The sequence below is a fragment of the Pagrus major genome, chromosome 18 (assembly GCF_040436345.1).
Source record: "Pagrus major chromosome 18, Pma_NU_1.0".
Taxonomy (NCBI): domain Eukaryota; kingdom Metazoa; phylum Chordata; class Actinopteri; order Spariformes; family Sparidae; genus Pagrus; species Pagrus major.
The window spans coordinates 23064451-23136539 of NC_133232.1; the positions used below are offsets into that span (position 1 = coordinate 23064451).

General features: G+C 41.1%; 3 protein-coding genes across 3 annotated transcripts; 1 reads left to right on the forward strand and 2 right to left on the reverse strand.

Annotated features, from left to right (window-relative positions):
- Positions 1-5110: 5110 nt before the first annotated feature.
- On the reverse strand, positions 5111-30378 carry abcb7 (ATP-binding cassette, sub-family B (MDR/TAP), member 7). The gene is made up of 16 exons (XM_073486354.1): positions 30202-30378; positions 27486-27569; positions 27327-27404; positions 24881-25000; positions 20380-20512; positions 18299-18567; positions 17099-17187; positions 16811-16898; positions 14216-14390; positions 13540-13697; positions 11566-11729; positions 11274-11403; positions 10659-10830; positions 8815-8918; positions 7992-8099; positions 5111-6606 (listed from the first exon to the last, which is right to left on the reverse strand). The coding sequence occupies exons 1-16, from the start codon at positions 30349-30351 to the stop codon at positions 6388-6390; spliced, it is 2241 nt and encodes a 746-aa protein (XP_073342455.1). The 5' UTR covers positions 30352-30378; the 3' UTR covers positions 5111-6387.
- A 30-nt stretch (positions 30379-30408) lies between these two features.
- On the forward strand, positions 30409-36159 carry uprt (uracil phosphoribosyltransferase (FUR1) homolog (S. cerevisiae)). The gene is made up of 7 exons (XM_073486364.1): positions 30409-30983; positions 32609-32651; positions 32730-32799; positions 33032-33094; positions 33719-33880; positions 34519-34617; positions 35749-36159. The coding sequence occupies exons 1-7, from the start codon at positions 30742-30744 to the stop codon at positions 35853-35855; spliced, it is 786 nt and encodes a 261-aa protein (XP_073342465.1). The 5' UTR covers positions 30409-30741; the 3' UTR covers positions 35856-36159.
- Positions 36076-44864, reverse strand: zdhhc15b (zDHHC palmitoyltransferase 15b). The gene is made up of 11 exons (XM_073486366.1): positions 44747-44864; positions 44307-44333; positions 44098-44192; positions 43878-43998; positions 43196-43265; positions 42864-42896; positions 42655-42775; positions 42327-42459; positions 42024-42150; positions 41534-41652; positions 36076-39670 (listed from the first exon to the last, which is right to left on the reverse strand). The coding sequence occupies exons 1-11, from the start codon at positions 44862-44864 to the stop codon at positions 39627-39629; spliced, it is 1008 nt and encodes a 335-aa protein (XP_073342467.1). The 3' UTR covers positions 36076-39626.
- Positions 44865-72089: the final 27225 nt, after the last annotated feature.

Sequence of the window (72089 nt, forward strand, 5' to 3'; positions counted from 1 at the left end):
TGTCGCTCTAAAGCAAATACTGTATTTAAAATTAAACTAAAATAAAAATAATTGAATGCAAGTAACTGTGAAAATGAAGTACTTAAGGATAATTTACTACATTTAACTACACTGCTGTACACAAAAGAGTTTTAATTCAGCACTTTTCATTTGCAAAATGATCATTTTCATCTGATCGGTGCAAAACAATTCCAACACATTTGTTAAGTAAAATCAACAAACCTTGTACAAGCTTCCAGGAACACAACATACAAACTCACAGTTGCAGCAGTTTATTTCGAAATTAGAAAAAGTAGAAATAAAGAGTGACAAACTGTTTGCGTCTGTGGATTTCAGAGAAACAGCATCACTAACAAGCCCAAACATCTGTCCATGACAGCTGAGAGCTTTCCAAATGATCTTTACACAGATGTGAATTCACCGTACTGTCCGTGTTTCTGTGTTTTTCGTTTTGAAGGATTTCTGTTGTGTATGACTCATATACACATTGTTCTTCCTCTATTGTTGCACAGTCAAACAAGTTACAATGATATACAGCTGAAGAAGGAAATAAACACATTGCCTGTACTTGTTTTACAGTGTTGATAATATATGTATTAAAGGGGCTCTGTGTATTAATTTACATGTATAAATGACTTTTTTATTTATGTGAGCGGATTGTAGCGTGATGTGAAAAATAAAACCTTCCTCGTCTCTCTCGGTTGTCTATACAAGCCTGTTTAAGTGGTTTAATGCTGCTGGACTGACTAGACAGAAGAGCCCCTTTAACTTTTGTATAATATTTCATGATTTTAGGTCCGGTTGACTCATTGCAGTACAGATAACTGGGTCAGTGTGTTTACAACTTAACCAAATACATTTGATTACGTTAAATGATAAAATGCATTTTACATCATTTAACATAAAAGCTTGTTCCGGCCACTTGAGTGTAAAGAAGAAAAACAGCTTTCCAGAATTATGAACATTGCAGAGAGGGTGATTGGCAAGTCACAAGAACAACTTTGCATTGACGGTGCTGTCCACAGGAAGGCTAAACATATAACTGCAGATGCCTCACACTACTACACCACTACATTCAGAGTCTGAGGTGCTCCCGTCTGGTCATCAATCAGCGTCCCGAGGGCCGGCCCAAACCATAAACATGAAGACTTTTATCCCCTCTGTCATACAGGCATTGAACACAGAATGACTGCATTAGGAACACTTGTTATTTTAAATTTGCTCTCTGGTAATATGTTACAACCTTCTGTATATGCTGCTCCGCTGTATGTTGTATGTTTTGTATGTTTTTAATAGTTTGTCTGTGGTATGTGTCATGTATGTAATTTTCACTTAAGTGGACAATAAAGTCACTTAATCAATCAAATCTCTACATTAATTAGTTTGTTAATCTGATTTGTTACTTTGATAACAATCAGTTTTATCATATTGTGACAAAAGTGAGTCGAAGCTGAACTTGAAATTCACAAAAATAGTGAATACAGTTAATGTCAGGGTAAGGATATGCACTGAAAACCATTACAAGCCTGCACAGAGTGGCAGGAGCGTATACTGACAGACTTTACATGGCGATAAAATGTTTTACATTATAATAATGAAGTGAGGTGTCCCAGGCTGAGCAGCTGAAACGTTAATCTGAATTAAATGGGCAGATTCTCTGTATAACACCATTTAAAGTTTAAATAAATCGACAGGGGGTGGACTCAGGCATTCAGGCCCATCTAAAATTAAAGGCTGAGCTGAGAGCAGAATGTAAATGCTGAAATTTTCAGGCTTTGATGCTCACCAGGTCCGACAGTCGGTGTGAAATCCCCAATAAGATTATGACAGTTGTAGCCTGCGTGCATCCATCTTTGTATTAGCCTGACCAAACAGTCTGAGAGAAGGGGTCATTCAATTCAAAAAGCAGTCCTGAAATGTACACACAGGTTCAAACTGATTCATGAGGATCCATCTTAAAGTCTTAAAGATGACTGAATGACAGGGCACGACCAGAACAAACAGATATCCTTGTCCTCTGGGCTTTTGATCCAGTTTTATAGTTTGCTTCTCACCAAATCCAGACGTAGAGTTATGGGACTTTCAGGCACATCTGACACACCGAGCTTTTAGGTTTATAATTGGATTTTAAAAGTGTTTAATAGATGTATGACTTATCATGTCATGGCTTTTATTTTGGAGATTTTAAAGGGGCACTATGTAGTTTTTGGAGAAGAAATTCAAACTCAGAATTTTAATATTCACAATATTAATGAAATAATAATACAAACTCTGAAATATTTATTTTTTCCATAACTGTAAAACAAGCTGTTCTCAGAGGAAATGAAGGTCCCCAGAACACAGTTCGACATAGATCAGTTTGTTTAAGCATAAAAAAATCAGTCAGTGAAATCTGATTTCCCTCTGATTAAAACGTCTTCCCCAAAACTAATTTAAATCAAACCCTTGAATAGAAAATCTCTCCTAAACTGAAAGTGATTTCTGTAATACTTAAATCTGTGACTTTGTTTGATTCTCACAGAGACAGACAGCCGTGCTGATGATGTCATCCAGGAACAGACCCCAGAGCTGCTCCGTAGACGGTGAATAATGGAACAACTCCTGTGGGACTCCTCGACAGCAGCCACAGTCATTTTACTGGGACGTTTTCTGATTCACAGCTGGCAGAGTTACATTTAGAGATGTCCACAGATTCAGTCTCCAGTTCAGTGTCAGGTCACCTGTGATATCTGATGACATCACCAGCCCAGGTCTTAGACAAGGAGATTGTGACTTTGCTGTACAAAAAACTTTTTTTTAGCTTTTATTATCCCTAAGGTTAAGATGGTGCAGTGGTTAGCCATTCAAAAATCTTGCATCTGCAGCAAGCACGCATATTACAAATATGTGTCTGTGCTCTGAGGCTGCATCATCTGCAGCTCCCTGTATGTGCAGAGATGGTAATACCACTATTTCTGTGTTTATTGACTTTAGAAGGATGAGCTGTGTGTGTGTGCATGCATGTGTGAATATTCATTCTCATTTTGACCAGGAGCATTGATATAGTACACAGGGATTACGCACATAAATTTGCACTCCCACACAAAACAGTGGAAATAACTACCTCTTCTCTGAGGCAGGGATGCATATTTATCAAGGCGTAGACGCCCATGGCCACATACGAGTTCCATTGTAGTAGGTTGGGAGTGAGCTGACTGTCTGGTGCAGAGGGATGGCCCTGAGTCTCAGCCTGCTCTGCCTGTTATCATTATGAAAAAGAGCTTGGCGAACTTCAGCAACGGGCCATGGAAGGGTCGGCGGGGATTTGACGTGTGTGGCTGAACCCCACTCATCACCTGTGCAGCTTTCATGGGAGCAGGGATGCAGCGTGTTTAAAGCATCTACATATTAAATCCATCACAAGGCAATAATACAGTATGATACAGCCATGTGTAGGAAGAAAGAGTGGGTTCAATAAGGAGATATCATCCAATCTGCACCTCAGCAGCGAGTTCTTTGAAAATCTCTCCTTCAGCAGAAGGTTGTGGTTTGCATTAGGGGCTGATTCTCCTGCTGGGGTCCATATTAAGGACGTTATTAAAGGCCTTGTGTGTGTGCCTGCCTTCCTCGGCGCCTGCAGAATGCTGCATGGTAAACAGGGAGATGGCTTCCTCATTACCTCCTGAAGACACGCACAACACACAGCTCACAACACCACTAATCACATGCACGCCACACAGAACAATTAAGTGTCATTGAACGGTAGATTCTGTGATTTTTAAACACAAATAGCCAGAAAGCAAACGCCCTCCCTGTCTAAGTCCATCTCAGACTGCTCTGTAGCTTCAATACTTGAGAGCGATATGTCCTTGACCATATCAAACACACAAAAAGCTTCGCCTCAGCAAAAGAAGAGGAAAACAAAATATTCTGCTGTGTGTTAATATCTAAGGCTCTCACTCACAGAACTGGGCAGATCATAGTGAATTATGTTCACTGAATAATTAGCGAATAACCTGTCAGGGGCAGCAGCTGAATGTTGTTGGGAGTCACTAATGAATAGTCTCATAATCTCTTCCTAGGTTAGATTAGAAGGACGCCATTAACATCAACTCATCTGCCTGGACATCTGACGCATGAAAGGAGAGCCATCCAGCCAGTAATCATCCAGTTGCTGTCCTTTTAAGCAGGGCTCTATCAAAGTCTACTTTCATCTATAATGTGTGACCTCCTCGGGAGGTGGTGGAGGCTTCACTATGCAGCGCAGCAGGGCTCGGCCCGTCACGCTGTGTGAATGTTTTTGTTATTGTCTGTTTCTATCATAATCCAGCCAAAAGGCTTCGCAAAAAATGTCGTCTAATGTATCTGGTCCCAGAGGACGATCCAGGGAGCTGCAGGGGTTCTTGAGGAGGATCCACTGTCATTCTGTCCACTGGAATATGAACACAATGAGACAGTGTTGGGATTCAGCAGAAACAGATCAATAGCCTGATCTGGATCAGATCTAAATCAGTTTCTTTGACTGCTCTCATGGGTGAATTTATGGCCTATGTTACTTTAGATACACACTTTCCTACCAGTTTTTATGTTTTAAAATATGATGAATATTGTCTGCAGTTGATGGCAAGATCATTACTAAATGTAAAATATAATTAACATTCAGATAAACGGACATGTGATTGTCTTATGGTAAATGTAATGTTATATTGCTGTGTCATTATATATAGATAAAAGATCAAATAGCCAGAGAACATCTGTCTCTGGTTAATCAATTGAATTAAGTAAATTAAAATGGAGATATTAGTTATTATTTTTTGTAACTGTAACTGTTTAATGCTATTGTCTGTATATGTGTCCATTTTGTCTATATCTATGTTCTCTTTTTCAATTAGCTTGTTGTTTTGTTGCGTGTTTTGTTATTAAAAAAAAATCCTCAAAATTCAGTATTGCCAAATTTCTCACAATTGTGTGTCAATTTCCACTTTGTTTCAACAATTGTGTAAACTTTGACCACTTGTCTGGAAACCAGTGATCTAATACAACCACACACTTCCTTGGTATAAATCATATAATAAATATGGTATATACTGTGATATTACTCAAACCTAATCAGGACAACATAACGGCAACATTATTTAGACAAAAGCCAAAATTTATTAATCTGTCTGCAGTGTACTCACACAGTCAACATAGTCTAGAATGCAAAGAAACAGGCTTTACATTGTGTGTATAGTACAAGACACCCAACTTACCATTTCTTTTAATAATATAACACTATAACAAGGTTCCTCACAAATGTGCATATCACAGCCCAAACAGCCCTCAGAAATGAGGACATGCATGTACTGTTACTCTTTAAATATTAACATGTAACTTTTAGGAGGAAGTCTCTGTACTCCAATCATACAATCCAAAAAGCTGTCTTAGCACTGTTAAAACTTTTCATTAGAAGAGGCCTGACAACCAAGGCTAAATGATATGACAGTGAAACGTTCCCACAGGAGGCCTTTAAAGCTGTTGCCTCATGATGTGGCTCCAGTTGTGGTGAAAACCATTCATGATTTATTAGTTGCTTCTTGTCACTCTTAGAGCGCTATATTTACATGAATGTGACTGAGACATACTGCTAATTCACCGGAGAGCTGTTTTGTGCGTTCACGAGTCCAAACATCCACCATTATGTTGTGATTCGTCTAGAAGACTTGATTATCTGCCAAATTTGATATTTTTAGAACATGCATTGAATACAGTGTGTTGTGACTGAATCCCGTGTGCTTTATGAAATCATGTCCTTCAAACGATAAACTGCAAAACAATATTCTAACTGTGATCACCTAATAGAAGAATAAATTGTAACGTGTGCACATCCTTAATATAAAACAATCAAACTATAGGTTCATTTTAATCTCAAAATAATTTAAAAAATTAAATCAGTACAAATTGTTTCAACATCAAGGCATATGTAAGTCATTACGTGTACTCTCATCTGTTTCCAGTGCGATGGAAGATGTCAATAAACCTGATGTCAAAAATGAGGAGGAGAGAAGGGGGGGGGGCAACCATGTTGACTAACAGATGTCTTACACACACGTATGTGATATACAAGGTCTCTTATGCTTGGCTTCAGCTGAGGCAACTGGCATAGAAGCTCCATCTCTGGACACCAGCCAGTGCTGAACACACTTGCTCCCTGTTCTGCTCCTCCTCCTTCACTTTGGCGAGCAGTGGCCTTTATTCACATGAGTAGGAGGAGGAGATAGTCACATGGGTGGGGGGCTTGGCTGAAGTGGGCGGGGGTAATGGGTATGTACCCCTTTCCCCACTCTCTCCCCCCATACTGCAGACTCCAGCGGATTCCAGCGTAGGCCATCTGTGAGGGATGAAGAGCCGTGAAGATGGCAGCTTCCCTCAACAGGAGCAGTTCCCACAGCCCTTTACACTATTGAGGATCTCCTCCTGCAGTTTTTTCCTCTCCTCCTCCTTCTGGGACAGGCGCTCAGCTTGCGGCTTGGACGACTTCGTGCCGTTGTTGAGGATTTTGCTGTTCTGAGTGTTCCACAGGTCTGCGTAAAGGCTGCCTGGGTTGCTGAGGAGGGTGTGGTGGCTGCCTCGCTCTGCCACTTTACCCTGGCAGAGAGAAAAGAGAAAAAGAGCAGGAAAAAAGAAACATGAAATCTAAACTTGCCAAAAAAATGGCTACAGCAGTCATGAAGTTAAAATGAAGAGGCCACGAACGCAGAGTCCTATAGTTAGCATCTCCTCATGACCACACAACACTGACCACACTCTCAGCGGAGAGTCGGCTCCCCCCCTAGAATCCCTGCCGCCTCCCCAACAACTGTTGCAATTTCTCTCGCAAAAACACGGCCTCGCAGACACACGCGCGCATCGGCACGCAACAAACACACATCCCTCCCACACAGTCGAACACAAACGAAGGCCCCCTTCCCCCACCTCCCATGAGCATGCAGAGGTGTTGGCATCGTCTTTTAGTGCACCCAAGATGAGCATGTGACTGCTTCCGCTCGTTATTTTAATGAGCACCCCAGGCAGTCCTCTGCTGGTGACACCAGCAAACGCCATGGCGACATCACACGCAAACATGCCTCCTCGCCACGACCCTCTGATCCCTGCCATCTGACTCTGGGAACATGGAACGACACATGCTCTCTCTAGCCGCAGTTCAAAGAAAGCTCTTCTCATTTCATCCTATCTGACTCGAGCACCGGTGGAAAATGTCACTTCATCCGTGAGACGTTTCATATTAACCGACTTCATTCGGTGTCTTTTTGTACTTTAGTGTCTTAAGCCCAACCCATTACATACTGCAGCATTTTTCTCTGCACTTCACCACCTCCCTGATGCACAAAACAATTAAAATGCACCACAAACATTCACTGTCTGTTTAAAAATATTTTCTATGTCTACATGGCACCTTTAGCTTGACCTAAAACTGTATAGATAAACCATTTGAATGGCGATCTCCATAGAAAGACATGTCTAGTCCTGGATGAGGCCTCATCAGTGTCTGGGAAGCCGGCCCATACATTATTAGTCACCGAGACAAACAAGACACGCCATCTGACCAAAACAGCCAGTCGAGTCTGACTGCTTTAATGAGCCCTTATGGAGAAAATAATACATTCAATTCTACCAACAGTGTCCGGTTGTTGTTGAAGTTAATGAGAAAAGCTAAACAAAGCATGTTTTCATCACGTACGATGTAGAAAGGTAACTCAAAATAAATGAGTGGCAAAAGCACAGGCTACTTGCTAAATTCTCGTCGCTGGCAGACAACAGTACACCACAGGTCACGCAGAGTGCAGGTCATCATCCTTCCCTTCAATGCAAAAATCCTCTAATTGGACTGGCAATTAACACTGCGCATGTTTATACTCAGAATACTCTGAACCGTCATATTATTTGCTTTTTATGAGAGTGACATTGTAACTGCAAATGTTAATCAGGGAAGGTATGAGATCAAGTAAAAATATAAGTGGACAAGTTTTTACCTCATTGAGCACGATAATCTCATCTGCGTCTACGATTGTGGAAAGCCTGTGGGCGATGAACACTGATGTCCTGTCCTTCACCATCTCCTTCATTGAACTCAGGATGTTCTGGAAGCACACAAAGACAAATAATCTGATCACACTGTTAAGCTTTACAAGAGTATCCCCCTAATCCAAAAGAAAATAGTTCTGCAGGTTTGCAATAATGATGGTCTGCGAAAACAATAAGACCGAAAGTGCATGAATGACAGGATATATATGAAATTTACTCCCAAACTTTGATATGAAAGCGAAGCTAAATCAACAGAATGTTGCTCAGCAACATCCAACTTCATACGCTTTTCTTTCCAATGTTTACATATGATAATTTTAAAAACACAGTCGTGATGAGAAGCAACAGAGAATCTCAATTAACAGCCGCATCTAGTGCCCCACTCTTTCTCCTGAAGTTCAGAGAGGGTGTGCTGAACTTTCTCATTAAATGTAACATTTACAAAGACTGTGGGGTTTAAGCTGAGCTGGAGATTAAGTGGGAGAAAACAGTGGCAGGTGGCAAGGGAGAACATGGGGGTGGTATGGGGGTGGTGAATGTGTGTGTGTGTGTGTTGAGAGGTGGAGGGGGGGATGTCACAGCAGGTATGTTACGCAGGAGTGAGCTGAATTATTGTGTACCTCCAGCAGGTGACGGAGTGGGTGTTTGTTCTGCTAAATGTGTATGCAGGCGCAGTGAGGTGACAACCTGGACGTCGTGCATTTGTGGGTACGTTTCGTATGCATGCTTGTGTCTGTCAGTAGGTGTGTTTTCATGCACCGTCAGGCCCACCTCTTCTGTAATGGAGTCGAGAGACGATGTTGCCTCGTCATACAGCAGGATGGGTGGATTCTTTAGTATAGCGCGGGCGATGGCGACACGTTGCTTCTCCCCTCCTGAAACAAAAAAAACAAACCAGATGTCATAAATAAAAGCAAACCAGGCACACAACAAAATGTTTGAAATATGCGAGGGTGCAGCAGGTCTCTCGCTGGTCCTTCTCATCAGATAATTACCACAAACGGAGGACCAGCACTCAGACAATACCAATGCCACCGGCTTCAGACTGGTAAAACAGACTTTCATTTAATTGAGAAGAAAAAGCAGCAGGACCAAAAGATTTCTCCCACTGTGTTTGACTCGGCCTTTATTACATATGAGCTGTGTGTGGCCTCTTGAAAGCAAGCGGCGTTCTGCACATATAAATATTGCTGGCAGCGGGAACAGCAATGAAGGAAGTTAGGAGCCCAAACTATCCCTGACACCCCTCCCCAAAAAAAAAACAAAAAACAAAAAACAAAAAACTCACTGGCAGCTGTCACGTACAGCAGCAGTTAAATTAATGAGAAGTTAGTCATGTCTTTATTTTGTCCGTTCTCTCACTTACTCAGTCACTCCACATAGACAAATCTGTGCTGCCAGTAATTGCATCTTCAATGTTGAGTGAAAAGTGCTCATACACTGTGTGTTTACGTGGGCTAAATGAGTTGCAGAGTGATGCTAGGAGCCAAATACTACACAGTCGTGTGCTATCACTGCAGATCAAATAACATGGCAACATGCCATTAAACAAGTTCACACACTACAAAGAAGACGACAACAAAATAACAGCGGCGCAGCCACAGATTAAGTCTCGTAATGAATCTCATAAAATAAGGTCAAATTTATTAATTAACCCAAGTTTTATGATTACCTTCCTTAACAAGACAACAGCTCATAATCAAAGTCTTTTCAAAGTAATTCTCAACTGCGAAAGTTATGCAGACATTTTAATATAGTCTGGAGCCGTCATACTGAAATGTTCCTCACTTTGCAGTCTCACAGTCTTCTCTCAAAGCATCCAACATGGCTAACTACCATCCTAATATATATTCTTGGCAGCAGACGGGGAACAATTAAAATATTTAGGCCTTTTTACTTCATTTCCTCAAGTAACTGTATAGAAATAATCACATTGGCAAAGTGTATCAAATCTTAGGCTACCAAATGTTGGAATCTATACAAGTGACAATCAAATATCAAACCATTTCAGACTAATACTTAAGGATCACTGATGAGACAATGTTTTGGATAGGACTATTTCGGCTTTCATAAAATATGTGGCTGGTAATCACATGTGTAATGTCGTTAGAGTTCAGCTACAACAGCTATAATTCAATTGCTAAAGTTAATTATCAAACAAACTACAGAATATTCTCTGATCACAGCTTCTCTAACATGAGGATTTGTTGCTTTTCTCTTTTTAACATAATATTGCAAATGAAACATGTTTTGGTTTTGGATTATTGGCCGGATAAATTAAGCTATTTGAAGGTCACCTTGGGCGTTAGCAGTTTGTGACATAATTTTCTCTTTTGTTTTACAAAGTAAACGATTCATTTAAAAACAGAATTGACAGACGAATTGATAATTAAAATAATTGCTAGTTGCGCTTTTACTAGAACAATAAACAATATGTCTCAGCTGTGTTTGGACACATTGGGATTAAATTATTAGCAGCCAGTCACTGAAAGAGTTTCTGGGTTTTAAATCTTTAAGCTTAGTAGAACACCCAGGGAAATACACAAAACACACAGCTCCGTTGCTTGCCTCTGCAGCAGAGACCATATTTAAACAGCCGTAATAGTGCAGCAAACCTGACAGCTTGAGGCCCCGCTCCCCAACCTGGGTGTCATAGCCATGGGGCATCCTGAGGATAGCATCATGGATGCCTGCTAGACGCGCCACTTCGTGCACCTCCTCCTGTGTGGCGTTGATGTTGCCGTACTGCAGGTTGTAGAAGATGGTGTTGTGGAACAGAACGGCATCCTGACGACAACAACAACAGCACAGTTAGAGGAAAAAAAATGAGGCTTCAGAGAATATTTTTTATTGCAGCAGAGACAGAAACAGAGGACTGCAGATACAAAGACAAGGGTAGGAGGGAGAAAGAACGCAAATGACAAAAATACTGTTCATGTACCATCTGTTCAGATCAGCCTCTGAGCTCACTGCAGTGAAAACCTCACTGAATCCTGCTTATTTCTAATGCTGTTGTTAACTGCTAATGTTACATTGTTCTATGCTGCCCCCTTGTTGTATATAATTATCACAAATAACTCACAATATTTCATATTTACTACTGGAGAGTCATATCTACACCATGTGCATTTTATTTGTGGTGAGAAGGATACAAATAGTAAAAAACAATCTATGTCTAGCTTTATAAACACTTTTCTTTGTTTATTTTACTGTGTCGGTGTGCTTCAGACCTGAGGTACGACCCCCAAAGCCTTCCTCAGGCTGTCAAGGCTGACGTCTCGGATATTCTGCCCCGCTATGTAGATGTTCCCCTGCTGGGGCTCATAGAAGCGGAACAACAGCCGCACAATGGTGCTCTTCCTGCAACCAGACGTGGAACCAATCGTCAACGTCATTCTGTCTGTGAGATGTACCCCCCACAGTCTACTGATGATATCTGATAAGACTCCACTGCACATACAAATGAGATGACACACACCTGGCTAAAGCGTTGACAGTGTATTTGAATGAAAGGTGACCTACCCTGACCCGCTGCCACCAACTATAGCCACCTTCTTCCCAGCAGGCACTTCGAAGGACACACCGCTTAAGATTTTCTGGCCCTCCAGGTACTCAAAATAAACGTCCTCAAAGCGGATAGTGGCCTCCTGTGGTGCGATGGTTAATGGTGGGGCAAGATCCCTCTCCTGGAGAGAACCATCAGAGGGTTGAGAAACAGGCAGAGAGAGGAGACGGATATAGAACAGCCACTGGCAGACAAGGCCTGACATGATGCAACATTACTCCAACACCTTGTAAAGAGGGATAATGCTGGAGCACAGAGGCAACACGGCCAGCATAAAGCACAGACATTCACAGCAAATTCGAGAGGTCGTTTCAAAAGACTGTCTGAATCTTCACACGCTGCCCTTCATGGTGACTGAAGGATCAATAGGCGTGAAAACTTTCAGTACATACTGAGCCGAGCCTCAGCGTTGAGATACAGCCAAGGTTAGAAATGAATAGAGCGTTGTCCTCACTCTGAGAGTAAAAGCCTGATCTGCTCTGTTTCTATACTACCTAATAGCAACATAATCACCCTCAATCCACCTCAGCCAATTAATACAAATAACTCACAGTCCATTAGTATAAATAGATGATAATTTCACACACCCCCCAACATGGAAAAAAGCCAAAATCATTTATTTTTTATTTTGTGGAGCAGTTTCGAGTGAGGGGGAGTTTTAAATTATTTTACATCTGCATAATAGGCCAATGTGTTGCACAAAAAAAAGCATTCAGACAGTAATGGCCTGCTGGGCAGTGCCATTCCACAGGGAATCACAATGGAGAGCAGTATTACTGATGAGTGAAAAATAACTGGACAGATTCATTTCTCCTACTGTAATTACAGGCTGGAGATGGGAATGGCATTCATATTGTTAGGCAGCAGGCGCACATTTGCACTTAAATGTGCTCTTCTGACGCAAGGTGGGCTGACACGTGTAAAAAAAGAGATAAATGCAATGAAATGTCTGAATGGCTCACAAAAACAGGTGACAAAAGAAAGGACTTGAACGTGTAAAATCTGAACTATTTTGACCATTTTTAATGATCAAGTTAAAGGACAGGATTTAGTTTTGAATACAAGTTAGTATTAGTGTGCGTCTAAGGTGAATTCACAATTAGACAATATAGCATTAACATAATATCACTGAAAGTCATAAAAACTGCAGTAGCTGTTTGTTTGCCCTGGAATTTAAATAATTGATTGATCAATAAGTTCAATGACAGACAACTATTTTGATTTTGATTCATCATTTGTTGTTCATCAAGCAAAAATTCCAAACATTTTGTTGGTTTCAGTCTGTCAAATGTAAGGATATTAAGTTTTTCTTTTACCCACTTGTGCCATTACACATTATGTGCTGCTGTTGGAGGAAAACATCTTGTAAAATGTATTATCGAGTCTTACTTTTACTCAAAAACATCTTAGTTCGGATCTGATAAAACACAGAATTAAGACGAAGAACACAAAAACAAAAACTTTTTTTCCCTGGTGGATTTGAAGAGAACACAGACGGGTATATCGGCTTGAGTTTTCCGTCAGAAAGGCTAGACTGATGGCGATGTAAAGCAGTGAAAACATTCTAAATATAGCGAACACTTAAACTCATATCGATTTTTTTTAGGTGGCTTAAATGCATTTTGCTGCTGCCCCCATGTACAGCAGTTCATCACTTAGCTTCCGTGCCGCTACTCCTGTCTGCTTCTACAAACTGGGGGTGAGCCACTTGCCATCTACTGTATGGAATACATTGATGATGGAAAAATACGTCATATAATCCCTCTTCAAAAATCTAAGCTAAGATTTTATATTGAACTCTGTACTCACTTTCTATTTCTCTTTTCTCGCTTGTTGTCGGAAGAGAAAACGTAAAAAAAGAGAACACAAAACAATTTTGCAATTCACTGCTACAATGCTGAGAAGAAGTGCATGTCAGGGCGACAAGTTACCTTGATCTTGGTGTCAATGTTGAGCAGGGTGAAGAGAGTGTTCATGTCTATTAAGGCCTGCCTGGTCTCTCTGTACACTGTACCCAGGAAGTTAAGGGGGAGGGAGAGCTGGAAGAGCAGGCCATTCACCATCACCAGGTCTCCCACGGTCATCGTACCTACACGACAGCAACACAACAACTTACGGAGAAGCACGTAATCCAGCTCTATTGTATCATATGTGTATCTTTGGATACAAGATCTGTGAAAAAAAACATTTCTTCTTTCAAGTTGTGAAGGCAGACAAAGCATGTTACAGTCTGAATCCATCTCCACCCACTGTGATTTCATTTTCTGCATCAAGGCTATTTTATTTCCTATTCATGCCACTTTTTCATGCTTGCTGTGCTTTGTTCTCATTTAGTTTCTATTATCCAGTTCAGTCTGAGTTTTCTTCTCATTTTCATCTGTCCATTTGATTTTGTTTTGAGGTGTTTTTTTTAAGCTTTCTTATTTCCAAAGATTTTTTTCCATTGTGCCGTGGACAGAGATCCTGAGCATGAAGAGGTAATTTCAGGACAGGTTATAGCTATTTTACACCAATTTTCTCACGGTTTTTAGATCTTAAGAGGATGATTTTCCAAACATTGGAAAGAAACACACACCACCACCCAGAATTCTTCACTCCCTCACTCACCTGCAGTGATGCCCTTGCTTGCCAACAACATGATGCCAGTGAGGCCGGCGCTGAAGATGGCACTCTGGCCAAAGTTGAGCATAGCGAGTGTGGACGTGGTTTTTAAAGAGGCCGATTCATAGGTCTTCAGGTATCCGTCATACCTTTCAGCTTCATACTTCTCATTGTTGAAGTACTGCAGAGGAGATGAGAAACATGAAGAGAGGGAGGAGAGGAGGGAGCACAGGGCACAGAGACAGCAAAGGGATTCACAAAAGGAGAGAAAGTGTAAGAGGAGAGGAGAGAGAGAGTGAGAGAAAGGGACGGACACAAAATATGGTTAAGGTTAAAGGTTAAGGAAGCATGGAGAGCAGTATCAGGCAGAGAGACACTTTAGCGCAGCCTGCCTCAAGGCTGCATTTGTTCTCAGTGACCGCTCTGGGCATAGTCTGGGTCTCAGTTGGCCTCTAAAGCACTTTTTCATGTCTCTGTATCTTCATCTCCTCCCCACTGATCTTAAAGGGCGATGGAGGGTATAGTACAAAAAACAGAGCATTAGCAGAGGATAGTGATCAGGCAAAAGAACATTTTAAAAAAAATATTTGGCACTTATAATTGCAAGGAAAGCGGAAACATCACTGGGAAGTTAAACAAGAATTGCTGCAGAGTATTCAGTATTCATCATTGGCACTGTCGTCAGCCTTTGTATTTACATCTGCAACAGCTTACACAGACACCTACCAACAGAGCACAGATAGCTCTTAAGTGTTACACTACACAAGCAGCTCTAATTTTGATTAAGACATACAGCTATCACTTAAGAGAAAAAAAATAGCCTCATGAATCAGCCACATCTCTTAAATTCAGCAAATAAAACTATGGCACAATCACAACAACGACCCTCCTCAACTCCACTGCCAATTACCTAATATTGCTGTTTGTTTAGCTTGCACTATTGTTCCTCTGCTCTGGTTAAGTGGGCGATTTGCTTCTCTAGCTAACGGCAGTGGTGCTGTGCTGCTACCGACTTGCCACTGATTTGCATATAGGGAAATGCAGGAAATCAGTGAGAGAGAGAGAGAGAGAGAGAGAGAGAGAGAGAGAGAGAGAGAGAGAGAGAGAGAGAGAGAGAGAGAGAGAAGAAAGTAGCACATGGAGGACAAACAGAAGCAGTGCAAGGCACCATGTTCAGGTTCTCATCCAGCCCTTTGTGAAAGTGGAACGGATTTCTGAGTGGGCGGAGATCTAATTACATATGCACACTCACAGCTCAGAGTGATGCTAAATCCGGCCGCATTGGCACAGATGACACAAAATAACACAGAACAAAACATTAAGGAAAACAGGACGCAAGATAATACAGCAAAGAAAATAACATGGCTACCAAAATATATCTGGAGCAGCCAACAAAGCACCCAAAACTGGATGGTGATTGTATCTATATGTGCTCTGTTTACAAAGAGGTTACCTAGAAGGCAGCTTAAAGCAGCAAAAGATGAAGATTCAGGACAACCATGCCACTGAGAAAAATATTAAGAAATGTTTTCATCCGCACCACATCACATCAGTCAGGCGCCCGTAAGAGCAAACTCACCCATAAACCACCCTCGCCCTCAGCAGACACATCTATTCAAAATAAAGCCTCTACTAGGAGACACTTCCACCCTAAAACTATTTTGGAGGCAAACATTGTACTTTTTACTGCGTCACATTTATTTGATAACTTGGTTACACCGGTTACTTTACTTTATTATTATTATCTTTATCTGGCTAAAAATCGATTGACCCCTAACAAAAATCATATTACACCACACATCAATCACTATCTTGTTGCTACTATTTATAGTCCCCCTGATGCAAATTCCAAAAATGCACTACAGAATTATTCCTGAGTGTTTACTTGTTTATGTATATAAAATATAAACTGTATAAATGTTCTATGTCTGTGTAGCATGAAGGAACTACTTTCATTTCATGCAGCCCCGTGTTATATAATGACAAATAATTTACCTCGATACCTTTAACATTTGAAATCTAAATCACTGCAAAACAGAAAGGTTCCATTACCGCACTCCCCACCTGGATCTGTGGGCTTAGAGTATGTTTGTGTGACACTGTTTTATAATAATTAGGGGTAATATGATGACCTTCAAGTAAACCTATAGTGGAGACTGGCAGTGACTTCAATCCTTCCAGCCATACATTCTGCTCCTCTCACTCAGAAAGATAAACCTGACTTTAAAGTTTAGCTTGCACTTGTTTTGACAGGGAGGTCTGTGTGAGAGTGGTAAGAGGCAGAAAAATAGAGGCAGAGAGATGGAGAGAGAGAGAGAGAGAGAGAGAGAGAGAGAGAGAGAGAGAGAGAAAATAGCACATGAAGGGCAAACAGAAGCAGAGAGAGAGCTTTTCTTTGATAAAAAAGGCAAATTCTGACAGTGGCAATCATGCCAGTGAAACACTATCACCACAGCCGAGTAAATATTTGTTCACATCAACATGCCTGGCCTAAGTGAAGAGAAGAAAAAGACTAGAAAGGAGGCAATAAAAGGGAGGTATTGACGAAGGGGGGAGGGGTGGAGATGAGGAGTGAGGTTGTGCAGGGGGGTTGGATCTCACCTTAACAGTCTCATAGTTGAGGAGGGAGTCAATAGCTGCATTACCGGCTTCATTGTCTGCTTTGTTCATTTCTATCCGGAAGCGAGTCCTGTGCGCAGAGACACATTCACAATCACGTAAGCACTTTCTTAAGTACATACTGTATTTCCACATATGAGTGAACCAATAAATGAGACAGCCACGGCATATTTACTGAATGGTTTTGAAGTGAAAACAAGAATAAATAAATAAAACAACCATTTGAGCTACAGACAGTCACAGGACTAGCAAGAACATCCTCGTTCTTACCTCCACTGAGTGAAGAGAATAGTGTAGAGGGTGTACGCTGATAGGGTACCCACGGTCACTGCTGCAAACTCTCCACCACACTTATAATACTGCGGAAGAGAAACGCACAGTCAAAACAAAGGGTTTCACATGCTGTGACTCAACAGCTTTGTGAAGAAAAGTCAAGCGACCACATCAGACCACCAGACCCCAACGTTGGTGTCACAAGGCACTTTGAGAATGTACTGTTTTTGACCATTCCACTATGAAATTGAGTGTTACAAATGGATGGGAAACTACAAGAACTAATCGTGCTAATGCTTTAGCTATTTGTGCAATGGAGTCTGCCCTCATTACAGGCAAGCTGACATTATGGTCCAGAGTGGGATAATAGTGCGAAGCTATAGACAAGCCGTTCTTTCAGTGGTGGCCAAGGAGGGGGGCATCTGTTCAGGGCATACTCTGCAGGAGGACATTAAGCTGCTACAAAGCTTTGGGATTCATCACTGACACTAATGGGCTCTGTGTTGCCACCAAAAGTTCATGGGGATTCATATTCCATTTAGAATGTAAATGAGACAATATCCCCGAAATTAATTTCCGGACAATCTGCTGTGAAGAGTGTCAAGGTGATGGAAGGTCCTGAGCAAACATTAAGGGCTGAAACAGTAACAGCAACAAGAGATAAAAGCCAGAAAACTGAGCAGTGTTTCTGGTAATATCCAACAGTAATGTAGAGGCCTATGATTACCATCATGAGTGTCTGCGTCAATGTTTGTCAATGAGTGATGCTAAAACATTTTGATTGCCCCCTGGTTGCTGGCTGCAGTACATGTCATAAATCCCGCCCCCTCCATGTTAGCAGATGGGACATGGGCCAAAATAAACTAAACCAAAGATGCTTTCCATCATGTGAGGGAGTTAATATCAGGCTGATGTATGTTCAAGTGTTCACTTTTCTGATAAGTTTGGTTTGAAGTAGTTATTGGCTATAAAAAGGGGGTGTGAAATCGTGAGTGACAGGTGAGCCCTTCCCGCAATTGAGTGGGTGGGTGTTATGCGGGGACTACTGCGCAGACTCCAACTGATGTCACCGAAGCAATATAGCAGTGCTCGTATTTGGGATTTTGTGGATTCAATTTTGTACAAGAAATTGAGACACGTCGTCCATCTTAATATATGTCAATGGTCGGTGTGCGTGGGTTTCACCATGAGACTCACCAAAATGGCACTGACGAGGCCCATCTCAAAGACTGTAGGTCCTAGATTGAAGACGAGTGCACTGAGGACAAACGAGATGCCCCGCGTGCCACGGTCGATGGCCTTGGATAGCGCTCCTGTCTGCCGACTGAGATGAAAACCCAGATCCAGACTGTGCAAGTGCAGGAAGACGTTCTTGGCTATGCGTCGGATGGAGCTCTGGGCCACCTTGCCGAACACAGTGTTCCTCAGCTCGTTGAAGAAGGCTGCACAAGCCCGTGATGCGCCATCTGGGATAAGCGGAGGAAACAGAGAGTTAAGCACACCTGCTGTGAGAAGCAGGAAGGTTCAGGCAGTGGGGATGGGCACTACCGAGTGAGAATATATCCTCATCCTAAACGCCAAGGACTGCTATGTAGCTCTGAAGTGATATGAGGTAGCAAAACAAGAATCTGACCCCTACCTTTCCTATCTCGTAAGATGTAATACAGTGCTGAGACAGTTGAGACTAGACAGGGTGGAGGGCTTGTCACCTGCTCTAAAGTGGCGGGGCAGGTTTTTCACATCATGTCTGGTCTGCACTGCAGTGCTACAGCAGCAGCCTCCACAAGCCTCTGTAATTACAAAGCAGGATGCTGTCTGAAGCCTCACTACTATGACAGGCCAGCACACTGCAGACTGAGGGAAGGGAGGGTATCCGAGTGTACACAAGTGTGTTTGGTGTGTGTGTGTGTGGCGGGGAGGGGGCTACACGTGTGAGCAGAATACTAGAAGAGGGGGAGGTGGTTTTAATAAGTGTGCCATGGAAAGATGGGACTCGATGAACAGGCTTAAGTTCAGCACTATCTGAGTCCAAAATTCCTCTGGCTGATCTGCATGATGACTTAAGCACCATGGTGTTTCTTTAAGGTATTTTTAATGCTGTTTATTCTGGGATTTTTTGTAAGAAAGCTGCCTGATATGCTGATTTATAATAGTTTTAGTTCAACGTAATCGGCAATCTAATTTTAAGACAGTCAATGATTTGATCCCTCACACTTCTCAAAAACTGTTATCGCAGCAGATGGCTAGCATGACTGTCACAAATTAATATTAGTCTATGTTTGAATGACACATGGCCTTCCTGTGGCGATTTCACCGGGTTGTGTGAATACATGACTTGTCTGCTGAGACCAAAGTCGGGGTAATAATCGCTCTGTCTGCCGGTCTTCAGGGGGCTGTAATGTGGCGTTAAATAGGAATGCTCATCTAATGAACAATGTGTCCACATCTGACAAGGTAGGATGAGCACTGTGCAACCCTTTCAGCCAAATTACACTCATCACTGCAGGCTCCGAGGACCGGGGCCCCGTGTATCGTGGAGAGGGAACAAAAAATATGATTCCTTTCTTTAAGAGCATCCCCTTCATTCTTCCTCATCATCTTAATTCGTCCTGTCTGGAGCAGTGTTCATGTGCTCCAATTATTCAACAGGCAGTATTAGTGTGCAAGATCTAAATGGGCTCATTAAAATAAGTGGCTACAGGGCGAAGTGTACATTGCATCCAAGCAGATCTCACTCAAGGCCAGAGTGACTTGCGGTGGGTGTCAGGTTCACAATATTTATTTTTCTACTTGCTTTTCATCAGAAGCTCAGTGGAAAAAAACCTCTAATCAGGAAGGAACTTCACATTCACACTACTCGTCACCCTGACCCTCTTGTTTTCACAGGGCCCATTTGGACAAAAGGGAGAAAAAAAGGGAGACGCTCTCAAGGGATGAGGTGCAAGAAACATCCCTGGCCTTTGCATAACACAAAAAAATATCCAACTACTTTCAAAAGCACATTAGCAATTTCTTCCCTGCTGCTTTAGAAATGTATCCAGCTCTGTTTGCCTTGGGAGCGCACAGGTATCATATGAAAAGGAGTCGCGGGTTAATAGAAGTGAACTTGGGCGCAGAGCGGAGCACATAATGTAAATAATGTCAGGGAGAGGCAGAGGTTGCGGAGCGGCATTGATATGAATGTGCTGGGAAAGGTCAGCCTGTAGATAATAGGCAGTCCCACAGTCCCCTCTGATGAGCATGGGCACCTGCCAGTGCAACACAAGTCTGGGACTCACAGCCAATCAGCACGGCCGTTGCCATGGTAGCCACAGTGCTTGGCGCGTCATTCAGGTTCAGCATGTGTCCCGACATCTGGTTAAGCTCGTCCACTGCATACTTAAACATGAAGGGCACCGTCACATTGGTGAGCTGGGGAGGCAGAGAGGGAGGGAGGAAACATTCAGAGGAGAGGAGGAAAAAAAAGAGAGGAAACAGTTTCAAATAGCCTATTAGACGGGCATATGTTCAATATAGTATAGTGCCATTTTTCTAGTCCTCTGGAGTGCCTCTGCATGTTGTATGAGCACCCCACATGCTTAGAAAAATGGATTCCCATTATTGTTATGCAGTAAATCCAACGTTACCCATGCAGGTTCAAGGATACGCATGTATAAATCTATGTATGTTTGAATTCTGTACATATTGACATGCGTGTGCGTGCGTGTGTGTGTGTATTCTTTCCAACTGGCTGTGCTGATGCTGGTGAGGTGGCTGGTGCTTCCTGCTAATGGAATTGAAATGGTTATTAGGGCTAATTAAAAGCACAGGGACAGCTGTGTGAGTCAGGCTAGGCGGTCCGCTGCGCATTAGGACAGCCAGAGAACACAGCAGCGTACTGCAGAACATTTTTATTTGAAACCCATTTCATTTGAACCTCTCAACCCCTTACACACGGGAGGGTTTTTTTTTTTTTTTTAAACTTTTCTTATTGTTCCTTTACTCCTGTCAAATTCTGCATTATATAATTACGATGAAATAATGGCTACAACAATTATATAAAAGCGGAGTAAAGAAAAAAATAAACCCACAGTGACCTTGCTCATGTCAAAAGATGCCTAATAATGCACCATTTATACTGCAAAAGCTAAGTCTCCAGGGTTCTCGCTTTACACACTTGGGTATTATACTCAGATAATAGATGTCCTCTGGGTCTTTTAAGGAAAAACAATATCTTTACTACCAAGACAACAGAACATGACACAAAAGTAGCCTGAGCTATTATCACAAGGCCAAAACATGTCCTAAATTTTACCTCTAATACATGACAAGGTTGGATGTGTTCTTTCAATCTACTGACAGCCAAATAGAGATTAAATCAACACCATGTCAATCTGTACCAGGCAATATGTCATCTCATAATAGATATATTGTGTCAAGTAGTGCAGAAGAGGCTTCAGGCTATTAAGAATTAGCCTAAGCTTAGAGTATGACACACACGCATACAGACAGAGAGGGCTTCATTCAAGGGCGAAGGAAAACAAGAGCTTCTATATAATCAGTTATTTGAAATGAAAATGTCACTGATATTGCAGAGTGCAGAGGTGTGATTCGCTGTAACCACATAATTATTCAGTTGATTTAAAAATTGCCTCCACACTGCTGGTGGTTTCAGTTCAAACAGACAAACTGGAGAAATCGAGGCTAACTCCAGCCAAGCTGGAAAATAGGAGAAGATTGGATGGCGTGTGTGTGTTCCCCCCATCCTCAGTGCACACACACACACAGCCATGCTGAGCGGCAACGGTACGTGCTTATTTAGTAGCTGTGAGTTTGTGATTGTTTTCCAGGGTGTAAATTAGAGACCATCAACAAAGGAAGAGGAAATACATCATTCACTGATTGAGACTTGCAATTAATTATTTAAAAATTGGTGTCTGTTTTAGATGCAAACTGTTTTCAGAGTTACACAGGTTCTTTACACAGTGGAATAAACTACGGTGAGAGCTTTTGCGGTCATAGCAAAGAGGCCATTTGATTTAGCAAGGAGGAATTTCTGATTACAATCATTTTAACAAATTAGACCAATGGCCATTGGCCTTCAGTAAAATTCTGCTACACTGTACTGTGACAGATTCTTACACATCTTACACAACTCACACAGACAACAACATCTCTGTGAGTCATTTCCAAAATTATAAACCTTCTTGAGATCAACAAGCTGACATTAGCAGTTTGTAAAGCTATGATGAGAGGTGATGGTTGATCCTGAAAGAGTCAACAGGACAGCAATTCAGAAACCATCCATGTGCCAACAGTGACAACAAACTAATGAAATGTTCAAACCTGGCAGCTTCTCTTTTGCTAGAAACATTGGATTTTCTATTGCTTCTGAAGAAGTAGGCCTTTTATGGGCAGTGATCACTAATCCAAACCTACCTGAATAAATTGGCAGTTGACATAAGAAAATGTATTTCCTATGGTGATTTGAGAAGGTGAGTGTTTAAATGCTCTTGCTTAGAAATATGGCTGGGTAATATATTGATTTTATATATTCATTATATATTCAGTAGCATGAGACTATGTATCGTCTTATATTTTGGAGAACATTATATCATGATATAGCATCAGTGTCTTTTCCTGGTTTTAAAGGCTGCATTACAGCAAAGTCATTTTCTGAACTTACCAGACTGATCTACTACTTCTTATTCTTGTCTTTACCCACTTAGTTATTATATCCACATGACTGATGATTATTTCTAAAAAAAAATCTCATTGTGTTAATATTTTGTGATAGTACAAATACCACATTGCCGCAATATCAATATATAGGTTTTTGGTCAAAAATGTTCAAAAATGTTGTGATATTTGATTTTGTTGCCCAGTTCTAGCCCTTATGAATAACTTTTGATGAGATTTCAAACTAGAGACAAGTATTGTGTACGGTATAGCCTTCTTGCCATATCGCACAGCCCAACTTAGAAATGTGATAACGGTAAATAGAGGCAAACCTTTATGCAATTGTTGGAAGACCAGGTGCCTGATTTATGCCCTTGTGTGTCAACCTCAAAAATGCACTATCCAATTTTCTTAATGCAAATCAAAATAGCAGACAATGAAGTAGTGGGTCCTGTGGGTCATGAATGAAATGCTGTGAGAGCAGCCAACTCTCAGCTGTTGAACTTCAGAGTATTTTAATGGAGCACAAACACATCTCATGAGCAGACTTTTATATCAATCCTGTCTTCCAACAGCAGTGCCAAACAACATTGACGTGTCGCTGACAAATAATAAAACCAGACAGGATGTCCGCCCAAACTTCGGCTTCAGACTTCAGACTTCTTTTAAACAGGCTAGAATTTAAGAAACTGTCTGCCTACTTTTTGGTTTAACGGTGGTATTCATTCATTTCAGAGACAGTGTCAGATTAAAAAATCTACCTCTGTCATTTAATAATCTTTAACTGACGTCAGCAGCAGCCTTGGATTGTCACTTTTTTCTTTCACTGGATTTCATTGTGAAAAGGCAGGGCTTTTCAGAGTGAGGTCCAGCAGAAAGAGATGATCTCAGCAGCCAAATGAATGATTTGTTATTATTTTTATTGTGGGTATTGGTTATTTATCATCCTGATGTCATCCTATCATAAAACATCACTATGTCTGTTTAACCAGAGGAAAAAATAATCAGCGTTTCTCATTTTCAATTCTCTATGTCGCACTACCTTTAGAGGTGTGGAAATCTCTCGAATATGAGATGCATCACGATGCAAATGTGGAAGATTTTGCATCGATGCAGAGACAGAGCATAATCAAGAGCAGCTTATGTTGATTGTTGATTGTCCGGCCTCAGGTGGACAATAAAGTTAGGCACAATGTTGAGGGGAGGAGGGAGGCACAGATCATCTGCAAGTGATAATAAAAACTCACTGAGTAGTTTTTTAAACGGACATCTACGGGGCACTAGTCAGATTTTATGACCTTGCTGGGAAGCACAAACTGGACAAGACCCACGTTGAGCGTGACTTCTGCCTCACAACAATTACTAATCATGTTAACCATATTCACCTGAGGCTAAGGTCTGCATAAATAATATCTGTTACAAGAAGCCCAGCTAATCAGCCAAGATCTGAGGAGGCGCTTTCAACTTTACCGTCCAACTCTGAGAGAGGTGTGTGCAGCAGAGTCAAAAAAATTCTTTTCTTAAAGCTGCTATGTGAAAACAATATTATTGTAGATTACAACAAACATGTAAGGCACTGCAGATGTATAAATGTCTTGTTTTTGTAATGTTTATGTGTTGAAAAGATGCAGCTTTTATTTTGTAGACTGCAGTAGTCTGATTATTGGAAGGACTTCCTGAAAAAAAGAGGAATTTAAATGATGAAAAAGTAGCCATGTGCAGTAATACAGATCATTGAAGATGCCATACACTGAGATCCATCGAGATGCATCAAGAATCATTTTGCATTTGAATCGTTGACAGCTGAATCGTAATCGAATCGTGAGGCCAGTGAAGATTCACACCTACCTCATACACATTCTTGCAAAACAGGGGCAAATTAAAATGAGCAGCACACGAGAAGGACTGTGGGAATGGATGTTGAGTGAACACTGGAGTAGGTGCTATTTCAGTTACCACAAAGCTGCCTCCTGACTTCAAGCCTCAATTGTTGGGTATGGATAAATAATCCTGCTTAGCGCCAATTAAAAAGATCAAATTTGACTTTCATGACAAAAAAGAACATACTAGTACCCACAAAGAAACCCACTTCAAAAACCATGACATTGTCTGTAAACTTACCTTGGCTCCAGCGAGCAGGCCCAGAGAGATGGCAACACGGGCCCGCAGGTCTGGTCTATTCTTTGGCCACACGTAAGACAGCATTGCAGACAGTATTGTGGATGAATTCACTTCCTTCAGCTATGGAGAAAAAAACACAAGCAAAGCATCTTCTTAGATCAAAGTTCATTAAGCCAGTCTGTCCTGTAAGGAACAGGTCAAATGGGTAAAACTGTACTTACTATACTACTAATATTAACTTTCTAACAGGCCTTATGTTTGCCAACACTGGCAACTAACTTGCATTTGGATTTCAGTGACAATCACAATAACCTAAAGATGGCTCTCTTGGCACACACACAGGACATCAAATGTCAGCAGGAGTCCCTTGGGAGGATCTGGGAGAAGCAATGACAGCAGACTCTCCAGGTGGACCGGGGGATCCAGTCTGACACTACAAGTCCCAGGAGACACCTGGGCTGTCATCCCAGCTGAGTTTGAGAGCACATTGGTGCCAACAAGGCTGTTTACCCACGCTCCACCACACACCTGCCACAGGGACTCTCTGCAGGCCAAAGAATATGCAGTAATTCCTCTAATCCACTCAATATGGTGGCAGCGTCATACAGCAGCACTGTATGGCAGCACCTCCAAGCAAATTATAGCGAAATGGAGCCCAACACCTGCCTTTAATCAAATGCAATCAAGCAATATGTGACACTGCAAAGAGTGGATTAACATTAATAGTTGAATGGCGACTGAGTTCCCTGTAACATATGTTGAGGAAACCATTTAAAGTAGAAGTCTATTAGTCTAACATCTTTAGTTTTTTTTTTATATCTATAAATAGGACTGCTCAGTTTATATGCTCAACATATATACTGTGGAATGTTTTATTTTGTTACTGAATAGTTTTTAAAAAATCATAAGAAGGGCTGAACGATATACAAAAAGTAATTATATTGAGATATGAGTGACGATTTCAGTAGGAATGGCAACTTTTGCCTTGAATTTTCATTTCACTTCACTCGTACTTTAAGAGAATATGATTTATAGGCTGGGACATCTCTGTAGCACCACAATGCTTCATTTATATTGGTATGATCGGACACATTTTACCTTGATCAAAACATTGCTGCCCCTGCAATTTGGATATTACGGAAGCCCTAAAGGGCCATGCATTTATACATTTTATTTCCTCCGTTTTCCAGTGATAACGAGTTAATTTCATTTGTTTTCTCGAGATCTCGAGTTATTATCTCGAAATAACAACTGCCGTTTTCGAGAGAACGAAACTTTGTTTTCCCGAGATAACGATATAATTAATTCGAGATCTCGAGATAATGACTGTGATATGATAGGCCTGAGATTACGGAGATGCCCGGGACCTCGTAGCTGGTCAGCTATGTAGTTAACGACGACATCAGGCTCACTTAGATTGCGCCGCCGATATAGCTGAAGCCTTGCTAACCATCTTTTTAGATTACACACACTAATGTGTATATTATCTGTAATAGCAAGGCATAACGCTATTTCAGCCTGTTTCAGGCCTTGATTGAAAAGATATGTGACGCGGTGATCGATATGCTCCTGCTCCTCTGACATTGCTACACTGAATGATGTTTCCTGCAATGATTTAATATACTACACTGTCGTTTTGTTTTCTCAAGATCTCAAATTAATTATATCGTTATCTCTGGAAAACAAAGTTTCGTTATCTCGAGATCTCGAGAAAATTATCCCGTTATCTCGGGAAAACGGCAGTTGTTATTTCGAGATAATAACTTGAGATCTCGAGAAAACAAATGAAATTAACTCGTTATCATGGGAAAACGGAGGAAATAAAATGTATGAATGCATGGCCCTTTAGGGCTTCCGTAGGATATTGCACTTGACTTTTTGATATTATTTTGATTCATTGTTCAGCCCCAATGTGAAGACAGAGATTCAAAGTATAGTGCTTAAATGTTTCTGGCCCATTTCCCAATTTTTGGATCAGTAACAGTAATGAGACAATCATGTGGGTAAGGAATACTTTTGAACAGAATTTTAACAAGTATAAAGGGATAAATGATAAAGTGATGTGTCAAAACCTGTGTCACATATTAAAATAAGTCAATAGATATATCAATATATCAGCCTTAATATCTTATATGACTCTGCCAGCACTAAGAGCAACCCCCTGTGGACCAGGGGACACAAAGACACCATTTTTAGCTTTGGTAACTTGGGAAAGATATTTGTTAATATTTTTGTAAATCGTAGGCCAAAGGATCAGTTAATGAAAAAAGTACATGAAGCAATACAGTAGATAATCATTAGTTGCAGTCTAGCAGGAGTCCACCGGCATCCTTTCAATTTACACCCCATTTTAAGCATGTATATGGAGAATTTGTTCTTCAGAATAGCAGCACAAAGTTTCAAAGAGTTTCAGTGACCTTAAACTAAAAGAAGGTACATTACTTACCACATTTTTTGGATCTGCATTTAGCCGTCCTCCTGCATTTCCGTGCCAACATGTTCTTTTGTCTGTGATCTGTAAATGCTGTGGAAACATCATACATTGGTTTTCCATGTTTAATTCTGTTAACAGATGCTGATTCAAAAAGTTCTAAAACATACTTACTTTTGCTGCCTCCAAAATCCGTCGGCTGTTTTCGCTTCTGCTTGTACTCCATGTTGATGTTCGTAGGTGCGGAGGAGAGCTCAGCTGAAACACATGGCATGTCTTGTTTAACTGACGTTTCAAATTTCTGCTGATTCACTTTGATGGATGTGTGAATATTTAGAAACACTGACCCCAATAATGAACAATAGAACAAATGAAACACCCATAAAAAAAAAAGATGAAATAAACTGTCATCACATTTAAGTCCAACGCAAACCATCAACCAATGTTTCCCTGTGTTTTCACAAAAATGCTCAGTTTAAAGTCAAAGTTTAAAGGTTGAAGGGTTGGGGACACACTGAACAAATATATGGTTAGAACAGAGGTTTCAGGATAAGCTTGACTGGGTTGAGAAGCTTCCATAAAATGTTTGGATAGCTGTTGTTTATTTCTACAATGAATCTTTGTAACTAAAAGAATGTATTTAAACCAACATCAAATTAATGGAAATACCATGTTCATAATCTCTCTGAGCTTGTCACACAATGTTCAGAAATAGTTTAATTTACATCACTTTTTGTGAGCCTGTGAAAATGGACACAGTTTAAGCACAGTCATTGTTTATGTTGGATAAAAACTACTAATATCCTACTGAGGCTGAGTGCTTGATAATGCAAGATATACTGTGGGTGGTTTAAGATAGGCATACTGAGCTCCAAGTTGCCATGTGTTGCACCTACATTTATACTAAGACACTTATCAAAATACAACTATTTATTAGTGATATGAGTGGGACAATATTGCATTGCTTTACCTCCTTGATGACGTAGCACATTGTGTAAACAAAAACTGTATAAACACATTGGAGAAAGTGTAATTTGTTATGAGTCATTTTACATATGTACTTGTGTATTTATATCAATGTCATGCAAATTGCTTCACACATTACTTGTAAATGTGTGATTTGTTTGCAAGCTGAGCTCAGTGATGTACAAAGTACCCAAAAATCACACTTGAGTAAAAGTACAGATATCATGTCAAAATATTACTTTAGTAGAATGAAAATCAACCATATAAATAGTACTTGAGTGAAGGTCTTAAGTATTGGATATTAAATGTACAAGTATTAAAGTAGTGAAGTGAAAGTAGATTATACATATATTTTCATGCATGTATACTTTATACTAGGCCTGGCCAGTAATCTGATCCAATGTTGAGCATTTTTCTGATTATCATAATCAGTTGTTATATCAGATTGCCACTTCATAAAATAATCTAAATATTAGGGGTCGACCAATATGGATTTTTCAGGGCCAATACCGATACCGATTATTAGAAATCACGGAGATTGACAAGCAAAAATTTGGGATCAATATTCATTTGCAGTAAAAATTAAACTGTCAAAATTTCGAACAACCAATGATATTACAATACAGTACAATTTAAGTACAATTTTGAGGTACTTTACTTTAGTATTTCCATTTTCTGCTACTTTATACTTTCTCTCCGTTATGTGCATTCGATACATTTAGCTACTAGTTACTTTGCAGATTCACAATATTTTAGTGTTTATAGGCTATTAATTGTGATGTTGTACCAATCAGATATTGTTGTGGGCAGTTGTTGATTTTTCCAGCAATCTGACAGAAAAATCACCAATACAGATAATCTGAATATACAGAAAAATGCTGAATATCAGCCCGCTGATCGGCCAGGGCTGATAATCATTCAACCCTTACTAAAATGCCCATAATTTGGTTCTGATGCGGCATGTATTCTGCAAGGTAATTGGTAACTTAAGTTATCAAATGAATGTAGTGAGTAAAAAATACAATATTTGCCTCCACAATGTAGTGGAGTGGCAGTATAGAGTAGCAAAAAATGGCAATACTCAAGTAAAGTACAAGTATCTCAATTCTTTATAAGCACAGTACTTGAGTAAATATTCTTAGTTATCTTACCTCAGCCAGTGATGGAATGTATCAAAAAGTTTGGGTAACTTTATTGTCTAGATAAAATACACTCAGATAACAGTTCACTAGGTACTAAAACTAATGCAGTGACCTCATTGGTGTAAAAGGGGAGGACACCATATTAGAAAACACCTATTAAAACATTTATGACAGGGTGTTGCATGAGACTGTGTCAGTTTTATTAAGATAATAAACTGGCAGCTGAGGGGTTGTTAAAAAGTAAAGCTGTCAGATAATTAATAACAGCCTGTTAACATGTGATGACACAGTTACATCAGTAACTTTGGGTCCTCTGGGTGGGACAAACTAAGTCTTATCTAACGTGGACTGTGTCTTGCCAGTCGGCACGTGACTGAAACCACTGACATGCTAACGTAACTGCGTAAGCGTCGTAAATAGTGACTGTCGGTGTTAACAGACAGTGGAAATTGTGATATAATCTGTTCACTTGTCATTCAGTCAAGTTTAAGGGATGCTGTAGCCATTTACAATAATGTTCACTGACGCTACCGCAACTAGTTAATATTAAGTTAGCAAGCTAGCTAGCTGTTACCCAACGCTCAGTTAGACGCCTAGCTAGTTGACTAACATTATACTTACGTGACGGTGTCGACACGTGTAAACAAACGAGCGACACCGACCACTTCGTACAATAACTTCCCTGAAAGTTAGTTAAAGCACTTTCCATCTCTGTCCTTGCGCGGTGACTGTCACACCGACAACACTGTGCCCTCTCCAACCAGCCGACGACCCTCACTCACCAGATGTGTACTTTGGCGTTTAAGGTCCGTCCCATTCTCACTGTGACTTTTATTCCAAATGTGATATGAGCTCGTCTGTCGGAAGAGAAACGCCAATTTTCGTCTTTGGAAGTGAGAGACGCATTTCAGCGGCACCAACATCGGCGCCATGTTGACGAAGGAGGAAGGCGGTCAGTCAACACGCCGGGTGACGTCACTTCCGGCCTTCATCAACGCTGTCAGTGTCAAAGCTAGCAGCAAGGAGCTTTACTTCACTACGTTTCTGTGGATGTTTCAGCCGCTAGTTTGATTTCAGCACGACGGAATTGAGTGCTTAAAGGTGTGCGAATGTACTCTTAATGGGCAGCCTCTAACTTTAGCGGTAGCCGCGTGAATCGGTGCGTTTCACTTCACAACAACGGTCCAAGCTAAAGGAAGAACACGTTGTCGTCTTTGTGAGACAGCGGGCACACCGTCAGCAAGTGGGTCGCTCCGTCAGGAAACGCCATCTGGCTTTAGTATAGTAGTTTTAGGGGACGACCCTTAATCTCGTAACTCAGGATGCCATGCCACAATCAGCAACTGAACAATGTCAACAGTGGCCAGGACCACCCAATGAAGCAAGTCCGATTCGCAAACAGCAGCAGCAGCAGCAGCAGCAGCAGTGTGCCTGCAGTGCTCTCCAACTCTGAGCCAAGTGATGCCTCCATACAGCCTGTGAGCCAAGATAACCTGGGACCCCAGCTTAAACTGCTCCCTCTGAATGACCAGATCCGTGAATTACAGACTATAATCAGAGACAAGTGAGTCCCTGCTCTTCTGTCTACACATACAGACCACTACAAATCTGTGTTAACAAAGTGCTGTAATATTAATGACCCAGTTACTCTAGTTCAGTGTCAACAGGAACCATTAGGTGATCCATCTAGGCTGTGAGTGTGTGGTAGAAATACAGTTTATCATCACTAATATGAATGTGATTGCCAAGCAGAAGAAGCATAGATCATTTCACTTGACTGTAATAGTCAAGCAAGTTGAGATAATTTATTTTAATTCCAGGAAGAGGCAACAGCCTGGCTGTATCGCACCTAAAATCCCACAGTCTAGTTTCATAGAGCTTTCATATATACAATATTTTTTAATCTTCTGGCCCTAATTTTAGATTTGTCTATATGTCTGCTGGTTTGTGTAAAGTATCGATGCACCAGTCTCATATCTGGTGGATATCGGCACTGATGATGCTGACTTAATGAGACATTTGTATTGATCATACAGATTATGTAACTGATCCACTTCCTTCTTTAACCCCAATGTTTTTCCAGCTGTACAGTCAATGCAAACATCCTTCAAACCCACAGATCATTATTTCAATTTCCAGTGATATTTGATTGGGTCTGTATCAAACAAACATGTTTTCCTACAGGTGGAGAACAAGATTTTTAGGCCAGGTCGTCTCTGCAGCACTTTAGTACATTATTATAACCCTGTTCTGTCACACTTTTGTCAAAAAATTACAGCTTCCTGCGATTTGGATATTGCCCTTGGCCATATTTCCATTTCGATAATACTTTGATTAATTGTGCAGCCCTACTGATAAAGGATACACAGTATATAATGCGATACTTTCAAGACAGTGTGGAGTAAAATGATTTTCCAACCTTAAAACTACTTGGAGGGGAAATTAAAGGAAACTGGGTTAAATTATTGTGCTTAGTCACTGTCATAATAAATAATAATTTCAGCTACACAGTTATATAGCCCCTCTAGATTGATGTAAGAGACATATATTTACTAGAAAATGAAGGTAATTGTCCATGATAATGTAAGCTGTGCCTTGAAGTGTGTTTTATTGCATCATGCTTTGATTGATGATTGATCATACTTTGTTTTGCCCTATTAACACTTGTACTTCACTAGTCTGTCATGTTACCGGGTAATTTGGTTCCTTTAAGCGCAGTGGGCAAGTTAGTCTTCAACGGAGCAAGGCTATTTGTTTTTGTTGTATGAAAGTCACTTTCAGCATAAGGTCAGTTGAGGTCATCCATCATACGTACAGATACATTTTTTGGTTATTTAATTTTGGACATGTCCGTGGAATAAACAGTTTATTATTCACTGCCCCACGCTTCCTCATAGCCAATTAAGAGGAGTTATCAGCCTCCAGAAGTGCTTGCTGAAAGCGGATTTGTGGATTTGTTTCAGAATCCTTAACATCCTGCAAAAAGTGGTGAGGAAGTTTTTGTGTAGTTACAGCCAAATTATACCTAAACTTCCAAAGAGTAATAATCCCAATCAGTTCAACACAATGATTGTAATTGAAAGGGATCACTTAGTGCCCTGTGTAGGTCAATTCCTTAAATCAATGTATCATAACAGGAGAGAAAAAGTGGGTTTTGAGCTAATCAGATGTTTATATACATATTTTCAGGACAACCAGCAGAGGAGACTTTGTGTTCTGTGCTGATCGACTGGTAAGATCATGACTTAATGCTACATATTGTTGGTGTGTGTGCATGTGCGTTTATAATCTTCATCTTCTCCAACAACAGATCAGACTAGTAGTTGAAGAGGGCTTGAATCAGCTTCCCTACTCAGAGTGCACTGTGACCACGCCAACAGGTGAGGATCTCTTTTTTCATTAACAAATTTACGGTTAAAACTTTAAGCTCTAAGCGCCAACATTTAAGTCCCCCAAGACTATGTCCGACAGAGCAGACCAATTATGATAACATAAATGTAAAAATGAGTGCAGGTCTCCCATCCAGTGTTTTACCTCCAGCATGTTTGACTGAGTGGGCTTGTTCACAGCAGCTACATTTATGAATGTTCCGGCTTCATATTTTCCCCTCAGGGTACAAGTATGAAGGTGTCAAGTTTGAAAGAGGCAACTGTGGAGTCAGCATAATGAGGAGTGGTGAGTTAAACCTTTCGTGCCTCACTTACCAAATTAGAGTCTTTTCCTTTGTAAGTGCATGTATTATGTGGTCTGTGCATATGTGGTTTGTGCCGACTACACTCGTGCAGCACATTCTGTTCTGCACATATTCATCAGGTCAGGCTATTGTGTGATCTGGATTGCTTTTTATCAATAGGCATTTCCTCTCTCTCTCTGTGAAATTGATTGATCATATGAATACTAAATGATACAAAAGAATAATGTTACATGGGACCTTGAGACGGATACAATGCTGTACTTTTCAGAGCATGTTCTCTGAAGGCATTGCAGTCAGCAGCAGTTACTCTCACTTCTTTCTCCCTCAGATTTAACAAGAGTGTCATCAAAGTCAAATGTAAAACCTAATGCGGTTATTGCAAAATTATAGCTTTTTTTTTTTTTTTTTCGGTAATAGGGCATAAAATGATAAATGTTGGCCTGTTGGACACAAAGTGTACGGTCAGAACACCTGTGTTTTGTATATGGCATAGTCACAAATCACATGTAGGTGCAAGGCATTGCGAAATCACTGGCTCCAAACAACACATTTTTTCAAACGGACAACATTTTGATCCCAGGTGTGTACTGTGTCTCTCCCCACAGGTGAGGCTATGGAGCAGGGTCTCCGGGACTGCTGCCGCTCCATCCGAATTGGCAAGATCCTCATCCAGAGTGACGAGGAGACACAGAAAGCCAAAGTCTACTATGCCAAGTTCCCTCCAGATGTGTACAGAAGAAAAGTGCTGCTCATGTACCCCATCCTTAGTAAGTAACAGAGGGCTGCTGAGCACGGTTTATCTTCAGATGACTCCAGTTTACCACCCTCAGTAGCACAGAAATGTCAAGAGATGTCTATTTTTGTGTAAAAACAGTTTCATGTATTTATTCATTTTGAGAAATCTCCCTTGAGTTGACCTTCACCAACACGTCGGCATTTCCACATCATACCGGCCCATTCACACTGTTCTGATAATTATAGCTCTCATGGGGGAAATTATACACTGCCTGGGAGATAGCCACCAAGCTGCTGAATAGCATAATGAGGGCCAACAAAAATAGTATCTTAATAGCCCTGGTTTCCCAATGTCACAAAGCAGCATTTTCCTGCTTTCAGTTTTTGAAAAATATGATGGCGAGTGAGCCAGGTTGAAGGTATGTTTTATATTGTCAGAATGATGGAACAAAGTGATGCATGCTAACAGGGTCGGACATTATTGTCCGCCAAGTGCCCAGCCTCATGGGCAGATCAATCTGCACACAGCTCAGTACCTTTTTTAGATCCTAAAATACTGTAATGCATCAGTTATAAGCAAAAAATTCAATTAAAATGCTTTAATACTAAAAAGCAAGTTTTAAATAAGGCATTGTCAAACTTCAAAACCATCAATGTTCTTTGTCTGCAGGTACAGGGAACACTGTGATCGAGGCGGTGAGAGTGCTGATAGAGCACGGAGTCCAGCCCAGACATATCATCCTCCTCAGCCTCTTCTCCACGCCTCACGGTATACCATCACATCCACTTCGCTGCAACCACAGCCCGTCACTGATTTACTTTTGTTTACCCACCAGGTCACACAGTTAGACACCAATCTCCTCTCCAGTCTCGATCCTGCTGTATCATTGTCTTCATACAATATGCTGCTGGTAAACACAATGCTGATCAGTTCAGCAGTTTAAACGAGTGAGCAAAGCAGCTAATTATTTTTGAATTGGACCGGATATAAGGTTGTCCTGGACATTTTTTATTTCTTTTTTTACTTTTAACAGTAGTTTTCTACTAGTCAGATTGCCATGACCTTAAATGTGGATTCATGGTTTTCCAGAGGGTTTCTCATGTTTTTTTAACCCCTTGACTTTTCTCCTAGTGATGTTATTGAACCAAAATCTGCACTTTAACACCAGAAATATTGAAATCTGAAGGGCATGTTACCATGAAATTTTCTCAGCCCTTTAATGCTGCTAAGAGGATGAAATCTGTTCATTTTGATAACCCCACACAGACCTCTCTTTCACAACATCCCCAAGACAGGCTAAAAAGTAAAACCAAAGGAATCAGCACATCGTCCATCATGAATTCATGTTTAGTCAATTATGATAACAATCTAACTGCAAAACTGTCTTTGGAACGGTCTTGGCTTTCTGTATTTTTGCATCTGCTAAAAGGCTTATATTTGGCAAACTCTTTGGCAAAGTCGTTATTTATGCTGACATTTTAGCTTCTGGAAAGACACATTAAGTCTCTCTCTCTGTACATTATATTGCCAGCTGTGGTTTAGGATCAGCTGGTTTTCTGTAGTTGGTTTGATTCTTTGTTGCTAGCATTTTAAAAATGTATTGAACAAGTTAAATTAGGCTTAGACTCAAATGTCCTTGGTTTGTTTTACCTGCCCTTTGTCGCCCTCAGCATTAGGTAGGCTCAGCTATATGCACAGTACAGCTGTGGCTGACAGAAGTCTGGTCACTAGTTTTTGAGGTAGCCTCAAGAACTACTGATGGGCAAAGTCAACAGGCTTCATCCTCTGGGTAAAAAGTAACGTCTAGAATACATTTCATGCTGACAAATTACAGAAAATAAGCTTTATTTTTCCTTTTGGTCTTCATCCAAAGTGTAATACCTTTTACTTTTCTCATAGGAGCCAAATCTATAATCCAAGAGTTCCCAGATATCACCATCTTGACCACGGAGGTTCACCCAGTGGCTCCGACGCATTTCGGTCAGAGGTACTTTGGCACCGACTGAACTGAGGGCAACCTGAGGAACATGATCTGCGAATCGCTTCAAGTATATTTTGTCTTGTTTATTTAAATGTATCTCATGTTCTCCTCGTTGTGCCAAATACTGCTCCTTCATCTCCAAAGTTCCTAAACTGACAATAATTAATCTGATCAAATGTATTTATTATCATGTTTTTTTTGCTGTGTATACTCATGCTAAAGAAAGAAAACAACACTGAAGCATATTAAGAGTTCAACTTGGATCATTTTATTTTGCATGTTACAACAACTGATGGAAAATAAAGACTTTATATTTGTTAACAGACAAAGATGGCAGATGTAATGGTATCAGTACTTTGGTGGTTCAGAGGTGTTGAAAAAGGGGAGCGCCACAATCACATACTCCAAAGACAATTCAAAAGGGACCATACTGTATGTGCTTGAGCATTATTGAACTCCTGTCTGCAAACAAGATATAATTTGTCATCTTCTCATGTTATAAATATCCTACTATTTGATAAAAGCGCATTGCTTCAATAGTTGTAAGTGTCACTTCATGGAGCAAAATATACAGACACTGCCTGCAGCAGTTATAAATCAGTAAACTCAATACACAGGAAAATAGCTGAACATTATAACAATAAATAGACACAAGACTACATGGAAACACTCAACATCCACATCTTTCCTAATGTTTTATACATGCTTTCAAACACAGAATCATACCTCAGATAAAAACGACACAGTTTGAATCAATAAATGAGTTATGTATGTTATGTTATGTATTTCTCAGACATGAGCAGCATTTGATTTGGCTTACCCAGCATAGTAGAAAAAGAGATCATGATGAAGCGAGTTAAAGTGTCAAGATCAAACAGCATCAAGGTTTGATAAAGGCCCAGCTTTTGACTCATACTGAAGAAAAGGATGTACTCAGTCACAGAAATGGTTTTCAACTAAGTACACAGGCTAAATACACAAGTCCATAAACCAAATGGTCTCCACGAGAAGAATCCGTTTCACTGGTATTAAAAATTTCAAAATACATCAACACAGGTAGAAAAAATCTAGAACATCATATTGCAGAGGAACCGCTGACCTCTACCAACCAGTGGATGAGGATCAGTCATTATATACACGTACAGTTATCTGCATGTTTAAAAAGATCAAAAGTGAAAACAGGCATAGAAGAACTAATGTCCTCTCTCCATGTATGATTTTGTGAACGCTGATTTTACTTCATTTTCCTATCACTCTGCATCCACACAGAAGTGTAATTGTACTCAGGATGGCTGATATGGTTGAAAACAAGATTGTGATAATCATTTTTTTATAACGTCTTTCACAGTATGTCTCGTAAGCTCATCCCAGGCTGAAAAAATGTAACTGATCACTGCATTAAATTAGCAATGAAGCTAACATCACTGTCATGATATACAGTTTATTCAAGATATGAATCCACTGAAAAAATGATAAACACTATATTAAAAAGTGCAATATGTAAGAATCCTGTCAAATTCATACTCAAAACAAATTGAGGGCAGCGTGTAATCAGAATAACCACTAACTGCTGCTAACTGTAGCTACCATTAGCTGGCTAGCTCAGTTAGCTATTACTGTGGATGTGTTGGTGTTTACATTGCGAGCACAGGAGCTTTGGACCAGTATGGACCAGGGTTAGCTGGTTGGCATCCTAACTTCAGGAGACATCTCATTATGTCAAAACTGTTGTTTTCTTCACAGTCTGTTAATAATTTGTTATTTTTTTGTGATGTTTTCAACTAAAATTCTTACATATTGCACCTTTAAAACTGACAAAATACTGTGAGATTTCAACAAATTTTTAGGGATGCACCGATTGTGAGATTATGGGTTGATATTGATGTTTTAAATAGCAATTTGGTTACTAGGCAATGCAATACCAATTTGTTTTGTTGTTGTGTATTTTCTTTTTGTTGTTATTTATCCTCCCTTTTGTGCAAAGGAAACAGGAATATTCAGTCTAAAAAAATAACTGTTTTGAAGTGATTCAGTCCGTCATCACACCAGCTTTGAGTACAAATTTGAATCTGGATCTGTGGAATTTATGAAAAAACCTTTATAATAACTGTCTTTCACGTGAAAAAAGGGTTTGTTTTATATAAAATGATTGATCAAAAGCCTTTTCAGCCCACTATCCAACTACCTACTCATTGATTAAAAAAAATGTTAGTACTCAAAAAGCCTTACACATTGATGGCAGGGATGTTTTGAGCCAGGAGCTCATGAATGAGCCAGCGCAAAATTGATGTTAGAAAACAGATAAACATCAGCCACTGCCATTGGTAGATGTGAGCTTATTTGCCAATAGTCCAATAGCAATCAACAAAGCCATAATTGGCTGATATATCGGTGCATCCCTATTCATTTACAAACATATAGAGCTGTAGCTGTGAAGCAAAGCCACAAATTTAGACTGGTTTTAATTTTATTCCTGTCACCAGTCTCATCAGACATTAGTAATGGCATTTCAACTCAAAATTAATGATGAAATGCTTGACTAAAAGCCTATAAGAGGTTCTTTCATAAATAGGTGCCTAAAATGTTGGCACAGTCTATTCACAAGCAGGGTGGATACATTCTTTGGAGAAATGCTCTCCCGAAACACAAGAATAAATATATTAATAAGGCAATGGTCAAGTCAGGTACTCTAATATGTTTATATTCATTGAAAAAAGTTAAATCTTAATGGTGTTATGTTATATTACTGCTATTAGGCTGCACGACCCAAACTGTTAGAGACCAGAAAGCTAGATCTCTACAAGACACCTCTGGAGCATTATGGGGGTGAGGTCTAAGGTGCAACACTGTGAACTCACGGCCAAACACTAACACTATAAAACAGTACAGTGCCGGACAGAAGCCTCCAAAGTTACAGCAATTTATAATCCCGCAGATGCCAGTGCCTTGAGATGAACAACCAGAGGGAGATACATCACCCATGGTACAGGAAATAGCGGTTGTCTTTTTGTGTGTGAGGCAGTGGTGGAGGAAGATCTTTTTCTTAAGTATACTATCAATACTATAGTGTAAAAATATCCTTTTACAAGTCCCGCACTCAAAATGTTACTTTAGTACAAGTACAAAAGTATTAGCATCAAAATATACTTGAAGTACCAAAATTAAAAGTGCAGAACGGCCCATTTCAGAATAATAAATATATAACTGGATTACTTGTAATTATTGATGCGTTAATGTATACATCACTCCAATGTTGCAGCTGGTAAAGATGGAGCTCATTTTAATTACATCATATACTGCTGGGTAGCTTCATCTATAATAGTACAACATAATTAATCGCTTGATTTATAATTTGTCTTAATAATAAATATCTGCAAAGTAACTAAATTTATCAACTAAATGCAGTAGAGTAAAAAGTATTAAGTGGCAGAAAATGTAATTACTCAAGTATAGCAAGAGCACAGTGCTTGAGTAAATGTACTTAGTTACATTCCACCACTGGTGTGAGGTATTATTATCCGAATCAAAGTGATACTGTTTTCCATGAGAGGTGAGGAGAGGTGATGCTACTGGTTGTCCATTAAGTTCCTCTATACATCATTATGTAAAACACCCGGCTTAAAGTGGCAATGACAATCCAAATGCAGCTTCTAATCCACACGTTTGGCCCCCTTCAGATTTTTTTCAGTGTCTGAACATCCGCATGATTTGGAATGCATTTGCCTCGTGGTACACAGTGTGTGCGATATTATTATACATCCTCTGTACCAGTGTAATTCGTCCTTTGATTAAAGGACTACTCCTCCATCTCTATGGTAACAGAGGGGTCTTGGTCCTCAACTGGAATGAAAAAGGAAAAAAAAAAGATCAGTCTGTATTATTTATTCAGAGTGTTTGTTGTGACTGATTCAGCTCATACAGTAGTTAACATTGTGTTGCATGTGACCACCAGGTGGTAGCAGAATATAATGGTTCAAATCCAAACACAGCAAACTGTTGTGCAGGGGAAGATTGGTGCCTCCCGCTCACTGAACGTGAACGCAAACACGAGCAGTTGTTTGGTGCGCATTTGTTTGTCTCCGAGCTTTCTTTCTCAAAGGTAACATGAGTGGCTTATAGTGGCTGCTGGAAGGTGACTTTCAGAAGACACTTGTTACTAGTTTTTATCTGTGTGCCCAGTACTGGGACCATGGAAAACTGATTTATGAAAAAATTATGGGGTCTGAGATGGATCCAGATAAACCACATTTGTATTTTGAATTTGAAGAAATTAAGTTGACTGATTATTTCATCATCATATTTAAATGTGCAATTAAGGTTTCTAAAAAATATCTAACTAACAACTAAGGCATTAATTGTGCATTTCAGAGTGTGATGCGGTTTACAGTGTCTCTACTTGTTTTTATGTTTGAAAGAAATAGGATCTAGAAAACTTAATCTGGGAAGAAAATCCATGTCATGTTTGAGATTAAAGTAAAAGTAAGGAGGTAACCGCATTTGCCACTTTTATTTTACAGCCTCACCAAGTGCAAAGTAATCTGAGAGGTGAAAATTGTCCAAAACAAACACAGTAATTGGCTGCATGATGAGGTCATATCTGGAATACAGCTCTACACGTTCATTTTGTATATTTCTGTGAGCTGTGCCAACAATGGATCTGATGTGTGGTCGGGGTCATTAGTAGCATTTTCTAAATGTGGCAGATACATCAGTGGGTTTGCAGTGACAATAATGCTTGCCACATTTCATGTCAAGCGAAGTGTATTGAAATAATACCCATTTTGGATTTGTAATGCATTATTTGCTATAGCTTATTAACCTCATTAGCAGGACTGTGTATGCTAACAAGATTATGATGATCTTATGAGGCATGACAAGAGACTCGTTAAGATTCAAACCTTTACTTAATTGTTTGAAATTTAGTGTACTAAAATTTTGTTTTAATATCTATATTAATTTAATATTTTTAACAAAGCTTTCAAATCATGTTAACATTGTGGTACTTGGCAAAGGCTTTTGCTTGAAAATACAGCCACAATGTTGATAGAAGTGTTGAGAGGCAAGAAGCACATGTTCAAATTCCGTTTTTCTGGTTGTTGTTGTTGTTGTGCGGTGTAAAACATAAAACAAAACAGAATGCAATCATTTGCAAATTAACTGTTTTTGGCGACAATGGTTTTACAAAGTGGTTTGTGGTTTTTCTGAGCCTGTGTAGTAATATCCTGCATACATTCACGTATTTCACAACGTGGTGAACCCCACCCCATCCTTGTTTGTGAACAGCTGAGGATGTCTTTTTCATACCCAATCATGATACTATCACCTGTTTACCTGTGAAATGTTCCAAAAAGGTGTTTTTTAAACATTTCCACAACTTTCCCAGTCTTTGTTGTCCCTGTCCCAACTTGTTTCGAACATGTTGCAGGCATCAAATTCAGAATGATAATTTTTTTTTTTTTATTAATGAAGATGCGGTAAAACATACAAATTGTCTTGTGTTTTTTTGAGTTTTTGTCGTGAGTATATGCCAAAAAGGATGAGCAAATTATCACATTCTGTTTTATTTATGTTTTACACAGCATCCCAACTTTTTGGTTATTTATTGTTTGAAACACAAAATAGCACATTTACTGAGGTTATACAAACTCCTCAGTGTGGGTTATAATAATGTAATATTCATATGACAAAATTAAAGTGACTCACCCAGGCCTCCTTCGTCAGAGCCGTCATCTGACTCCTCCCACATGTCCTCATTAGCTAATAAGGGATTCCGGGATTCAGAACTCCGATTCTTCAAGGGGAAGTAGTGGCCGTTCCCCTGGCTGACACGTTCATTGCACAAAGAAGATACAAGCTTATTAAGAAACCATGACCATTACCTAATCCTATCCACTGACCCCATCCCTCATTTGACAATTTTACCAATACTTCTACATTTAAAAACAACTCAACTTTATATTGTCTATCCTATCAACTATTTACATCCCCTGTATTTTATTATATGATTGGTTATTTCTATTATTATGGGTATTATTGTTCTCTGTATCTGTATTTTAATTGTGTCTACTATAAACCACTCTGTCAACACTTATAGAGCTCATTCTAAAATGTAAGAGGTGCATTACAAATGCAGAAGAGCAGCATCACTGAAAATGAACAAGACAAGAATCAGATAATTATGCATCTTCCTCACCTTGTGAAGACAGGGATGAACCACAGTCTCCGATCCTCTCCAAATACCTGCTGCAGGTTTCTGCGTATACCGACATTGAAGCCATTTCTGTCTGGTCCAGCAACAAAAACAGGAGCTGAGAAGGCCTCTAGAAAAGGAAAACAGGTGTGCGTCATGCTTCAATTCTCCACATCTCCTTTAACAAAGGACATTCATAACACAAGAGTCCCTAAAAGCAAATAATTCATAAGTCATTTAGGTAGTGAGAGAGCAGCTTAATGAGCAGAACGAAGAGGGTTTTCTGATAAATATGTAAACCCTCACCTAGAGTTGATCTGTTTTTGGCCACCAACCAACAGTGGTAGCCAAAGAGGAACATGAGACTGACGAAGAACATGAGCGCCACAAACATGAGGAAGAGGACATGGAACTTTGCGGGCCCATTTGGCAACTCCCCCTGAGAGAAAGAAACAGGAGAAGTAGAAACTTGAGAAAAATGGTAGGCTTTAAAAAGGTATAACTCATGACAGAGGCTTGAGTTCTCTAATGTTGTAGAACTGCAACAGTGCTGACTTTGTGCAAATCAAACTGGTCATATGACTCTATTATCAGACGTTGAGCACGAGTGATAATTCAGACCGATGACACTCACCACCCAGAATTTCAGGAAATACTGACAGACTGTCGCTGCAATGAATACACAGTACAGCATGGAGTAGGAAAGGAAAAGCAGGAAAAACTTGTAGTTTGAAAAGCCCACACAGTTGTTCACCCTAAAAGACAAAGAATATTCTGGTGTCAGAACAAAATTCAGGTATAAATTGCACTTAAGAGGGAAATAGAGGGGAAATTACTACTTACCAGGGACAGTGATGGTCCATCTTCAAGACACATCTTTAAAAGAAAAATATATTTTTGTTTCTACATATCATTTTCACAGTATAAAATGCCTTAATACCATTCTCTATCATAAAACTCTTGTTTTTATTTGTCTTCCACTCCTCTGACAGTGGTCTGCTGATTCCTTCTGATGAACCTCAGCTCTGATTGATCATTAGGATATTCTTTCTGAGAGATAGTGTGCCAACAAAGCAACACCTTCTAATTATCACAACAGTCACCGGCCAACAAATATCCCCTTGCCTCGGGTAATCTCTCTAGATGAATGGATTGAGGAGGAAAGAGTGACTTACGTTTCACAAACCGAGCAGTGGTGACAGCGGTCAGGCTTCAGTACCTGGCAGCGGTCGCAGAACCTGATAGCTGGAGACAAGAGGATGGCCAGTTGAATGAGCGACATCTGAGCTGAGCTTACCCTTCCCTTACTTCCTGCAGCCTAGAACTTAGTCTGAGCAATCAGCACTAATGAAAGAGATACATTGGCTGATTACTCTGGATGGGGATGCTCAGGAGCACATGCGGAGCTAATTGCCCCAGCCTACTTGCTTTCAACGCACACAGATTATGTGTGAGATGACAGACTGTGCCTACTATATCTGGGTTTGAGGTAATCATCAGAGCTGCAATGATTAGTCAATTAATTGGTCAACTATTTTGATTACCAATTAACCGTTTTAAGTTTTCACGCAAAAAAGGCCAATATTTGTTGGTTCCAGCTTTTTAAATGTGAGGATTTACACCTTTTCTTTGTCATTTATGATACTTAATAAAGAGTCTTTAGGTTTTGGACTGTTAGTTGGACAAAATAAGTAATTTGAAGACATCACATTGAGCGCTGGGAAATTTTGATAAGCATTTTTCACATTTTATAGACTAATCGATTAGGAAACTAATCGTTAGTTGCAGTCCTAATAATCAAATATTGATGACGACCTTGCAGGAGAAAAATAACAATTACTTGACAGGACAGCTTACCTCCAGACTGAGCTCGAGTAAAGATGGGCAGTTTCCTTGCGATCTCAACCAGGACTTGTTTCTGAGCATCTGGCCTCTCCTCCATCTCGTATCTCTGCTTGTCTGAGTATGACAGCTGAAACTAGAATAACAAGCACTGTGCTCAACACCACATTTGTTTTATATTGCAGACTTAACTGTATGGTAGAATAATAAATCAGTAACATTATGTTCAGGATACCTTTTTGCATGGTGATGCAGGGGGGGTAAATATGGACTTCCAGTAGGTCCAGGAGAACATCACAAAACAAACATGAAATACCAGTAGATAGGCCACTGAAAGCACAAAACAACAGCCACAGTTATTTACAAAACAACTATAACATTTACTTAATGTGTTGTTTAGCAGCGAGCACTGCTTGTAGCACAAAAAATGAATGGGAAACTCGCCTTTTTCCAATGTGTTGGTGAGTGTAACTGTAAAAACAAGAACATGACATGATGAAACCACAAGCCGGATATCACAGCGCAGCAAATTGTTTCCACCTACATTACTTTGATTATAAAAAAAAGAGGAACGACGGCTAACACGACTAGCCAGATTGACAGGTTGTAGCTAGGAGGCACAACAATAGCCAGTACTCGTCTGAATACAGAGTTAACACTAAACCTCTTAACGTTAGTGGCGATGACAAATTGTCACTTTTTTTAAAAGCTAAATGTTACGTTAACCAAATTAAAACACACATCCCGAACCACTTCCGCCTAGTTTGCTAGCTGCTGCTCGCTCTATAACGTTATTTTTGTCAACACTGCTGTGCGGCAAACTGCGATGTCTACACTCAAACGGTCCAAATCACAACAAGCGAGCACAGTTTTCTCATACTTACAAAGACATAGCTCAAATACGTAGGCGTAATACGACCACAACACCACGGAGGTTATTATAAGCACAGGTATCCAAGAGAAAACCCTTTGACAGCACCTCAAACCTCTGGAGAGAGCCATGTTCCATCTAACCTCTGCTCTTATCTGCGCTCGACTACCAGCCCTGGGATTTATCCATCAGTGACATCGGCGAGCGATTCACCGCCCTCCAGGAGCTGGAGCCGTGTCCTGGGAGTCGATCATGTTAAATGATCGTTTTATTTGTGTTGTGCTGCAGAAAGTATAAACAATCAAAGTGATGATGGCTGGGTTACATTGAGCTGCTTCAGATTAAGGTTCTGCAGTTTTCAAATGTAGATTCAATGCACTAAAATCTGCATTAAGTTTAGGAGCTGTGTTTCACTTTTGTCTTATTCATGAAAGGAATTGACTTTAGTTAGATGTGGTAGTTTATTTTGCTCCATTTCACTGCCACATTGAAAAGAACCTTCACCCCAATCTATAAAGATTTAAGATTGCTGTGTTAACTCTCATATTACTTCCTCTAAAATAGCCATACAAGATCTTTGGGGCTGTAACTAACAATTATTTTCTTCATTGATTAGTCTGTTGAGTATATTCTCTATCAATCGATTAGTTTTTTGGTCTGTAAACTGTTAGAAAATGGCAAAACGTATCAGTGTCTCCCAAAGCCAAAGATGAGGTCCTCAGATGTCTTGTTTGTTGTTTTCTACAAGCCCAAAGACATTCAGTTTACCATCACAGAGGAGTAAATAAACCAGAAAATATTCACTGTTGAGAAGGTGGAGTCAGAGAATTTTGACTTTTTTCTTAAGAACATATTCAAACCGATTAATGGAAGATTAAATTAGTTGCCGATTAATTTAATGATCGACAACTAATTAATTGTTGCAGCTGTACAGATCTTCCATGTAAAATCCTATGAAGCATTTTTTAAATGTGTGCATAACCTTCCAACAGTCGAGTTATGAATACAGATGCACTACATGACACTTAATAACGGTGATGGAATGTAAAAAACTTTTGACTAATCACATTTAATGTATTTATTATCAGATACTTTAAGACTTTTACTCAAGTACTATGAATATACTGTAGGTGTCTTTCACTTTTAACAAAGTAAAATGTTAGCACAGTACCTTCACTTTTACTTTTAAAGTATGATTTTTGGGCACTTTTTACAACACTGCATTTGGCAGACTTTTTTTTTTTCTACTAAGCAACTAAGGCAGCTATTACGGGCTCTGTGTCATGCTGATAATGCCTTGCCATGCAGCCAGAAGGATCTGGGAAGTGAACCCCCAACCCCTCAATTCATGTGCAGCTCCACCACCACAGCTTCAGCCTGCAGCGTGCATTAATTAGATAGTGGACAGTAGAGAGCTGATGGGAGAGATATACATAGGTCCCCAGCTGAACCAGGAACTGAACTGAGTTAAACAGCACTTTTTCAATTACTTCCTTTTGTTTACTCTTGCGTGTTTCACTCGTAAGTTACACAACCAGCTGGATTTCTGTCCAAATCTCTGCAGGCCACACACACAGAAAGTAATCGTCTAATTGGATCAGCATTCTTTGTGCTGCTGCAGTTAATTTACTTTTAACATAAAGAATAATGTTCCCCTTCTCCTTTGAAATGCTCAGTGAATTACATCATCATTACAAGAGTTGTTTCTTATTTGAATTTAATGTGATAATACCGCCTGATCCCTGCCCTTACCCAATTTACACACAGCTCAACCTTTAGATATGACTGAAATAAATTAAACTTTAATGATGCTGTGAGGTAACTTGGTGCATTGTAGCAACAAACAGTAACACGATAGAGGACACAGTATTTGTGGATATATCTACATGTGTAGAACTTTCACATTAATGGGTTACGAGATATCATATACTTTACATTAACTGTGCAAGGAAGCGGTATCACTGATGGGGTGCAATATGTGTGGGTGACTGCCTCATCTCTCCATAGTGGCCTTGGTGTGTGAGCTTCTTCAGTCAGAAAGTGTTGGAAGTTGTGATTGATATTTGCACAGTGGCTTTGTGTCACACCTTCGAGGTATGAGGTGGATGCTGTAGGTGCTTAGTGCATGTCACAGAGGAGGTAAAAAGGATTGTGTGTTACTGTCTCCAGGGTGTCAGGTTCAGCCCTATGACAGCCAGCCTGTTCACTTTGTTTATCCTGTCTGCCTCCCCCTGTCGTGATGCTGCCTCCCCCAAACACCAAAGCTAATAAAGCTGAAGGAACGATTGATGAGATGCACGACGTATACTGAGCAGACTCATCAAAGAAGAACATTCTGCTGTGTTCACTTCTGCTCAGATCTTAAGACGCATACTTTTTACATTCACTTTCTCCTTGTGTTTTACGTGACGGCAGTTTTCTCTTGTCTTATCCTGCTGTCTTAGTTTAAGGTTATTTTACTCTTACTTGTCTTTATTGTTTCTTCAGAAGTGTTACCATTATTATTACCATTATCTATAGTTATAGGCAGCTGCTGACTCCTGGTTGTTCAATCAGGAGAAACAAATGAATGAAATAAAGAAAATGTTTATGACAGCAGATGAGATGTGATGAGATTGAGTCTTCCAATAAAGGCTATTTTGCTAAAACTTTACAGGGAGATGGGCTCTGACTAGCAAGATAAATCCCCCCCATGGAGTCCAGACACCATGGTGGTGGCTGATGACTCTGTTGAGACCAATAGGCTGATGAAATGATGGCGCTGGTGATGGGGAGGTGGAGGGGGCGTGCAAAACAGCAGCACGACTGAAGTAAAGGCAGAGAATCAACTTTAACAAAAAACAGCAGCAAGATGACAGGCCCTAACAATGTAGGTATGTCACTGTGCTATTGAATAGACATGATAGGCTAGATGTAAACAGCTGATATCAATGATATCAAATCTACCGTGAAATAATACATTAATTTTCAAGAAGCATATAAAGAAATACCTTACCAAATAGTAGGATAAACACATACCACTGAATGCATTATGTTATTTCAATATTCTCAATTTCTTAGGGGTTTTCTGTCTAATAAAATGTGTCTGCTTTAGTTTCATCCATATGTACAGTACTGCACATATATAAGGTTTTCCCTACATAATAGTACTACTTGTACTCTGCTATCAATTTATCCTTAATTTCTCTTGTCGTGTGTCTGCATAGATTGTTCAATTGTTTTCTAATTCTAAACTAGTTTGTACTTTCTTATTGCATGTCTGTATTGTATTTATGTTCGGGTCGTCAGGAAGACTACAGCCACATCCAGGTGCTTCTAATAGTTATCTTTTAATAAATATTCACATAAATATATCAATAACAGCCCCAGATAATGAAAACAGGAGTTATAAGTGAGCATGCGCGAGAGGAGTGAATGAAAGGATGGTATGAGGAATAAACTAAAGGCCCAAGCATGCAAAAGAATAGTCGCACTCACTGAACTTTTGAACAGTTTTTTTTTTTATCTTACTGAGGCTGAGCTGCAGATAATTCTCCTTTCCCAAGATCAAATTCTCTGACAGGCTGCTGCAATCGCCTCATCGACGAGAGGTTGCATGACGCAACCTCTCGTCGTTTCGTCTCACTGTGGGATCAGAGGAACTGGTTTTATGATCCCAAACTGTCATCTGGCTCCATGACATCTGTCCATCCTGAGAGAGGGATTCATCCTGCTCTTCCTGAGGTTTCGTCCATTTTTCCCTCATTAAATGACATCCTCTGTCCTGGTAAGCTGTACAGATTGCAAAGCCCCTTGAGGCAAATTTGTTATATAAGGATATAAGACCGACCTGACTCCACTTCACAGCTCTTTCACACTACTTTTACAGACACCAAAGATGTGAAAATGAATGCTTAAGATAGTAAAATAAACAATTTACAGTTTCTCTCCACAGCGCCTTTCCATTTTAACATCCTCCATATGAGGATTGTATGATGGAGGACAGAAAATCAGTTTCACTTTTTTTCAAACACTTCATGCTCACTAAAGGACAAAATTATTTTCTTTAATTGTTCACTTGAAATGAATTTCAATACATTATGGGGTGAAACACCAACAGCACATGCACTTTGCAGCAGTCACCAATGGGAGGCGCTGTGAGACTGTTTTAAAAGCCAACAACCTGCAGCCTTGCAGCCACACATCCTCTGAGCAGCTTACAACACACCTTTCATCGTTGCTCTTCAGAGAATTCCAAATGTGAACATGAATGTGGTTGTAGTCAAATGTTGGTTTAATGTGAACTCATTAGCGGTGTTCAATCCCACCGTGTGAGTATTTAAATATGCATCAAAGGGTTTTCGGGTTATTGAGGCTAAATGACAGTTTGTGCTCACATCAAGGTGTCCAATTAGCCCGGTAATTAGACTTGTTTGAACACAGACTTTAGTTTTTATAGCTCACAGTTATCTTTGTAAGCCAAGCAGAAACAAACTGATCTCATGCCAGGACGACCAACACTGCTGATGTCACCATGAGCGCTGATCTCTGTTTATGAGTGTGCGACTCTCATCTTTAATATACCCCATTAATTCCTCCTCCATCCCTTCAGAGAGATGCTGCTTCACCCGTTTACTCCTTTTGTTCTCAAGATTTATGACATACCGTCATCCTCTGACGTGGCCGTCCAGAACAATGCGTAACAGCCAGTGAAATAGTCTCCCCCATTACTGAGTGCTGTGAAACTTTTCATCATGTCATGGGACCCCAGAGTCACTGGAGCATTTAACCGTGGACTCTAACAGCCCAGCAGGACTGTTGATCACAGGCTGCGTAGGGAGGCTTTGTGTGTTTCACAGTCCCACCTGCTCTCCCCCTTTTACGTAATGCAGACTCCCTTTCTGCGCTGCCTTCTGGGATAGGGGTGTGAGGTGTGCTGCACCCAATTCTGACCTCCTCTCCTCCATCACACATGTTCTCTCCTCTCTTTTCTCCAGGCCTGCTCCTTTCCCTAACATCTCCCACTTCAACACGTCGTCTGCTGCTGGCTCTCCATCCAGTTCCTGCTCTTTTTGCCTCCCTCCTTCTCCTCTGTCTTTCTCTCTCTTCAGGCAACAGTGTCGGCAGCTGGGTGATGACAGCTCCTCTCTCATTCAACCGCTCACTGGAGGCAGGGAGCGGCCGTCCATCCATCAGCACGGCAGCAAACCCCCCTCCACTACAAAGCCATTGTGACTAGCAAAATAGTAACGGCCTTTCAATCATAACATTTACCCCCGTGTGAGAGTAAAACACAAACAGCTCATATCAGCAGGTTGAGGCAGACTCCTCGTCTCAGAGATGTGTGCGAGTGGAGCCTGTTGGAGGCGCATACCATGCCGCCCTGGTAGTGGTGGTGGTGGTAGTCTACATAAACATACAGTAGGGGCTGGAGGAGAGCCCGTTTGGGGAGAAGTCATGCGTGGCTGCAGAAAAGTGCGAAAGAACCCCGGTTTACAATGTAGCACAAAGCAGGCTTAGAGGCGCACAATGGCCGACAAGGTCTAGTGTTATTTGAGTTTGCTCTCGAGCTGCTGCTCACTGTTATGCCTTGAAGATGAAGTGGCACTTAGAGTGTGCATTTCATTTGACCCCTGAGACTCTCATGTCATGCAGTTGTGCTCTGCAGTCACGGCTGGTGCAGGGAATGCTGATGATGCTGAGCACTTGGGAGGGTGATTCATTTGGGAGGTTTCCATGTATGTGTATGTGTGTGTGTGTGAGGAAGAGGAATGTTTGTCTTGTATGTTTTTTTGCAAGATGATGCAGTCTTGAGTTTGATAGGATTTCATTCCCTGCATGCTTCAGTGTCTGGACGGGGGAATCCATCATGTGAGCATCCGTTTGAAGTCGATATGGGAGCACATATTGGAAAAAGTCTACATTCATCCTAACGTATTGTCATTGGTGTGCGTCCAGGTTGCCCACATTCAGACAAAAGGTACACTGTCAATAATTTTGGGCTGTTTCAACTTAAAAGTCTAAGTTTAATTGCTGCCTTAAATATTTGAGTTTAATTTAGGTTGAATAGTTTGTTTAAAATCTTCTTTTAAGTTTTCTCCGAACTTGAAAATACATCTTCAGATAACTTAAGATATTAAGTTAAATCAACGACTGTTCAGTGACAGTGACAATACAGAGTATAGCAGCAGTAGCTCCTTTTGTAGTTGACTGTCACAGGATCAGCATAGAGACATTACGTGACGCAACACTTAGTGACTAGACAAGACTGTGATGGGCTAAAGACTGAAATCAATACTAACCTCTATCTATTTTTGTTTTTGTAAAAAGAAAAGCAACCATGTTTTGAACTACTGACTGACTTATCTTAAAATGTATTAAAGACACGCAGCAAGTTTTCTTCAAACTATAAAAAAGAAGGGTCTCAAACAATGCATGCTGGGAAGTCAACCAATATGCTGATCATTTTTCTTATTTAACTTATTTGTATGAGTTGATTGAACTCTGCACATTACATTCATCCAACTCATCATTTCAAGTCAAAAGACTTCAAGTTAAAAGACCTCATGTTTATAAGTTCATAAGTGGTCTGGTCTGATCGAAGTTTAATTGACTTGAAACAACTAAAACTTGTATATTTAAGTTAAGTTCATTAGAAAAGATAAGTTGATTCCACTAAATTCCATAATGACTTTTTACAGTGTATGTGTGTGCAAAAATCAGACATGAGCACAGGAGTAATTAGAGAGACAGACCAGCGCACGAAAACACAGCCATGACTTCACAGAACATGGTCGCATGGACGTCATTTGCAATTTAGCTGAACACAAGACAGAAAAAGACATAATGCATTCTACCTTTAACCTATTAACACCAATGCACCACCTCGAGAACTGTCTGGAAAACATTGTTTTGCTGCATTATGCATGTATGAATAAGTCATGTTGGATTCTTTTTTTTGCGTCACGCAGCCAAATGTTCTGACTCCGAGCACGACCGCAGAGGCTCAAGGTGATGGACACGGCGGACTACAGACGTCTGGAAAGCCGTCGGGTTGAGTGTGACATCAGCAGACGGCACTCGGCGGAGCAGGAGAAGCCCTTAAACATATTTCTGCCTTGGCCTCTGCTCAAATTCACACTTAAACAGCAGAACAAACAATGACAGGGTGGGGAGGAATTGCAGACACCTCACCCAGCATGTGTGAAAATAAATCTGCTCGAGGGTGGAGACCTGTGTGTCTTCAACAATCATGGAAATTGCAATGGCCACGTCACAATGGAGGGGCTATGTACGTTTTAATAAAGGCTTTTCATTACACTGTGTGCGTGTCATGCGCTCGCGGGCCATTTTCTGTAAAAACCTGCCACGACACAAACAGGATCTAAACTGAAAATGTGCTCCATCGGTTTCATTGTTCTTGATCCCTGCACTTGTCATCAGAGAGATTAATTGCATTTTGCCAAGTGATAGAGTCATTTAACATTGTGTCTAACCACATGATAATATGTGGAGTGGGACATCAAAGGGCAATTGTTGCTTTCAGGGGCTCTTTTGAGAGCTGAGCCGCTGCCTCTGCTCCGTCTAAACTTAACCACATCTTTGACACTGATTATGGAAAATCTGATCAGGAGATAAACCTTTTCTCCTCAGAGAGAGAGTGAGAACAAAAGGCAAAATCCTCTATCACTCAGACTCACTTTCATCGCGTCAGGTTTCCATAAATACCATTGGTTGCATCAATAAGTGTTATTGGAGGTGGTTGTTAAGATACAAACAGAGACATGGGGACAAGAAAGAGAGCAGCACTGGCCACAGAGGGCAGCTGGAAAGTCTATCATCTCACAGGTTTAGATGCTGTTTGCCTTGTATTGTACGCCAGCCTCCGTTGTCCCCCAAGGACGCTTGCACTCTTTCCACAGACACAGTCACAACATGCACAATGCCACACACGAGGAAACATTCACTGCCGAGTATAGCCTGCATTTGAATGTGTTGCTGCAGGATATGAATTTAAGTAGGTGAAGGAAAATGAGACTTCTTTCTCTCCTGCTTGTGTCAGACAGAGAGAACTCATAACAGCAAGAACATGAATGTGTGAACATCCCTTTTTCCCATACAGCCTCAGAAAACAGATTACTCAATGATGGTGATGGTGCAGCAGGGAATAGACAGTGGAAGGCCTCATTGGGTTCTGATGATCCAGCCCTATACTGACGCAACCATGTCGGGTTCACGTGGGACCAAATCAGTCTTCTTCCGCTATGCGTGTCTGCCACTCTTCCTCGTGAATACACACCTCTGAGCCTCAATTTGACCCCCGTATATCAGTCAGTCGCTCTCAGGATTAATGACATGGAACTATTGAAGCACACATAAACCTTAAAGACTTATTGCCTACTGTATGAAATGAAATGATGAGAAATCCAGGTGGCACAGCAACGATCAACAAACTTTATTTTCTACCTGTTGCAGAGTTCACACTCACCTGAGGACAGAGGTTAACTCAAGCGTCAGCAACTCGTACCGAGCCAGATCATGCGAAGAACCAGGCTTGTAATGTGGCATAAAGAAAATCTGGGTGACAACAGCTCATCTGTCTCCCCTTGTGGAAGCATACAGTGATTCATGAGCACCCCATTTGAACCATACACAGATGAGAGGTTTCCAAGATCACATGCACATAAATATTCTGTCGAATGCCTCGAGCACAGAGGTGACCTCATCTGTGACAATAATTTACATTTCAAAGCTCGCAAAAACAACTTTAACGGCTTGTTTTCCCTTTCCTCTCTGAAAAATGTGACTTTGGTTTTGACTGTTTTCCCAGTTCTGCATGGAAAGGGTCTGGAGTTATCATCGCAGAGGAGATTCCAGAGCAGGTTCTTCAGGGAATCTGTTTCCAGGCTCCGAGTGAACACACAGGGGCAGAGAGGCCGACAGCAAGAGGAGTGGAATAAAGAGAAGAGAGAGAGAGGTGGATGTGGGAGGGAGAAAGATGGAGGAAAGATGGCTGAGGAGCAGACAGGAGGGTAAACAAAGCATAGGTAAAAGAGATTAAGGAGATATGTGAATGTGGGGGGTGCTGCTGACAAAGAAACATCCAGGTATAAGGAGCCAAGAAAATGTGTATGGGGGTGGAAAGGAGCTTATTGAGTTAGCAATGCAGTCAGAGCTCCCAAGCACTTTGAGGGAAAGCAGCCAAAGGTGGCACGGTCGCTGAGTTGTAAACGAACCACTGCATCTAAAGTCCCCTGATATAAGCATAATATGTTTTCATGCTCCGGGTTACCAAGAAAGACGCAGTGACCGTGTTTTGTGCTGTTTTATTTTTTCGCGAGGAATGTAACAGATGCAGTCTCGAGCCGCAGGGGGCTGGTTGGTAGTCATAGCACATGTTGTTGACCTCGTCTGCACCCCCAAGAAACCTGGACCGGTCGCTGTATCTGATGCCTTTGAAGTGCAGACAGACAGACTGACAGACATACAGACAGGGCACACATTTTAAATCATCGCCCATGCCAGCAGGAACACTTCATTAGCTGGCATTGCTTACAAAAATAGAAAATAATACATAAACCATGTGTCTCGCAAGTTGTTACTCATACTGTTAAGAAAATTCCTCCCAATTTGTACCACTCTGCGTCACGCCTCAGGGTTCACACTGTGTAATCAGTTGTGATGATAGAAATGAACACCAACAAACGCATGTCTGTTGCCATTATAAACAGCCACTTAATATTTCATTTACTGCAGGTTATGAATCTTAACAAAGACAACATTCAGGGGAATGGTAGCTTTTGTCCACAAAAAGAAAGAGGTGATGAAATAAAAAACAAGACTAAGAGTGTATGGCACATGCTAACATGCTCACAGTGACATTCTTACATTTAGCAGGTATAATTTTTACCATGTTCACTATCTTAAGTGTGTGTATAAGCAAAAGCCGACCAATATATCGGTTGGCTGATATTATTGGCTGATATTGGTATATGACAGATATATCAGTATATGTTGCCTTTTTTTGTGGAGGAGATTATAATGCTGAAAAAGGTGCCAGAAATAGTTTATAAATATGAAATTCCCCATATATTTACTTTTTTAGTCACATACTTTTAGTTTTAGTCACATACTGTATCTTTCTATATCTGTTTGATATTTGAGAGATCACTGCAAAAGTTTGTCTATATTGGCCAATATATCGATATAAGAATCTTTTACTTCCTAATATCAGTACTGGCATCAGCTCCAAAAATCAAGTATCAGTCATTTCAGCATGCTGACATTTGCTAATTCACATTTGATATGAAGTACAGCTCGGCCTGTGACAATAAATTATTCTTGTTATACAGTATATTATCCCAGAAATAATTGTGATGAATATATATATATATATATATATATATATATATATATATTATATATTTTCATTTTAAGGTAATTAAATATAATTATTTACATAAAAATGCAAGTACAACCTCTCAAAGAGCAATTAACTTTTCAAGCAACAATATGTAGAAATTGGCATTTTGTCATTTCATACGGCACGCCGGCACTGCGAAACCAAAAGAGGCGTGACGGTACACATCATGACGTTGTGATTGAGATCCTTACCCACCATGCATCATGGAAAGCGACAAAGATACGTTTTTTGCTCTAAATTACATAATAACATAATCGATGATTGTTGAGACAGTGTTTCAACATTTGTAAGTGTGAAACCACTGAATATTTTGACGCGACATCAGGACATTTTCCAGCCTTGTTTGTAGCAACGGAACCACGTAAGTCAAAACATCATCTTCTTCTAACGCTAACAAAGTGGAGAAGAAGGCACAACATAAGACTGAAAAAAGTAAAGAAACGTAAAACAACATCCATTGTAAAGTTTCAACATATTGCTATATATCTGCTGGCGATTGGGTTGAGCGGAAAAGTCAGGAGATTACCAAAGTTAGTCCTGTGGGGGACCATGAATTGTTTGTTCCAGATTTACAGGCAGATATTTCAGTCTGGACCAAAATGGCAATTTGGTTGGCTAAAAATGTGTTTATTAACACATTTTTGTCAACAGCATCTTTTATCAGTAGGGGAAAGCTGTTTTTATTGAAGGTCTTTCCACTGGTGTATTTTAAATGCTCCCTCTTTCCACTGGCAGTGTCATGTAAACCCTGGCAGCTGACTTCGTCTCCCCTGCGTTGGATCCAGTGTTACCGCCCGACTGCTGTCAGGAGCCACCGGCCAGACCGACAGCTGCCTGGAAAGAGATTCTCATGGGTCCAAACAGAACCTTAGCTGGGGTCCTTTGGGTCACTGTGACTGTAAATTCTCATCCAGTCTATGATATCCCAAATGTTCCTGATACATTCACTGCCACAGACTGCAGACTACACCTACAGTGACCCCAACGCCTACTACAGCATGCCATTCCAGAGACTATTATAAATTTGACAACATAAGTAATCACTGTCGAAAGAGTGCAAACACGAATACTTATTAATGTGTGTGTGATTCATTGATGGGAAACAGCAACTGAGCGGGTAGAAACATGTTTCTCTTGGATAGTCATGTAAGGTTAATATTATGAGCAACTGTTGTGTGTCTGGCTTGGGTTGAATTCAGGCTAATAAGAATGGTATTACTGTTGTTTTCCTTCATCTTAGTAATAGTGTTAGAGATACGTTAACTGATGTAGAATATGTGCATTTGTGCAAAATCCACGCTGCAGCAGTGGTACTAATGTAAAATCAGTGCGCGTTGTTCCCCCACAGACACAGATATGCGTTGTATATACAGCAGTGTTTCCGTCTCCATGACAGCAAATTCAACTTGCCCGCATGTCATCAGGTGGCTGATAATGAACACATCTTGTAGTGATGATGTCACTACCTCCATACAAAGGCGAGCTCCTGCATTAAAGAGCGTGGAAGAGACATTTCATTCGCAGAAGAGCTCTGTGTTGAGTTAGGGATTAGGGGGGAATTAGAGTGCCAGTGTCACCTCCGAATAGTTCCTCCATCTTTTAAAGTCACATAAAAAGTTAAATATATGCACTCGGGCAGCAACGAGAACTTTGTTACATTGTTTTTTCCATTCGGATTCAATAGCCAAGAAAAATATGGCATAACCAGCAGTGCTACATCAAAGTCAGGGAAAGAGAAAGCGACTGAGAGGGAGGAGGGGTACGGCTCATACTGCTCCTGTGTACCCCACTCCCTCATCCCGCCCTCTGGCAAGTAACATGCACGCACTGCCTCAGTGCACCAGCGCTGAAGCTGTGAGCTGGGACGGCAGCCTAACTATTTAGCCTCGGCAGCCATACACCCTTCACGCTTGACACTTCTCCCTGCAGTCCCTCAACACATTAGCATAACAAACTTTCCACTTGAGGTAGTTCTCTCAGAGTTCTCATGGTTAAGCAGGGTCTTTGAGGAGTGTCTGTTTTCTGGTGGACGGACAGCCACTGGTGGGACAGCTGCTACGGTCTGTATGTGTCACTGGAGGCAAGGCGGCCTTTCTGGTCTGGAGGGCTCTCATAAAGTGTGAAAGGGCCTTTCATGTTACCTGGCTCAGAGCAGAGCTCAGGAGATCTTTCATGGTCAAAAGTCTTGCTTTTCTCAAACCCTGCTCTTATGCAAGACCTGGTTCTTATTCATTTACAATATCTATCCTGTATTTCTAATCATATATAAATATGTGAGTGAGTGAGTGAGTGAGTGAGTGAGTGAGTGATCAGATAGATTTTCATCAGCAGTGGTGGTTGTTTAATGGTTTACTAACTAGCTATTAACCACAGGATCATTTGTGTTTATTCACCTTACTCATGCAGCGTTTATACCACCACAAACAGCCAGATTACTTTACTACATTAGCCGCGAGCTAGCGTTAGTCAGCATGGCACACGAGGAGAGTGTGTGTGTGTCTGTGTTTTTAAATTTCCGATCTGGCTCCAGTCAGGAGTTTTACCAGCTAAATCAAGCAGCTGATCAGGAATTTCCCTCAGGAGTTGGTGGAGACCAAAACAGAGTTAAAAGGAGAGCGACTCACATTTAGCAAGTGGCTAGAAACACAACTCCAAATGAATCCTAATCTTGCTCGAAATAACCATTTGCCAAAATGGTGCAGGTTTAAGTAAAGTGCAACTTAGTGCAAGAGTGATCACTATGACGTTAAGTATAATGATAAAGATGTGAGCATCCACACTGATGAATAATAATCTGCAAACAGTGGCGCCAAGCACACGCTGCAAGCTCCACCTGTTTTGAAAGCTCAGGAAAATGGCACCACAGACAGTTTGGCAGTGTGTCTCAGGTGCAATGATGTTTTCTTTATGTGTAATTTTACATGAGCATTATGTAAGAGACAGACAGTTAGAAACCATGATTAGAAGCACTCCAACATTATTTTTCAGAAAAATGTCCCAAAATCAAGTTAATGATGGCATTTGATGGATTTTGATCTCAACCGTATCATTTACTACTGTCGTTGTCATAATATTTAAAGAGCGCACATCCAGTTGAGTTAGAATAATCTTTAAAACAATATATTTATAGTTATTGTTATTGTTGTTGCTCCTGGTGTGGATGGCCATAAATGTCACTACTTATTATGACCTGGTTGAGGAAGGAAGGAAGGAAGGAAAGAAGGAAGATGTCCAGACAGCCTTGCTCAGAGTTTTTTTGTTTGTTTTGACACTCATATCGTCTGCCCTTCAAATACAGCACTTGTGCTGTGTCTAACGAATAGAAAGACACAGACATCCTCCTCCTGATACATATAATATCAGTGAATAAATTGCGTCTCATATCCCTATGTTATGCAAGTTCTCTTTCTGGTACCCTCAGTTATGCTGTTGCACCTGCAGGCTTGTGTTGTGCCATCCACTGTAACCTTGACAGATAGAGATGAGGCTATGTTTTCATTTGTTTTCTGGGGGTTGAAAACTGTGAATTCTGCTGCACACTCTGTTGTGAACTTGTGTGACTGGTCGTGCCGAGGACAGCTGGGGTCAAAGCACCGGCTAGATAATCCCCATCCTTGCGCACGGCTAACGTCTGTGTTCGACCCTTAATAGAAAACAGACACCCATTAATAGCAGATTCCTGCCTGTGATTAATGATATTGATTCAGTTTCCCAAGCCTGTGTTTTTCTCCTTCTGAAATGTTTCATCAGTGTTGCCATGGCCAATTAGTCTGATTGCTCTGCGCTGGCATCAAAGAGCGACTGGGAGAACGGGCCTGATGGATCCTGGGCTGAGTGTTCGACATGCACAAGAAGGAGTGGAAAACAAGCCTGATGTCTCTCATTAGAACCTTTCTCACGTAATCAAACAAGACTGAGGGAAAATGTCAGCTATTTCAGCTATGCTTTTACGTCTGTTCGCATAAATGGCTACAAAGACTGAAATCCGCCTTAAATGGCCACCAGGGGGGTGAGATAGGAGAGATCTCCCTGATGCTGAGGCACAGAGGTGCAGAGGTGGGGGGGATGACAGGACTGTTAATGCAGGTGTCACAAATCACCTTTTTATTATGCAAATTCAACTGTACTGTGGTTGATTGGGAGACAGTATCACATGTCTGGAGAGATTGAAATGGAAATGTTTTCATAATAAATCACTCATGAGGAAATGTCACTCAAAAAGTCAAATGTCATTACTCAGGGGATTAACAGACGCTGTACCGAAAGGACAAGTGGAAACAATCAGCGTCTGAACCAGGAAAGAGACTGACCAACGAACCACAAACACCTACGGCGTTCTTCTTCTCTCAGCATTCACATTGTGTTGAGCCACTGGACCGACCGCACCTGACACAGGTACACCCTTTCATCCATGCATCATTTTCCTATTCCATTCAGTTCAAAATACATCACGGACATGAACATCACAAAAACAACACTCCATAAGCCAGGAAGATACAACGTGATCGTCTGATTTTAACTCTAATTTGTCTATCAAAATCCAACCTTTGTTTCTACCAATACCTCATCTCACTTGCGGAAAAGCAAATACCAGTCCAATGCCGGTGCTTTCTTCCTCCTATATTAAAAATCCACGCACAATGCATGACTGTGGGTGGCCGAACATGAGTTGACAAATGTAACAACAATAAGCATTAAAGCTGCTGTAATCATTTTATAGGGGTGTCAAGATTCTCCAAATCCACAATTTGATTCGGTATCCAATATAAAACATTTTCTTTCCGGCACTGACAGCAAAGCAATTGTAAGACGGCATCCAGACTTCTTAAGATCAACAGATCGTTGGTTTTATCCCCTTACAACTGTCAGTTACATTTTCAAATTCCTCCTTAAAAAGACAGCTTGACTTTATCCTGGTGGTTTTTTGCAGGTTTGGGTCAGGCAAGTTCAAATAATATTCACCAAAAAAGATTACAGAGTTCAACAAAAAAAATTTAACCATTCAACAGGGATTTAACAATAAACTACAAAAAAAAAGATAGGAATTCAGTTTGTTTTCGCAAATCTGCTGCTGTGTCATCTCTGAAGTGTTGTTTTGTTTCCTAGGATATGCGTCAGGCAGGGGTGGAGGGAAAAATAATACTGGTAGAATCACAGATCCTGATTTTTGATGTCGATGATCACAGTTAAAAGCTCATTTCGATCAGCTTTCGCTTTAAAATCGAATTTTTTTCATATCAACAATGGATCAGATGACTTCACGTGACGATAAGAGGTCGCACATGGTGATGAACCCACAGAGAATTATTACCTGATGCTGCAGTTCAACCTCAACTCGACAGATCACTTCAGCATCTTTCAGGTGAATGTAAGCAGCAGGAAGCAGCTGTTTACAACAGACAGGTAATCCGTTATCATAATCAGTAAGTCAATTGTCTGTTTGTTTACATTTCAGCACATTTCAGCAATGTTTTTAAAAAGTGGTGGGGACATGTCACCACGGTTCCCAGTGTAAATGACATCTATAGAAGGACAAAAACACTGGCCTGCTGGGTGAAAGCCCTGTGTTTGTTTGACCCATCTGTCAACCCCAACCTACTTGGACTTTGGCTCTTCATACTACGTCACCTCACATCCTTTTATCCGTGGTATTTGGACGCATCTGTTTTATAAACAAGTTAATGGCAGGGATTGGCGTATCACCTGCATACAAAATTGGGCTTTGGCGTATGCACCGCACGCAATCTGAACGTCCAAAGTTGTGTTATTAGTATGCAGATTGAAGCAACTGGGCTAGACATGCAGTGAAATATTAAGCAAATAAAACGCTGCGTGTCATTTCCCACACACTCTGACATGATTATATTTGTCACAAGTTATGGAAAAGTGCATTTCAATCTCTTGTTTACCGATCCCTGTTGCTTCCCATTACTTGATACAATTTCACAGAGACTCTCATCAGAGATTTGCTTCTGTAATGTGCAACCAATTAAAGTGAATTACCTTAGCACACAAGCTGCAGCACATGGCTCAGGAACTGTTTCTATTGGCTTTGCTGAATGAGACTGAGGAGCATGTTTGCTGTGTGAACAGAGACTGAGGGGAGGTGGGGACTGGATGAAGGGAAGTAACTGTGGCTGTTCAATAATAATTCAGGCGTAAGAAAAGGAGGCTTTTACATGTTTAGTAAAGATATGAAATGAGTGGTTAGTTAATAGTTTTGAAAGAAAATGAAATCAGTCATATATACATGAGTAATTTTGTCTCTTTCATCCTGCATCCAGTTAATCGAGCTAATAGCCCCGAAAATACTGAATAAAACCAAATCTGCCGCTTCCTGCCAGAATGATCTGTGCTTTACAGCCTGAGTGGCAACAGAGAGCATTTTAATGGTGCTGAAATTTGTGCAACATGTGGTTCACAAGTAACATACCAGAAACAGGAGCGGGGGCGGGGTAGCGGAGGGGGAAACAGGCACTTCCTATAAGCAAAATGGTGCACCGTCATGGTACAGCGGCTCCCTCTGAACACGCGGACTGCATCCGACTGAGCAAATCCAGTGTTTGTTGCACACCGTGAGCCCAAACTGCTAACAGGGCTTTATCGATTCAGTAATGACATTCCCGTCCACTCTATCTCCACAGGGTGCCCCACCCTAACTCAATCCAGATGAGCTCCATCATGTCATACTTGGAGGGGAACCAATCTTACATGACAGAAGTGGGTGGGTATTTCTATACTTCTGATAAAAATGGGGAGAGTAGGAAAAACATTTCTAAGGGGACACTCTATTAAAGAAAAGGCATGAGGCCTTTTCCACAGCTGTTTTGCACATTGGCCTGAGTCAAGCGGCGCGGCTGGTAATGGAGTGATAGGCAGTGTGGAGGCTCGCTCCACTGAGGGCCATTTTACGCTTTTCAGGGTGTTGAAGAAGTGCACTCGCAGGACCGCACACACTCACAGCCCTTTCTGTTTGTTTCTCACACAAACGTAGACACGGTCGGAAGGCGAAAACAATCAAAGGCAGACAAGAACAGCTATATAAACATATGCGAGACACGTAGCGTTTTAATATTCGTTCATAAAGAAAAATTTAACACCACCTGAAGGTCTTGTTTGTGCTGACCTCCAGTGGTTTAACTTTTGACTTTGACTGTAGTGATGTTCAGGTGCACGTCAGAACTCCATGACATCACTGATGTCCAACCACACCCAGAAGTGATGAGCATGAAACAGGCTTGAAACTTGCTACTTTCAAAAGAATGGTAAAAATGTGTCTTTTCAGCCAGTATAAAGTTTTTAACCTGAAAAATCAGCATGCTGGTTGTACACATGGGGTCAACATGAACAAGCTATCTCACGACTTAAGTTGATCTGGCTAACCTATTAGCAAACGCTGTTTATTTATACATCAAACAGAGACGTAGCTACATTAGCATGTTTAATGTCATGTTTAACTCTTCTTTGCTCTCCACCAGCTGCTAAATGCTCAACTATGTTCCTGAGCCAGTTGCTAACTAGTGGCTAGCTAGCTAGTCTGTTTGCCATTTGGTCCTGAGCAGGTCAGGCAGGCCTAGTGCACAAATTTTTTCTAGTCCTTTTTTTGCTGAAAACAGCTAACTGCTACCACAGAAACAGATGAGAGCAGCGTGTCTAAACTACAACAGTAAAGATGTGGGCCAGAAAAAACAAAACAATGAGGTAAAGATGCTGAAATGCTCCATAGCGCTAAGGGGAACAATATCGCCTCACTCGTTCACTCGCTGAGTCTAGCCAAGCAAGGCGATGGACTCTGAGGTGAGAATACTCGATATTCAGTAATATATAAGATCGGCCCTGGCCTATTACACATAGTTATGAAAGCGCTGAGAGGTGGAGGTGGGGTGTCTAAATAGTTTTCTCTCCTTTTTTATGACTCAGGAAAAGTAAAAAAAAAAATCATCTGTGAAAACAGGTGAAGGAAAATTTTGGCAAGATATAGAAACCAATATGGGGGATATGCAGAACCATAGCTGCAAGATACATCAGCCGGAGGTATCTGCGTAACTATATCTAAGTCAGAAAGGTGAACATAGAGTCTTTAATGACTTTACAACAAGCATCACATTATTTATCAATTTTCAGCTGACAATGAGGGACGAGGTTGCTCGGGGAACCAACTGTTTTGACTGTCATCTCTCTGTTCAGAGAGCAGTGACTAACTTTTCTTTTCCATGACTCCAGTCCATCCAGTCCATTCAGCAACCGCTCAGCCTGCAAACACCTCAGACAGCTCGATAGGCCTTGTGGACTCGCTCTGTCCACCGTACCCCACAATTTAACTGCCTGGCGTGTAAGAAAACTCGTTACACAAATGTGTACTTCAAAGTTCATTAGGATTCCTGAGCTTCACCCGCACTGATTGCCTCACTGCTACATTAGAGTTAGGAGCCATACTGAAGCAGGCTGTAAAATTACAGTGTGACTGTAATGTTTAATGCAGTTTCTGGTGTTTGCTGTGCAGCACAAGACTTAATGTTTCCTTTCCCCACAGCCAAGCCTTATTTCAGTGCACGCTCCAGTGACTTTGCATTTTCACTCAGTGCCGCTTTGTTCCAATACAGACACACATCTAGTATCATCCGTGTCACATGTGATTATACGAGCAGTTGGACAGACAGACTATGGTAGTTCACTGCAAAGGTAGAGAGGGAAAAGACAAAACAACAACATCAAACAAAAGGCGACCAGGTTAAAGCTGCAGAGAGTTGCTGACTGGCGCCCCGGGGCCCGGCACACCTCCGCTTGTACTTCATCATATTTGGCAGCGTTCACTGCTTTCTGAATGAATTAAAAGCTTTGAGTGTCAAAACTCTCACTTTCTTGTTTATTGTTACAGCCTGTGCAGTTTATACTAATCTGCAATTTATACCTTCTTGATTTGTTTCATGCATTTCTTGGATGCACAGGCAAGGATTAACTTCTAAACCTGATTAAATCATGGTTCAAGTTTCAATTCTGTTGCACCAAACATTAAAACTAGTTGCAGATTTAAGAAAGATTACATTTAAACCTCTCTTTAAACCTCAGCTTAGCAAAATAACTAAGGGACAGACTCAATCAAAATGAGTTTTATGATGTTGCTGAAATTTTATGAAGATCCCAGTTCAGTAAATCCTGGAGCTGAACAGACAACTGGACTGACCATCAGACGGGGCAGTGACAGGTTAACTAACGGGGCATTTCCACATGTTTTAGCTCGGCCTGACTCGGTTTGAATCGGCACGTCAGGCCAGTGCAGCTTGTATTTATATCTCCATTACAACAGGGCTACCTGCTTCAAGGTGTCTGTAACTTTTGAGCACTTGAGTTGAATAAAAGACATTTAAAAGCAGCAGGCTGGTCCATGGCTGTGACTAACGGTCAGACGAGCACTAGTCACAGCTTCCTTCCTAAGGTAACCTATACAGATACTCTGTTACTAAGGGCTTAACTGATGGTTAATAAAGGTCTAAGGTTCAAGGTAGTTTATTTGTCATTATACAACACGGGGCTGCATAACAAAGTTTGTAAAATCCTTCTTGCTACAAAAACATAGAACTCATATAGCTATTTATAAAAGTGCGTAAAAAGCGAATTTTATAAATTTGCATCTGGCTGTCTGTAAACAGAGGTGGTGAAAATAATATGGTCGGCATCTTCATATTAAAAAGTTCAACATCTGGGAAGCGCCGTCCTTCAACAAACACCAAGCAGCCCAGTCCAGCCCGCTGTCGGCTCAGAACACGGTCCACCCGTTGAGTGCAACAGCTTAATCCTGGTTTTTATGGTGGAGACAGGTCTCTGTTTGGCCAGCCTGAGTCCCATTTGTCCATTTCATTTCCCCGTGACTAGACATTAGCCAGGAGCAGCCTTAAACCAAGCTGGATTAGCATGACTCCCATTCTGGATCTCTCTTCCTCTCCTCCCTGAGGCGGTCCGGCTGGTCGGGTTGGATGGGCGAAAGATACCGTGGGCAGTGATTGTCCACTGCTCTTAATCCAAAACCAGTGTGTATTTATGCCATAATTAATAGTTGTTTCAGCGAAAAGCCCCCCAAAAATAACGGTTAAAAAAACTAAAAGCAGTGATGCATACATAATCATTTAAAATGTTTGAAAATTGGTTCAATCCCTTCGAGAACCATGAAATCTGTTTGGTAAAGGAAATGTGTGAATGCCAAACCAGTTGTATGTGAAAGGTTTTTATGCAGAAGGAATAATATATTCATGAACGCATTAATTATTTCCCTCACATACACAGTGCTCACACAAAGTTAAAAAAAGGAAAACAGCGAGAATCTGCATTTTTTTTGTTGTCTTTGTATTCACCTTGTGATGGAGGATTTATACAACTGTGGCTATTTCATTTGACTTCATGGTGCCCGTGGGAGCACTTAAAGTCAATTAATATACTGAACAATAAACAGCTTCACACAGCCATTTAAAAGAAGACTACTACGCCAATGGCCTTCATCAGTCCAGCCCATAAAACACCTAAACGGTAGGTTTCACAGACCACTCTGACTTCTCCTGACTAAAAAAGCCAAATAACAGACAATTATCTGCTGAGGTTAGTTGAGGTCCAAGGGTTCACTTCCAGTTTTCTCTGCTGCCAAACACTAAGACTCTATTAGTTCACACCTTGTAGCGCAATGAAACATGCTTGTGCTAGTTTTACGGGTTTTGGCCAATGGTGCTCCGTATCCACACTGACCAGTAAAACTCTCAGAGTGCACAGTGGAAAGTCAAGGTAGTTGGCCCATGTGTGCAATCAGACAAAGACCGTCAGGATGGGAGAGATGCAGGCTCCCACAGCTCACCAAGCACACAATAATGTCACAGAGTGGAGAAATGAATCCATGGAAAAGACACATAATCCTCATTACAAAGGGTCTGGCGTCTGTTTTTATGACACATGTGACTGGCGAACAATTATGTATTCTCTAATCCCATCAACCAGTCAGCAGCCAGTCTTCGTGAGGCTTAACCATTGCAGCAATAATGGAATCTCCCGATCAAAACAGGAACATGTCAGGTTCCTCCTCTCGCACTCCTTTCACACTTGATGTCCTTATTATGTTACATCAAGCACGAGTCCAACAAATTAGCACATGCATAGACCAGCACGTGGAGAACAAGTCACGTATCTGTGTGAATGCACTTGAACGGAATAATAGTTGGGGGGCCTCATTACAGGAAGATTTCCTAACCACTGGTACTTTCTGAAGTTTCAAACACAGGAAAATCTTCCTCTTGCAAAAGCACCGTGTCCCGTCTCAGACCTCATATCTTAGCCTAAATAAAGAAATCCAACTGAAATCGTCAACTTGAGTCTTCGCCCGACACTTGTCCCGTCACGTCTGTATCCGTGTTTGGAATGTACACAAGGTCGTCCATATCCATGGCAACGGCTACATCACTGTAGTGGACAAGAAAAGACAGGCTATTCATTTAGCTTTGGTGAGTCGGTGGAGGAGAGGATACATACCCATTAAAGTACATGGCCAAGGAAATTCAAAGACACCAGGCTAATGTGTTAGCTCAGTGTTTGCCTCCCCAGCAGGCTAACATCAATGTTCGCTTCTCAAGCATGCTAACATCAATGTTAGCTTCTCCAACAGGTTAATATCAGTGTTAGCTTCTCTAACAGACTTAACATCTCCAACAAGCTCGCAACAGTGTTGCCATCGCCAATATGTGTATTGAGTAGCCTAGTCACTTCTAATATTTCAGTGGCCATCCTAACTTCAGTTAAGACAGTTCAGTAATAGCAAAGCTAATTTCTTCTGTTTTATGCAGCCAGGAAACATGTTTCGGCAATAGCCTAACAAAAATCCGAAATGTCGTCCTGAACTGAGATAAGAAAGGATTTCAGACTTAAGACCTTTCCCAGTTTCTTATTTGACGTCGTCTTGCAGGATTGAATTTTATTCACTGCTCTGCTTTTATTATTATTTTTCTGGTTTCTATGACTACAGATTATTTGAGACATTTCTTGTCAGAGTAATAAGGCCATTAGTGAGTGTCTTGCTTTGTTTTAATGTTGAGGAGGAGTGAAGAGGACAGCAAGAGGTGGAGAGGCTGGCAGCAATGGTGGAAAGAAGACACAGCAAACAATGACACAGTGATGAGCCTCTGCGCAAGATGAGGATTATGTACTGTAAGTATGCGCCATCCTATGCGTGCATTTGCACCAAAAATGCATGCATGAGTGTATAAGGTGCACGTGCGTATTGTCTCCCAGAGTCGTTAAGGATGGGGTTCGCTCAGTGACCCCGCGCAGGGCTCCTCCAGCAGCTTGTCAGGGTTGGCGGCTCCTTCCCTGGGACCTCTGGCTCTCTTATCCAAATTGCAGTCAAGCTTCAAAAATAAAGAGCCCCTGAGACCCATTCGCCTGAGCAGGCAAACCCCGCACCGACAATGCGTCACAAACTCCACATTGACACTTTCATGGCCGATTCTTTTTTCTCTTTCTTCATTTTTCTCTCTTTTTTCATAGATTTTTTTTACCAGTGCTTTGACCTTTGGAGGATTTTCACAATTGTTTCCTGCCTTCCCTGTTTTCTTCTTCTACATTTTCCCCCCCGATTATAGTTGTTTTGTTTTTCTGTTTCTTGCTCTCGATTTCTATGGTGACAGTGCGCTTCCCAGGAATAATGGAGGCTGGGGGATTAAGAGGCGTGAAGGCGGATGGATGGCTTTCTCATAAATAGGTAGGAAACTCCTGGAGCTGGGTGGATGGGATCAGCAGATGTGTGACATGAGCTCAGGCTCTAATTGGAGACTTTTCTATCACTCAGAGGTACAAGGCAGGAAACATTCACACAGTAAAACATCGGCACCCTCTTCTACAGACCTTCGTATCATCTCATCTGAACTGAGGGGCCACGCTGACACACCACTTAATCCCTCTTATATCCAAAAATAAGAAATACCGCACACATCTGACATCATCCGATGCCACTTGCAGGCTTCATCGCAGCGAAGCTCCGTGCTGACAGGATCCCATCCAGTGCAGCTCCAAATGGCATGGGAACCACACACACCGCAAAAGCCTCAAGTCAAAACACATCAAAACACTCGGCACACACACAGGCAGTGTTTACAGTCCCATTTGACTTGTTTGGAAGATAAGTTTGGGCCATCGGTGGGTTCACAGGGATGTTTCGCCGCAGCGTACAGCGATTCTAACACGGCGTAATGAGGGAGTTGGATTTCGACAAGTGGTTTCGTCAAAGGAAATGCCAGCCTCTGTGGTACAGCACTCTTGGCCTTTAGCAAGTGAGAGTCGGAGAGAGTGTAGTTGCTGAGTGTGTGTGTTTCTTAGAGAGCGCTGGTGTGCTTGAGAGCCTAAAACATCCAGTAGCTGCTGCGCTCCATACTTGCCTGACCGCGGTAACCACAGGCGAGCCACAGCTAAGCCTCCAAAGCCAATTAAAATGTTATGAAGTGGAGTTCCCTTTATTTATTTATTTATTCTTCCTGGCTGGGAATAGCCAGACAGTTACTGTAACTACACGAAACTGGCTGCGAGCGTCAGGCCTCCTCCTCCTCCTACTGCTGCCTGTGGGAAACATGTGAGTGGAAGTCCCTCTGAGGCCTGGCGGGCCGGACCAAAACCTCCAGATTTCTGAGCAAGCCTTCTGACAGACTGACAGCAGAGAGGAGAAGGCGTACGAGGCTGGCTGCCACGAAGCAGACATCAGACAGAGGTTACAGGAAAGGCCCCGCCGCTGCACTGAGACCGACCTACGCTCTGCATACCGAACACATTGCACAGTGACGCATGGTGCACTGACCACGTAACCCTGCGCCGTCAGAGCAAAAGCCTGTAAGCACCTGTGTGTGTGTGTGTGTGTGTGTGTGTGTGTGTGTGTGTGTGTGTGTGTGTGTGTGTGTGCATTGTGCAGGAGGGGATCGCCTCCCTTATAAAAACATCCTGCAGGTCCAGCTGAACACACACCGGAGTCCCCAGCAGCCCCGAGCTCCACACACCGAGCTGCATGGCAAACACCCCAGGAACACACACTTCTTCAGGGCTCCCACCCTCATCCTCCTCCCCTAGCTTCCCCAAGGGGACCACAACCATGCTTTTCCCAGGCTTTGCTCATATCGTGTGTCCCAGGTGTTTAAGCAGAGAAACAGCGGCGAGGCTTCGGAAATACTCCCGCTGCCAGTCACAGGCGTGAGGGAACATGCTTGATATTGCCTTGACAACATGTTTATTTCTTGCTGTTTTGCCTTTGCCTCGACAAAATGCCTCTCCCCAGAGTCCATGTACAACTCCAACACCCTGCAGATGACAAGGCATCACCTGGAGTAATACCCAACTCCTGATGTAATCCACCTGGCCTCGCTCCGCAGCACGAGTGGGTCTCTGGTGCCTTAGTGTGTCAGAACAAGAGGGAGCTTTTCTTATTTCTTATGTTGTTGACAGTGTGTGTGCATGTGGGATAGCGTCTCCTGCACTACAACAGGATGGATTACAGCTGATTGTGCCCACTGTCTTGTCGGGTATAAAAACTGCTGTGAAATGACTCCTTTGTCTTTCTCTCCTCTCTCACACACACAATCCTTCAGGGCACCTCCACCTCTTGACTGAGGAATGTTTTTCTCGCTCAGCCATCATCACAGGGGGAAATTGTTTGTGCACGCACGTGTCTGTGTGTGAGTGTGTGTGTGTGTGTGTCTGTGTGTCTGTCTGTGTGTGTGTGTGTGTGTGTGCAGGCTCAGGAGAGACAGCTCGTAGAATACCTGCGAGTTGGAAGACAATATCTCATGTCTTAGCAGGTTGGGGAGACAAAGTAAACAGCGAGTTAGCACAGCGGGAACATGACAACCTGTTCCTAGATCAGGCGGAAAGTTCCACCTCTCACACATTTCGCTTTCCATCAGTTAATCTAGATTTTGCTGTCAGATAAGATCAGATTTTTTAAGTCATTACCACTCCCCCTAATACAGAAGATGCATCGCACGGAAGAACCAGCTGCAAACCAAAGTGCAATGCAGTGGAAAACTTTTTGTTCCACGTGTAATCAGTAGAAAGACATGCAATTTGTTTGATCATTTCAATCACATCAGATTGTGTTTTGTGGCAGCCAGTAGAGGCCATCATTCGCTCCGAAGTACAATTTGTCAGAATAAAAAAACACACGCCCGAGGATGAACGAATGTCTGAATGAAGAATGAAGGAATTCGCATCGCATATTCGGAGGGACAAATCCAGCTTTAGCGAGAAGCTCCGTCCTCCGCTAGGTGAAGAAGTCAACGGTGCTCTAGTGAGATGATGGATGTGCGAGGAGTTGTGTTTCTCCAGAGCCCAGGAGGTGTGTGTCCTCACTCTCCAAATCCTCCCCAGTCCTTTGATTTCTTCCCTGCAGCATGTTTCGCCCTGGCAAGAGCACCAACACATCCTCCCCTCTGGAAGGAGTAGGAATACTTGTATTTGTCAAAATGGTGCAAACGTGGATGCCAGAGAGAGAATGATTCCCACAGATCCGAGGTGCAACCTTGAAGGGAGCACTCCTGCAGCAGCTGAAACCAGAACTGGAAGAGCATGTGTGTATTTGTGTGTCAATAAAGATACCGCTGATGAAAAACAGTGGAGGAAAAGTCAGACGAAATCCTGAAGGATTGTAAATTGTCTGAAGGAGGAGGGAGTTCTTTGGGCTTTGGGAAGAATTAAAAGAGACTCATGTCCTCCAAAAACAGCTAACAGTATGATCCAGGAAATACCGCTAAGACATAAAGCTGTGTGAGGAGCTGAGAGGCTTCATGTGTAATTTGTTTCATGTCAATTTTCCACTTTTGATTTAAAGTTCTTGGATATGAGGAGAATCTCAGACAGCAATAGTTTTTTGGAGCTAAACCTCACGTCTGAACTTTGACTCATTTCCTATGAATAAAAACAGATACCTAAGCAGCGGCAGAGCAGATATCACAGCTCATATTTTATTCACAATTATCAAAGAGGGCTGCAGACTTCACCAGGGGAACAGGGGGCGTAATTCACTTTCGGAGTGGTGCATGCAGACCATCTCATATCACAAAACCTCTTTGATCCCCCGCGGTAAAAGAGGAAAGGGTTTTTCCTTAGCTTGAAAAAACAAACAGTGGCATTCTTTCCAATCGAGTCTACTGTATGTGCAGGCGTGTATTTGTTTTCCCTTTTCCCCCCTCTTTCTTCCCAATCCCAATCAATTCCTGATGGAATTACTGCATTATTCCATGGAAACTGCTTAACATGAGCAGGTGTTTCAGACTCCCGAGCTGATTGCCAGACCGAGCAGGCCGGGGTGCAGCTGACTGTAAGCGCTAATGTGAAGTGACAGGGCCTCTGAAGCCGGGGAAAGAATAGAGGATCGTTCTACTTTCCAGAGCTGCTCTAGGAGTTATCAGGTTAACCACAGGTTAAATACAAATCAGGGAAAACTCTTAGATCCAATATTAATTGTTTTCCTACCAGACAAGTTCAACTGCAATTAAATGCCACTGCCAAATTATGAAAGAAATGTGACATATAAATGACACATTAAAGGAGGCATGTTATGCTCATTTTCAGGTTCATCGTCTTATTTTGGGTAACTACTAAAACAGGTTTACATGCTTTAATTGTCAAACTGTATTATGCAAATGTGTGACATGGTGATGTAGTGTGATGTCACAAAGTCACGGTATTAAAGGTGGGACTACTGACGAGCAGTAGTTTTCTTCTGTTGGTGCAGACTTTGACCTTTTTAACTTTCAAGATCTTCTACATGCATAAGAACCTGCAGTATATAACACACTGCAGGAAAGTAAAAAAACAAAAAAGCAGAGCAAGTATCCTTTAAGGCTCAGCTGTATATCATATTGTTCACTCTGAGACAGATTTAACACTTGATGCAGCGCTGAATCATAAGATAGAGCTGCAATAATAAAGCAACAAGATATAT

Bases quoted from the DNA above. Each gene is read 5' to 3' on its own strand.
- abcb7 (XM_073486354.1), bottom strand. From the start codon at position 30,351: ATGGCGCCGATGTTGGTGCCGCTGAAATGCGTCTCTCACTTCCAAAGA. The intron at 27,405-27,485 runs GTAAGTATGTTT...ATGTTTCCACAG, and splicing joins GGATTTTGGAGGCAGCAAAA to CATTTACAGATCACAGACAA. The intron at 8,919-10,658 runs GTTTGCTGCACT...TTTTTGTTTCAG, and splicing joins GCGGGGCCTCAAGCTGTCAG to GAGGGGAGAAGCAACGTGTC.
- uprt (XM_073486364.1), top strand. From the start codon at position 30,742: ATGCCATGCCACAATCAGCAACTGAACAATGTCAACAGTGGCCAGGAC. The intron at 33,095-33,718 runs GTGAGTTAAACC...CTCTCCCCACAG, and splicing joins AGTCAGCATAATGAGGAGTG to GTGAGGCTATGGAGCAGGGT. The intron at 34,618-35,748 runs GTATACCATCAC...CTTTTCTCATAG, and splicing joins CCTCTTCTCCACGCCTCACG to GAGCCAAATCTATAATCCAA.
- zdhhc15b (XM_073486366.1), bottom strand. From the start codon at position 44,864: ATGGCTCTCTCCAGAGGTTTGAGGTGCTGTCAAAGGGTTTTCTCTTGG. The intron at 42,460-42,654 runs GTGAGTGTCATC...TCTTTCTCTCAG, and splicing joins ATTTCCTGAAATTCTGGGTG to GGGGAGTTGCCAAATGGGCC. The intron at 39,671-41,533 runs GTGAGTCACTTT...TTTTCATTCCAG, and splicing joins CTCTGACGAAGGAGGCCTGG to TTGAGGACCAAGACCCCTCT.